The following is a 72,089-nucleotide window of genomic DNA, read 5'->3' on the forward strand; positions in this document are numbered from 1 at the left end:
CACTCCCAAACCTCACACACAAATAAAGCATAGCTGGAAGAGCAAACAAATACCATTAAGGCTAAGAAGAAAACTATCCAACAATAAAAAGCCATTCTCCACTCTCACAAAGGAGTAAATCTAGTAACTAAACTTTTGTGTGGTCAACTGACTCAGAAGTCCTGAGGACTAAGTATTTTGTATTGGATTTATTTAGCATTACTGCTGCTGCTGCTGCTGCTGTTGTTGTTACTAGCCATAGAAAACATTCATGAAGTTTAGTTTTAAATAATTTCATTGATAAGCCTTTAAAGCTCCAAAATGTTCACTGTAAGATATACATTAATGTTCTCATTGTATTATTGGAAAATGTAAAACATAGAGGTAAACTAACTCTTCCAAAGTAAGTAACATAAATGAGAAGGTAATGTTTAAGCTCAGTTGATGTGGAGGACTTTGGCTTGAGTGGAATAGTAAGAATATGGCATGGATTGGAATTGATTAAGGAATGAATGTCAATGAAGATTGAAAATAAAAGGAAAGGAAGCATATTTAGATCCTGTGGGGGTTTTTTTAGATTACAAAAGATGGAAATATAGAATCTGAGGGAACACACCTATGAATCCAGCACTTGGGAGACTGAGTCAGGAGGTTCATGAGTTCAAGGCTGTTCTGGCCACATATCAAGATCCTGTCTCAAGAACAGAAATACAGACATAAACAAAACTTTGTACTCTGCAATGGTACAGGTATAGGGAGGGTTGTCACATTTGAGAGCTAGAAACTTTGGAATGGTTGTCTCTTAACCACCCTCTATTTTCTTTCTGAAATAAGACAAGATTGTTTTACATGAAAAAAATGGAAGGTGTGGTCAAAGCTCTGGAAGAAGAGGTTCTTACTTGAAACAGCCCTTGAAAAGACAGGAATAATGAATTGAAAAGAGGGATATAGAATGAGAAGGGGAGAAGAGGACATGAGGGAACAGGAAGATTGAGTCAGGAGAATAGAGGAGAGCAAGGAAAGAGATAGCATCATATAGGGAGCCATTATAGGTTTAAAGAGAAATCTATCACTAAGGAAATGTACAGAGATTTACAAGGATGACACCAACTAACAATCTAAGCAGTGGTTGAGAGGTCACCTTAAAAGCCCATCTCCGACAATGAGATTGATGACTACCTTATATGCCATCCTAGAGCCTTCATCCAGTAGCTGATGGAAGCAGACACAGACACCCACAGCTAAACTCTGAGCTGAACTCCTGGAATCCAGTTGCAGAGAAGAAGGAGTGATGAGCAAAGAGTTCAGAACCAGGCTGGATAAACCCACAGAAACAGCTGACCTAAACAAGGGGTAGCTCATGGGCCCCAGACTGGTAGCTGAGAAACCAGTATAGTACCAACCCAAACCCCCTGAATGTAGGTGTCAGTTAGGAGGCCTGGGCTGTCTATGGGGCCTCTAGTAGTGAGTGGATCAGTATTTATCCCTAGTATATGGAATTTGGGAGCCCATTCCACATAGAGGGATACTCTCGTAGTCTAGACACACTGGGAAGGGTCTAGGCTCTGGTCTAAATGATATGACAGACATTTAAGATCCCCCATGGAAGTCCTCATTCTCCCTAGGGAGCAGAAAGGGGATGGGATAGAGGGTTTGTGCAAGGCAGGGGAGGAGGGGAAGGAGAGGGAACTTGGATTGACATGTAAAACAAGCTTGTTTCTAATTTAAATTGAAAAGTGAAAAAGGAAAAGAAAGGAGGGATATGGTAGGAGGACTTGGCTGTGTAGAGGATTGATTTAAGTTTGTAACCATGAATTCATAGTAATATAAATATACACTATTTTAGGATTTTCTTCTGTAGTTCCAGAAATGCTCATTTAAAAAGAGAGAGAAAAGGTACACACTTCAGCTAACTTTTCTTTAGTTTTGTCATTTAAGTACAATAGTAAGGGAGATTAGGATAGTGACATTATTGCAATTGACACTGAAGAATGTGGAATCTAAGCTGAATATGAGTAGTGAAAGAAATTCAAAAGTGATCAATAGATAGCAAAAGAAGTCAGTGGACTGAATGTCACAAGAACAGGGGGTTAAATATTCATGTAAAGGAATGCTTTAAATTAATTGTAAGAGTTATAGTTAAATGCTGAACTCTGAAAGCTTTTTATCAGTTCTTTCAGTGGCAGCATAGTGTGAAGTAATGATGGTATCTATGGTGCAAATCCAAGAAAAAATAGATAAAGAGAAATGAAGAGCAAAGCTGAATTTATTCCAGATGTACTTGACATGAGTCTAAATATTCAAAAGTATGATTTTCATTGTTTCTATTACTTGTGAAAAGAGAGATCTTCTATAGTCTATTGAGAAACTACTTTTTTGTTGTTCTTGCCAGAAATTCAAAACTACATCAATACAACGCCTTCTATTCTATACCAAGGATTTGCATTCTGACACCCAAGATACTGATTCTAACTTTCAAGAAGTGCTTTGAAATATGTTGGGGTGTTTTTTTTTTCAGTTTATTTTTTTAGAAATTATTTGAAATCACTGCCTTTAATATATAAGAAAACATAAAATCAAAGTTCAATAATGTCCACATTCCAGAGTTGGTCGTCTGGGAAAAATCAAAGAAACAAGATTTGCCTCAGTGCCCTTGGGAATGGGAGGGGTGAAGGACACAGACTATCGGCAAACTCTGAGTGTATCCAGCATGGACCTAGCTCTCCATTAAAGCAAAATGCTGATATTCCTTGTCAAGGATATGGCTTTGTTTCACATTCTTCCTCCAGGTTTTGGAAATCTCTCAGTTACAGAATTGTTCCTTCTTTTATCTTCCCAACATTTTCACACAGGGAAGAAGGCTACTTACCCTCTCTAGTATCAAGGTCCTAGGTGAATTGTCATAATGCAGGATGATGAGAGGTTTAGTACATTGCTGTTTGCCATCTTTTGTGCTTTAGAACCTAAAGGTTGGTGTCCCTTGGGGTTTCTCCAGGAATTTCCTGAGTTCTTGTGAGCCAATAGTTTTCCTGGGGACTGTTTTCTTTCTCTTTTTTGGGGGGGAACTCACTCTGGTGAGTGATACCTTGAAACTTAGCACCCAGAGGCAAATCTAGTTCAGAAAATATGGGTTCCTCCTGGGGCAGAAGAAGCCTTGGGGGGAAATCAGTTTGTCTTAGATAACAAATTCCCCAGACCTTTCATCATTGGAATGTGAGAGCCTGCACAACTGGCCTTTATTTTTGTTTGTGCAATGTCAAAAGAGAACAGCAGAAATACAAGTTCTGGGCTTGCTTAGGTTTCTTCAGTAGTTCTTCTAGTAAGCTTGTTTATAGAGAGTCCTCCACCTGAATTAGAGCACTGGATGTGAGCACCAGGTGAACAAGAGACTGCTACTAGAGCCATATGTTATTCTGGAGTTATACGGATGCTCCACACTCCACTAGTGGTCTCCATGGTCTTATGTACACACTCTCTCATCATATATCTCTATATGATAGTTAGATTAGATAGATAGATATAGATATAGATTGGTGTTCTATCATCATTGGTCACAGAATTCCTTTGTATTAAATAAGTTAGCAGTAATGGCAGACAAGACATAGAGATTTGGCATACCTATAGACATTCATGGAGTGATGACTGAGTAACTTAGATATTCTAGAGTGCTTATATAATGTTTGGACCAAAGAAGACTAATGCCATTTTCTGTAGTACTTTGCAATTTAATAGGAGATCACAGAGTGTGAACTGACAACCAGAGAGCTATTATGGGTCTGACCTAGGCACTCTACATATATGTGACAGTTATGTAGCTTTGTCTTCTTGTGGGACTCCTAACAGTGGAAGCAGGGGCTGTCTCTGACTCTTTTGCTGGCTTTTGGGACCCTATTCCTCATACTGGGCCACGTTGCCCAGTCTTCATACAAAGGGAGATGGTTAGTCTTACTGAAACTTTATAAGCCATGTTTTATTGATATTCATGGGAAACCTACCCTTTCATAAACAGAAACATAATGGGAATGGATTGGGGGATGGGAACAGAGTGGGGTGTAGGAGGAACGGAACCATTTGGAGGAGAGGAGGAGGGGAAATTCCTTTAAATGTATAATAAATAAATAATATATTAAAAATACAAGTATGTAATTTTTCCCCTTTCCTTTCTTTCTCCAACCCCTTCCATGTCTGCTTTCTCCAATTTCTCCCATGTGCTCCCCTGTCTCCTTCTTAAGTGATGGCTTCTTTTATACACACACAGACAAACAGAGACACACACACACACACAGAGACACACACAGACACACACACACACACACACACACACACACACACACACACACACATGTGTGTGTATGAATGTCTCAATGTCTCATCTGGACATTATAAGTGTAAACATAAATATGTATAACATAAAGTTTTATTTTATATAAAATCCAAGCTATCATTTTTGTGATTAATAACCATAACATCTTTCATATAAAATCAGGGAAGCCTGTGTTTAGTTGTGTTTGGAAATTTATTAAAGGGCTGTTCAACATGTAATGATATTTTTGCATTTTTTGCATTGGGCGTTGGTGGCACATGCCTTTAATCCCAGCACTTGGGAAGAAGAAGAAGCTGGATCTCTGTGAATTTGAGACTAATCTGGTCTACAAAGCAAGATCCAGGACAGCCAGGGCTGTTACACAGAGAAATCCTGTCCCACAAAAGTAAAAAACAACAAAAAGGTTTTTTTTTTGCTAGAGCTACTTGGGACATCTGAATTTGCAAATTATTAAAAAGAATTTTAATTTAATATTTATTTTGTGCCCCATTGGCATGATATTGAATAAATATTCATTTAAGGTGCTTGTCAGTGAGGCTTCTCAAACAATTTACACTGCTGTTGGTTGGCTCCAGAAGTAAAAAATAAGACCCCATTTCTGAAGACCCCATTGCTGTTATTTCAGGGTATAAAGAAATCAGCTGCATCTGCACTGCAAAGATCCTCTAGTGGCTAGCTGTCATGGTGCTAGAAGGGGCTATGCAGGCCAATGAGGAAGAACTCCACCAACAATCTTACTGAGCTATGGACTCTGTATACAAAACTACTGACTTTCCAGGAAAGATGTGCTCAACAATGAAATAGTGGTAAGTCTGTTTTGTGCAGAAGAATTTTTTATTGTATTTTAGGCACCTTTTACAGTAAAGAATTCACATGTAGTACTGTAAACCTGGTCAAAAGCCCACGAATGAGAGTCATAGGCTCTAGTGGGCAAGCTATTCTTGTCATTTTGCTAAGTAGTTGTGATGTCCAGGTCTAATTGCTGTCTATGTATTTATGCCCATACATTAGAGTTCCTGTCAGCTTTAGTCGGAGAGATTCTTTTTGCAATGGTTAGGTTAGCAGTCACTATGGAAACTCATAACTGGTCAAAGTGCTGAGAATAAGGGACTGCTGAATACTTAGCCACAGGTGGGACTTCTGTATGACCTCTTTAAGGCCTATGGAAAAGTTTTGCAGAATCAGAAGCTGAAAACATTTAAGAGCCATAGGAAGCAAGCAGAGTGATATGACATGACTGTTCCATTTTTGAACTCACAGCAGTTGAGATTACCTGCATAAAACCTATACAAATTTGGCCATGTATGAAAATAATGAAGCCCATCAGTCAGTATAATTAATATATTCTAATAAAGTATTTCTAAAAGGAAGCTCTTAGCTTCATATAATTGAGGCACAGTGTTTGAGCTATGCTCCCAGCCCCCTATCAGGTACAAATTATGTTGGACAAGGAGAAACCATACATTTCAGACAATTCAGTAGCTTAAACTTATTTGCTTACATGATGATCACCCTAGGGGTTGAAAATAATTTGCATTTGGTAGCAAATTCCTTGACTTGAGGATAGTTTTCCTTGTTTCCACACAAGTCTCTAAAGAGGTAATGTCTCTCTGATATACACAGACATTAGTTACTTCAGCTTAGTAATACAGTAACAGAATATTTATGTTTCAAATGAAGGGAAGAGATCCATTCAACTTTTATTGAGGTAGACTGGATATAAACAAGTATCATTGTTGATTGAATACCTGAGCCCCAAAATTTCATTTGGAAAGTCTTACCAAATACTATTAAAATTGAATTTACTATTCATTATTATAGCAGACAGGATTAAATTTGAATAAAAATATTAAAGTTACTAGCCCTGAAATACACTGATGAAAATTTGTACAAATTACATTTAGAGTGATCATGCCATTTCAGATATATTTTCATTAGATAATCACTTGGAGGGCTTTATTATAAGAGTGTTTGGATGGGTCTTTAGCTACATATTCCAGAGTAATAACATCTTCAAGATGATATTGTGTCTTGTCCTTCCAACATCTTTTTATTTCAAATCTCCTCATCCACTGCATTCTCCTTTTGAAGGCCTTAGAGAAACAACTCAATGTGAGATTCTCCTTTGCAGGAATAGTCATGCATCTTGTCCCAGTCTGTACATTGTAGAATGTGTGGTAATTATTCTAAAAGAGGAGCTCCAAACTGTCAAACGTCAGTGCTTTTGTGAAGCTGGTATTTGTAAGCAAGTAGGTTGAATTAGTCAGGGTCAGACAGCTGTTGGAGTAAATTACCAGGGACAACCATGAGTGGCAGGGAGAAGCTATTGGAGTGCATAGACTTGGGGAATAAGAAAATAGATCTTTGAACTATGCTTGCTAAACAGACCTCTCTGGACATATCAGTTAAAAGTGATTGGATAGTGAATTAAAATGTCTGCATTTGTATTCCCCCCTGAATAACTGGCACAATGAGCTAATGTGAATGCTTTTGAGGGGAGTTCTCTATGGTGTATTTTCTACTTTACTGAAATCTCTAAAGCTCAGGACAAGATATTTCAGTTGTCTGACTGCATTGTGCATGTTGTCACAAAATGAGGTGGGGAAGAAATATTGCTCTTTAAAAGTTAGTGAACCGTGGGGATTTTTACATGGAATTGTAAAGAGTTCAAACTAGTCAAGGGAAGAAGTGGCAGATGGACAACTTGAAGACGGTTCAGGCAATGTATGAAAGACATAAGCATTGATCTCAAAGGGCTTTCTTTTCAGAGATGCACAGCTCAGGCCTTAGTGACTTCAATAGGTGCTCAAGAAAATATCCATGTTATTACTTTGGGCTTTTTGCTGAATACAGTTTCCACATCTATCCTTCAGACAAGTTTATAGCTAGCTACACACAGCACATAAATTGTCTTGAAAAGACTCTAAATGGTTAAATTTGATCAAACAATTGGTTACTTTGAGAACTACTCATTAGCATCCTGTTACTGAGCAGAGCACTGTCTGAATTAAGTTGCTTGTTTCCAAACACCTGTTTGAAATCTAGCACATGCAGACTAATAGAATAGAATTTTCTTTTTTAGAGACAAAAATTTAGACTTAAAAAATGAACAGTAATTGCCAAAACGTTTTATGTCGTTTTGAAGATGATATGGTTCTGGATATTTTGTAACAAGGAGGAATAAATAATGTCTCTATAAAAATCTCCATTCTATCTGAACTCAGAAATATTGCAGACTGTTTATCTTCTCATTTTGAAATTTAACTTTTCATTGTCTAATCAAATCTTTCTGTTCCAATTTATTTAATCATCATGGCATTATTCTTAATCATACTGAACTTTAGTTGTCCTCTCCATAATTAACACCCATCAGGAGATTCAATTAATTAAACTAAAATATAGTATTTAGTTTTTCAATAGCACTAACTACATTTTATGTGGTCAGTAGTTACATGTAGCCAGTACCTACCATACTTGACAGTATAAATGTAGAATTTTTTGCATCATCAAGATATTTCAGAAAATTCCTCTTTAGTGCTAATGTATCCTTGATAGATATCCAGCCTAGATGTCTCTCTTGTGCCTCAGACCTATAATAGCACTTGCATATCTCCATCAAGATGCCTCATAATCCTCATATTATTTTCACCAAATTCCTTTCCTAAGAGTTAAGTTATTGCCCCGAATGCAATGATGAAGAAGTCCTTTATTGCTTGTAAAGAGGAGAGCCATAGAAAATTTTGAATGTTGCCAGATGATTAATTTCAACATTGACAGTTCTCTATGGGAGAGTCTTGGTTTCATTTGATAATTTCCAAGTTGAACAATTCCTTACAATGACCTTGTCACAAGCTCCATTCTCTCTCATTACCTCTGCCCCTGAATTAACTTCAAATACTGAATGCAAAACAAGACTAACAAAGCAATCATTGTGATAGAAATTCCACAGATTGCTTAATTGACAGTTCCCAATCTCTCATTTATTTGGATTTCTAAATCAACAAAACTGAACTACAAATTAATTCATTAGTGCAAACAATAAGAAATGAGGTCAGGATTATTAAGAGGAGAAAGAGACAAGGAGATTAATTGATCCACAGGCAGATATACAGGTTGATCCCAGAAACTCAGCAAAAGTAGGTCACCCCCACCTCTCTTAATTACAAGCCCACAGCTTTCTTCTGTCAGGTCTTGAAATCTTGTGGCTTATTTTTGCATAGTGTAATTATGTTTCCATATCTGATCGTGTCCAATTTTGAAATGAAATAAACAGTAGGAACTAGTCACATTAGCAAGTGGAGCCACCAAATTACATTCATTAAGCCATTGTTCAATTATGGAGTGCAATCCTCCAGTGACCCCAGGAAAGCACAAATTCAGTTTACAATTAAGGATCCATGGTACTCAATAAACATATGTATAATTTTGGAAAGAATTTGTTGTTTCCCCTTCTACCAAAGAGAATCTAGATCCAGAAATTGCTTGAACAGAGAATAATTATACTTTGTTGAAAGGAAGCTGAATTCACCTTGATCCAAAGTGGGTTAGTAATTGCATACCCTATTGCATTATAATGATCCCTTGGATTTATAATTATAAACCTTCAGAAGGGTCTTAGTGTTATTCTCAAGTAACAGCAAAGTAGCAAGCATGTTTTCCACTTCCTTCTCTACAACAGGGCAATTCTCTATTAAATTACTAGTATTCTTTTATTATAGCTATTTCTCATGCTTCAAAAAACATCTCATCTCTACCCTATTATACAGCTCTCATTCTTTGTTTCAGCTTGTCTCCCCATCTTTGAATACATCTTTTGAATACACTGCTGAAGTGAGCTACCACTTATCAGACTGGCAAAATATCTGATAAATGAGTTTTGACTCTGATACTTACTAGCTATATGAACTCAGGAAAGTCAATTCTTCTTTGGTTCTGACATGTCTGTCTATGTCACAGAAGTTATATTACCAGCCTTGGACTATTAATATATCAGTATACAAATGGGCTAGTATGTCCAAAGCTCTTTAAACATGAACTAAGCATAAAGGTATGTGACCTTGTTGGTATTGCTTGCATTTTGAGGAATGATTCATAAACACATACCCTCTGTGTATATGTTGAGAACACATAGACATGACTCTTTTCTCTCACATTGTCTTTTGATTTGCCTCTAGATCCTGGATCAGTTTTATTATTGGAAATTGTCATCCTATATTCATTTAATTCACCATTCTGATTCTTGAATTGTGACCACCACAGGTTCAAACTGTGCCCAGTTATATATTACCAGAGTTGGGTATTGTTGTCATCTAGGTACTGGGTATGGAGATGTGAATGTGATGTTTCCGACATTTGGAGACTTCCTGATTACTCCTATAGGCAAATAAGTCAAATAGAGACATTATCAAGGATAACAAGCACAGTGGATATCAGGTTCTGCTCATCAGCATCTCACAATCTAGAACAAAATCCCAGCCCATAACAGGTAAATAATAAGCATTTGAATTGCTTAGATCTCAGTTTTCTGTGACTATTGTATATCAAATGACTTGGAGTCAATTGACTCTATCTGGTCACTGAACACATTTAATATAGTTTAATGCCTCATTCTGAAAAATGATTTTCTCATCCATGCTTTCTCCTCTGTCACAGACAAGACTCTTATCATTTATTGAGACTCCATTTTCAAATCTTCAATGGAATAAAGTGAGATGCATCTTTTAAATTTTGATTTCCTGATAGCTTTGTTAGCTTTAAGAACAGCTGCCATTTTGGATTGCTAATGGCCTTCTAATTCCCATTTCATGCCTGGTGCTTTGTCTCTTGTCAGTTCTACAGGACTGTCAGAGTCTATTTACTAACCTCGCCTATCTCCTCCTTCAGAACTCTTCGGCCCCGCTCTTTCTCCTGCTCTGTATTCTGTTCACTGCTCCACCACCTCACAGACCTCAGCTGCAACTAAAGAGTTCATGTGAAATTGGGAGCTAGGCTCCACAATGCATACGTTAATGAGAGATTCCCTTTCATTCCTGAATCTGTGTCATTTTAAATATTAGGAGTCTGTTCTCTATTAAAACAATTTCCCCAACAATAAAAAGTCAATTCCATTTCAACAAAACTTATGTAAGTTCAAGTTACACAAGTCACATTTAAGTAAACCTGCTTGGGGGATAGGGTGTACTCACTGCAACTCAGCCTTGAAGCCATTTTGTACTCAGGAAAAAAGAGCACCTTGTATAAAGTTTATCCTCTTATACAATTTTGATTTCTGTCCTTTTCTATCCAAGTTTTTGCACTGAACACATTTTCAAAGATGGGTATTAATCAGACAAATAATAATAGTGATGTACTGGCTGTTAATAAAGTCCGAACATTAAATAAATGGATTTTCTCAGATAGCAACTGTCATTTGGGGGATAAAGTAATGTATTCAGTAAATAAATTTCACACAGCCTGACTAAGCACTCCTACAGACTATTCAGATCAATATTTGATGAGAATGTATCAAAGCAAACTTATTGCTATGAGGAGCCACTGCTGTCTTTTGATTGAAGTTAATGAAGCAGACATATTAGTGTAAAGCACTTGCTGGATGCATTTGAAATTTGTTCTAACTACCACTAGGGCTGCTAATGGAAGACGGTAATTACTGTCCACATAATTCTGAAATAATTAGGAAAATGGGAACTTTTTGGAACCATGTTATTAAAATGCATGCCATTTAACAGAAAAGTTTCTGGACATGTGTTGGCTTGAATCAATGAAGATAAAAGTAACACATGGCCTATTTGTTACAATTGAAATCTCTCTTCTGTCGAATGCTGTAATGCATTAAAAGGGCAAGGAATTTGGCAACATTGCCAATGACACAGTGCAGCACAGGAAGTAAAATGGGGTAGTGACAGAATTCTTTACATCCCATTATGGCAAAGACACAGTAGCCATGCTGCAGCTTGAGGCCTGCTCTTGCTTCATCCATGTAAAGAAAGACAACAGATTTAAATGCATCTCTTGGATGCTTCCCTGAAGGCATAGATAGATCACTGCATTGACAAGGACTTCCTAGGACTGAAGCTGTTCAGGGCATTCACTTCCATCTCTGAATAAATCAGGTTATAACTGGCAGTGCCAGACAGGTGTGTCCTGCTCCCAGCATCAGGCTGGGGCCCAGTGGATTTGCAGTCTATGCACTCTCCTGACTGAAACATGAGAGAATGCTAAATGTGGTGTGCGTGAAAGAGAAGATGAATGGTTCCTGGAAGCATATTGTCAGTTGTGAGACAAGGCTCCCTCCCATAAAAGACAAGAAGATACTTAAAGAAAGGGATCCTGGGACAGCATTAATAAAAAAGAGACACCCTGATAAGAAAACATGGTCTCCAAGGACCAGGGCATGCGCATACTTTCCCAGTCTATTTAAAATGTCTTGAAAGTAATTTGTAATTGTAGCTTGTCAGATCTGAAATAAAAAAAGGAGGGTGGGGGAGAGAAAGCTGCACAAAAGAACGGTCTTCCCAGAATGTGTATGGGGGGGGGCAATCTCTTCAAAGAGAGGTGGCTGATTGGGAAAAGTGCACAAGCAATAAAAACTTGTTGTTAGTGGTGAATCAGGGAAGGCTTGGTGCTGAGCCATTGAAATAGAGGTTTAAAGAATATACTAATTTTACAATCTCCTCTAAAATTCTTCATAAGAGCTTCTGTGTTTATGATCTTAGTTGTTCACATAACTACCCTGTAAGAAATGGACAATGGGAATTATTCTGTTGTGTAGATGGAAGTTTCTGTCCCTCCCATTCCTGCAGCCATTTAATCCTCCCCCCAACACACACACACACACACACACACACACACACACACACACAGAGAGAGAGAGACAGAGAGAGAGAGAGAGAGAGAGAGAGAGAGAGAGAGAGAGAGAGAGAGGTTATAAACTGTATGGCCAATGGCTCAGGCTTCATATTGGCTAGCTCTCTCTTAATTATTAACCTATTTCGATTAATCTATGTACCTCCATGTGGTCTTGGTTTATCAGTGATGTGCAGGTCTCTTGCTTTCTTGGCAGCTACATGGTATCTCCTTGACTCGGCCTACTACCTTTCTCTATCCCTGTTTGGATTTCTGACCTGGCTAAATTCTACCTGTCCATTGGCCAAAACAGCTTTATTCATCAACAATAAGATAAATATATATTCACAACAAACAGAAAGATGTGGAGAGCTGCGCTTTGTCGGCCCAAAAGATGGCGCCGGCTTCTGCCTCCCACCATCCCGAGGGTGAGAGGTCTTTGTGCTGGACAATTTCTTATCTGGCTAAGGCTGGGCTTCAGACCTGCCTCCGTGTATGTGGACCCTTCTGCTTTTGCCACGTGGCGGTCTGGGGTGGGCTGCCAAGGGCCTTTTAAGCAGAGGGTCGGGTTTCCTCGGGGCCCCCAGAAGAAGAGTTCAAGGCTCCTGAAATAAACTGCAGGAAGAAGAGTTCCCGAGTTGTGTCTTTCTTGCTGGTCAAGATAGGCGCAACATCTGGTGGCCCGTACAGGGAACCCATAACTTCCTGCAGTCAGGGTGGTGCACCGGTAAGTCCCCTGGTAAGCAGGGGATCTGCGTCAAGAGCAGGAGACAAGGACGGCGACAAAAGCGGGGTTTTAATTGCTCCCTCTGTAGATAAAGACGGAGCGAATTCAGCTCTTAGGCCTGGAGAGCTGAAAGTAAAATGGCTGATTCTGTTGATGGATTACTATCTACTCTTGGCCGTCTGGATACTCCTGAACACAGTGTTCTGGTATCTTTTTTGTGCTTGCACCTACAGGTGCTTCTGGGTCAAGGGAATCCTTGGTATTCTGTGATAAACCCCAATGTCTATCCCCAGGTCCCAGAAATCCTCCCATACAATTTTGCTGTAAATCTTATGAAATCTATTCAAGTGAACTACCACACTCAGAAAACATGTGTGTATTGATATTTGGTTTGTAATATAACAAATAAAGCTTGCCCAAAGATCAGAGTGCAGAGCTAAGCTACTAGTTAGTCACACACCTAAGCCACTAGTCAATCATAGAGGACAGGCAGTAGAAGCCACACCTTTAGTCCCAGCACTCAAGAGACAGAGACAGATGCATCTCCATGAGTTCAAGACCACCCTGGGCTACCTGAGAGTGAATCAGTCTAAAAGAGAAACAGAGCTCACAACGTTGATCCCAGCACTTGGAAAGACATGGCATTAATCCCTAGACTAGAGAGGAATATAAGGCAGGAGCTCGTGCAGTCTCAGGGAGTCTGAGGTTTGGTGGAGAGCATTGCAGTCTGCAGTTACTCTGAGGACAGGATCACCACCACCCCTTTTGTTCGAGGCTTACTAGAGAGAGGTAAGAACTCTCTAGTGGTTTGGCTGATTTGCTTTTCTGATCTTCAGCTTCAACCCCAATATATGTCTCTGGGGTTTTTTTATTTGTGCTACACATATGCAAGAGTGCCTGTTGTCAGAAAGAAGACGGGGTGAGAACTAGAAAGAATTAGAAAAAGAGAGAGATCAGAGGGAGGGAAGGAGATAGAGATAGATAGATAGATAGATAGATAGATAGATAGATAGATAGATAGATAGAGATATTGTTAACCACAAAAGGAATAAAACAGTCATCTGAGTCTTGCTCTTAAAAGTTCCCACTTCCCTTCTGTTTATTTTTTTCCTCATTGGTCCTGAAGTTCTAAACCTTGAAACTTGGTGTGATTGACTTCTCCAGATTTGATGTTTTACTCTATGTAAGAAATCCTCTGTCCTGCCAGGACAGTGTTTAAAACCATGTTCTTCAACTAAAATAAACACTATTTTTTGTTCTATTCTTTCCATTTTGGAAGACATTCTGTCTCTTCAATTTGACTAAACCATGTTCACTGTGCTGAGGCAGACATAAATCCCACTGGCCCTGAGAAGCTTCAACTCCAGGTTTATCCCATAGAATAGAGGCCCACTCAGTATGTATTTCATGCTTCAGATCCCTGGTGACTGAACTTATCTTAGAGAGAGAGGGAGGAAGAGAGGGAGAAAGGGGAGGGAGAAGAGGGGAAGAGAGGGAGAGAGGAGAGAGGTAAAGAGATGTTACAGGAATGCTATTCAGAAATTTAATGTATCAAGAAAGTGAAGACTATTGAGGGCAGGGCATTGGGGACATTTAGTAGCAAAATTCTGCTTCTCAATGATCTCTGTTTTTCTTGGTCTGATGTCAGCTTTCTCTCAGATTCTTCTGGGAACCCTGATGGTCAACAGTCTCTGCTCTAAATATCTCACAAGCTTTAGAGGATAATTTAAACCATCTCTTGCAGTTCATTCCAGCTGATTCTAGGCGATTACGCCAAGTGGCCTGCTTAGTTTATGTACCTTTCCCTAGAAATATCTGGTATAACTTAAGGCAAAAACATTTAACCTTAATCATGGGGGAACCCTGGACCCTCTACTAGGTACCATTTCTAGAGCACAGAAGAAATTACTGTGAATCCATCCAGGCTTCTTAGTTGTTCTGTACCACATTGTCTCTGGTGAATTGCTTCTCTATTCTGAATGCATTTCTACCAAATGATTTTGACAACTCTTTGAGAACTGAACATAAGAACACGTGACATGTTCTTTTAGAGTTTTGATAAGGTGTATGGTATGTCTTTGAAATTTTATTTATTTATATGCAAATCAAGTGCCTTTTCTGTGCCAAGCTTATACTACTTGTTGGAGGGAACATTTGCTATCTGCTCCAACTACTGGCATGGATAACTTTCTAGTCACTAAAACCTCCATGGTATTTCTCATGTCTGTTTGCAAACCTCCTCTTTTATTGATTTGGAGATATGGTTGTGATTCTTTTTCACCTGGCTGAAAAAATAATCAGCAGGTAAGAGAGAGATGATGCACCCACTACTTTTAGAAAGCCTTTTTGATCTTCAATGAAGAGCTGGGTGAAGTGCTCATGTTCTTTGCTCACAGCATTCTCCATGACAATTGATGGTTACTGCCGTGTATCTAATCAGTATCTTCTTTTTTTCATTTTATAAGCAGTGACTTTTACTTAAAAATCCGCTTCTTTATCCACCACCATCTACTGGGTACTTGTTACAAATGCATATTCTTGGGCTTTATTCCAGTTTTAATGAATCAGAGACTGGGTTGAAGCCAGAATTCTTTGTTACTGAGCCCTCCAAGTAATTCTGGTGAATGTTTGGCTGTGAGAGTCACTGAGACAGACACACCCAGCTTTTGTCTCAGGATCTAGCTCATGGTGGTTGCTTGGTTCACTGTTCTGAGGATGAATTAGTGAAACAATATTTTCTCTCCCAATTAAGGATTTTGCATTTGTTATTTCTTTGAGCATTTTCACTACCAGGTAGATGCCCAATTTACATTTATTCATTCATAGCTAGAAAGATAAGAACCCACTTTTTAATTGGATTATTTTGTGTTTTAGAGAATAGCTTCTTGAGTTCTTTGTAAATTTTGGAGATCAGACCTCTGTCAGATGTGGGGTTGGTGAAGATCTTTTCCCAATCCATGGGTTGTTGTTTTGTTTTGGTGACTGTGTCCTTTACCTTACAGAAGCTTCTCAGTTTCAGGAGGTCCCATTTATTAATTGTTGATCCCAGTGTCTATGCTACTGGTGTAATGTTCAGGAAGCAGTCTCCTGTACCAATTAATTCAAGGGTATTTCCTACTTTCAATTCTAATAAGTTCAGTATAGAAAAAGTGGGGTACAGAAGTAAACAGACAATTCTCAATGGAGGAATCTAAAATGGCTGAAAGACATATAAGAAAGTGTTCAACATCCTTAGCCCTCAGGGAAATGCAACTGAAAACCATTCTGAGATATCATCTTACTCCTGTCAGAATGGCTAAAATAAATAACAACAATGACAGTTTATGCTGGGGATGATTGGAGAAATGGGGTAACTCTTCCACTGCTGGTGGGGGTGCCAACTTGTACAGCCACTTTGAAAATCAGTATGGAGACTCCTCAAAAAAATGGGAATCAGTCTACCATAAGATCCAGCAATTCCACTCTTAGGCATATACCCAAAAGAAGCACATTCATACAATAAGGACATCAGTTCAACTATGTTCACAGCAGCAATATTTGTAATAGCCAGAACCTGGACGCAACCTAGATGCCCCTCACCTGAAGAATGGATAGAGAAAATGTGGTACATTTACACAATGGAATACTACTCAGCAGAAAAAAATCAATGGAATTTTGTAATTTGTAGGCGAATGGATGGAACTAGAAGAAACCATTCTGAGAGAGGTAACCCAGTCACAAAAAGACAAACATGGTATTTACTCACTCATATGCTGATTTTAGACATGGAGTAAAGGATTACCAGCCTACAGTCCACACTGCCAGAGAAGCTAGTAAACAAGGAGGACCCTAAGACAGACATACATGGTCCCCTGGGGAAGGGGAAAGGGATAAGATCTCCTGAGAAAATAGGGAGCATGGGAGAGAGGGGGGAACTAGGAGAATGAGAAGGGGAGAAGAGAAGGGGTGAGGAGGACATGATGGGGCAGGAAGGTTGATTTGGGGGAAGAACAGAAGAGAGCAAGATAAGAGACACCATAATAGAGGAAGACATTATAGGTTTAAAGAGAAATCAGGCACTAGGGAAATGTCTGGAGAGCTACAAAGATGACACCAACTAACAATCTAAGCTACAGAGGAGAGGCTACCTTAAATGCTCTCCGCTGATAATGAGATTGATGACTAACTTATATGCCATCCTATAGCCTTCACCCAGCAGCTGGTGGAAGTAGAAGCAGACACCCACAGCTAAACCTTGAGCTGAACTTAAATCCAGTTGCAGAGAAGGAGGAGTGATGAGCAGAGGTGTCCATATCAGGGTGGTGAAACCCACAGAAACAGCTGACCTGAACAAGGGGGAGCTCTTGGTCCCCAGACTGATATCTGGGAAACCAGCATGGAACTTATCCACAACCCTTAATCGTGGGTGCCAGTGAGGAGACCTTGGAAATCTATGGGGCCCCTTGAAGTGGATCAGTACTTATCCCTTGCATAGGAATGGACTTTGGGAGCCCATTCCACAGGGAGGGATACTCACTGAACCTAGACAAATGGGGCGGGCCTTAGCCCTACCCCAAAGGATAGGAAAGACTCTGAAGATCCCCTACGGAAGGCCTCACCCTCACTGCGGAGCAGAAAAGGTATGGGATAGTTAGGGTGTTTGTTGGGGGCACAGGCGAGAAGAGGAGGGAGAGGGACCTGGGATTGACATGTAAAATAATCTCCTTTCTAATTAAAATAAAAAAAATTAAAAAAATAAATTCATACCCTATCAAAAACAGAATTAAATTTGTACTCTTTATCATAACAGTGAAGATTATTCGGGAACATTGTTTCATAATTATAGTCTACAATATTATCCATATGATATACCTTTCATTCATATCTTTTTAAATGAATCAAGAAAAATCCCAGAGAAAACCATATTCTTGAAGCTTCTGTCACCCTTTGAGCTTTACATGACATTTGAGAGAGGGGGGAAAAACCCTTCACTAAATCCTGAATGCCTCTAAGTTATCCTTGCTGATGAAACCAAGACTTAAGTTGTAAACAAATTAAAGACCCAAAACTTTCCTTTGGTACATTCTTTCAAGGACTTTATTGCTGTCTGTGAGCTACTTGATTCCTTTCAGAGGGAGCAATTCTCTGTGTGCTGTGCTGAGCTGGGCAGTCCTACACCTTGGCAAAGATGAGTGGGAGTGTGTGAGAGACCGAGCTGTCTCAATAGCCCAATGTTATGCTTTCAGCAAGCTTTTGAGAACAAAGTCTCTGTTTTTATTGCTCTCCCTGCCATTGATCGCAACTAGCTTCTTTCAGTGAGCTGTCCCTTGTCATTGTACTGAGTGCCAATGCAGGGCATCCCCTGAGCACTCTAAACCCTTCACAGGGCCCTGAAATGAGACCATTCTTAAGGCAATCCTTTCTCACATTCTGTACACACACACACACACACACACACACACACACACACACAGACACACACACACACACACACACACACACACACACACACACACACACACACTTACTTTCTGATAATCCTTTCCTGAATTCCAGAGAAGACAGTGCATATAAAGACTCAACAAAAGTTCTTGTTATATTGTATTTTTTCCTCTTTATAAGTCATTATGCCAATGTGAGGGATTAAAATAAATGTGCTATTAGTTTCTGAAAACATATTCCGTGTTAATGATGTGCAAAGCATATGTCATAAAAATGTGTCTTGAGATAAACTGCTTAAAATTTAAAGTTAAACTTAAAATCATACTAGATGAAAGCATAAATTGTTTCATACATGTGATAAAGCATCAGTAGCACAAAGCATATTCCAACTGTCAGTTTTAACTATATCACAATACCTAGAGATATTTATTTAAAAACACAGATTTTTTGGAATATCTCATTTAATGTGAACTCTGTAAAATTCAAATTTAAGTAGTTATTCTAGGCAATTGTTATATGTACCTACTGTCAGAAAGTACAAGATAATATGACTTTGAATACCTTCTAATTCAGAATCTGTGGTTATTTGTATTTCCTTGCACTTTATTATATACTTCTTCCTCTTATGTCTTCTTTTTCTGTTGCTCTTGCTTACCTTCCTTTCTCTTCTCTATCCTCTCCCTCTTTGCCCCATCTCTATTTTTTCATTTCCCCCTACTGTCTATTTCTGTGCAATTTATTTCTATCTAAATAAAGGGAAGAGGTACAAACATTTTAGACAGTACATTGCATCTTTTACATTTGATTACCCTTAGTTGCTTATATTTGCTCTTCTCATACTCAGCCAATACATCTGGTAATTGGAAAAAAAAAAGAATACCAACCTTGGTATATGATTTTTATACTATTTGATACCTTTCATGTCACAAGCTTCCCATCTGTAATAGCTGATTTCAAGTTGTGGATGTGATGTCATATGGAGTTTGGAAAACATAAAATCTACTCTTACAAATTAGTATAAGCAAACTCAATTCAGTAGGTACTAGCTTATTTTCAATCTTAAATTTCTATGTTCCATTTTAAGTAACTAATGAGTTAACAATTGGACATCTTCTTTAAACCAAACAAAAGCCAGTCATTGCTACCATAGAAAAACTTAGCCTTTAATGTTTTATGGGTTGGGTTTAAATCCCAGTTCTACCATTTAAAATTGTGTGATAGATACCTAAATGACTACTACTGGTTTCCTTATTTTTAGAACAAATAGAACCCTCAATGGTGAGGTAAATGCAACAAATGAATGAATAATACTAAAGAGGATAAAGTAAACAATAGCAGCATTACATTAGCATTAGAGACATTAGCACTAACCTGGAAAAAATTCTAGTGGGAGGGTGAAAGAGATCTCACAGTGGAACTTAAGGTTAATAAGGAAAGTCATTATTTTGTTAAGTGCTTACTATGTTCTGGGCATGATTCAATATGAATTATTTTATTTTAAAGGTATATAAGCATATAAATGGTATTACTATGCCAAAAGTTCAAAAGCAAACTCAGTAGCTAAAATTCAGTTTCGTATTTGACCTACATTGGACAAGTACCAAAAAGACAAATCTAGAAAGAGAGGATGGAGGATATGAAGTCAACATCACACATTTAAGCTTTGTACTTTTATTCAAACCAACTGTTTTGCAAAGTTATTCAGTATAAATCAGCTATATTCATAATAATGAAACAAGGCCCTGGGAGAGAAAGTGTTGCATATTTGAGCAGTAGTTTCTTTCTACTAGCAAAGGAAATACACTAAGACGTTAAACATTGGTTTAAAGCTGATTTTAACCAACTCTTGTGTTCTCATGTATTGTTTAGATACAAAGCAACTCACCTGAGTGTTCTGTTCCCAGTCTTTTTATTCTAAACACATCATAATTTTCTTCTAGTCTCCTCCAAAAAGTGAAACAGTGGGAGCACATCCAAATTAATTTTATGAAGCTAGAATTACCATCATTTCAATGCCAGACAAGAGCATTACAAAATAAAGAAAACTCCAGGTCAAGATGTCTGATTAACATTGAAAAATTTTTGACAAAATATTAGGAAAAATTTGATACCACATTTAAAGGGAAAACCATCATTATCAATTAGGATCCAGCATTGGGATGTGAAGATTATTTAATAATGGTAGTTATGCAAATGTGGCATATGTTAAGAAACAGCAAAAGCCACATCTTTATATCAGTAGATTCAGAAAAGGACTGGATGAACTTTGATATGTCTTCATAATGAAAATTCTCAGCAAGCTATGTATGGAAGGAACAGACCTCAACATTTAAAAAGTATGTTTAATAAGCCAAAGTAACATGAGTTCTAATAGGTCTTATTAATAAAAGCCCAGAGTCAGATATTAGGTTGTGAAAGCTGAAAGATCAGAGAAGCAGATCAGCCAGACACTAGAACTCTTACCTCTACAAAATCCTCAAACTGAAAAGAGAGTTTCTGTCTCCTAAGTCTATTTCTCTCTCAGCCCAGCCATCTTACTTCCTGTCTGTCTGTACAGACCTCCAGACCTCTATGGTTAGCTAGTGGCTAGATTCACCCTCTTATCTTCATCCAAGCTTTAATTGTTAGAGTATAGTAATAATAGAGTCTAAAAATAAAAAGTTTATAACTAATATAAGAAACTACATACAATATGTACAATAACTATATCCAATATATATAGACAATAAATACATCAACAAAGTGTAGTCTATTAAAAATTGACAAATTCGTGTCTGGACACACCTCACCCCTGTCTACACTCTGCCCTCTGTCCTGCGGCAGGTACCCGAGCCTCAGGTGAGTCTGGGCGCTGGGTGAGCCCAACCTCCCCCATCAACCCCTGCTCGCTTCTGCCTGAGCCCACCTGACAAGAATAAATCTGCACAGAGCAGAAGGCCCACCCTGAGTCTGGACACACCTCACCCCTGTCCACATTCAGCTCTCTCTTATCCAGCTGCCTCCAGAGGCTGAGCCCTCTGCCAGCCACCGGAGAGAAGGAAAGACCCGACCTGCACCCACTGGAAGAAGGGATGGGAAGAAGACAGAGTAAGAACACACTTAACAACAGAAAGACCAATATGACACAACCAAAATCTAGGGACTCCACACGAGCAAGATCTGAAAAGCCCAACACAGAGGGCTTTTCAGAAGTGACAGACCTCGAAAATTATCTTAGGAAGATGATAGAGACCCCTAAAGAGGAAACAAGAAAATCCCTTTAAAAAATAGAAGAAAAAACAAGCAAAAAATTACATGAAATCGAGGAAACGACAAACCAAAAAATTCAAGAAGCAAACAAATCTCTTAAAGAATCTAAAGAAAGCCAAGAAATAAACAACCAAACAAGTGAAGGAAACACTTGAAACAGTTCAAGGCATGAAAGCTGAAATAGGCACAATAAAGAAAACACAGAACGAGGGGATACTGGAAATAGAAAATCTGGATAAAAGATCAGGAACTAAAGATGTGAGTATAGCCAATAGAATTCAAGAGATAGAAGAGAGAATCTCAGTTGTTGAAGACTCGCTGGAGGATATACAGACATTGACCAAAGAAAATCTCAAGTCCAACAAATCCCTAACAGAAAATATCCAGGAAATATGGGACACCTTGAAAAGGCCGAACCTAAGAATAATAGGTATAGAAGAAGGTGAAGAAATACAGCTCAAAGGTACAGAAAACATATTCAACAAAATCATAGAAGAAAACTTCCCCAGCCTACAGAAGGATATGCCTATGAAAGTACAAGAAACTTACAGAACACCAAAGAGTCCCCTCGACACATAATAATCAAAACACCAAACCATCAGAATAAAGAGAAAATATTAAGAGCAGCAAAGGAAAAGGGCCAAGTAACATACAAAGGGAGACCTATCAGAATCACTCTCGACTTTCAGTGGAAACTTTGAAAGCCAGAAGGTCCTGGATAGATATCCTACAAACACTAAGGGGGCATGGATGCCAACCCAGACTACTGTACCCAGCAAAACTTTCAATCACTATAGATGGAGAAAACAAGATATTAGATGCCAAAACTAGACTTAAACAATACATATCTACAAATCCAGCACTACAGAAATTTCTGGAAGGAAAAATCCAACTCAACAAAGATAACTTCCCTCACAAAAACATAGGCAATAGATAATCCAATTTTACCAAGCACAAAACTAAACAGGAGGGTAAAATACACCCACAGTGATACCTCCAACAATAAATGCAAAACAAACAAGAACCAACAATCAATGGACATTAATATTCCTCATTGTCAATGGTCTTAACCTGCCTATAAAAAGATACATGCTAACAGAATGGATATGACGACAGAATCCATCCTTCTGCTGTATACAAGAAACACACCTCAACTTTAAAGACAGAAGTTACCTCAGAGTAAAGGATTGGGAAAAGATTTTCCAATCTACTGGGCCAAAGAAACAAGCTGGTGTAGCAATCCTAATATCTAACAAATAAGACTTCAAACCAAAATCAATCAAAAGAGACGAAGAAGGGCATTTCATACTCATCACAGGAAAAGTCCATCAAGATGAAGTCTCAATCCTGAACATCATGTCCCAAATACGAAGGCACCCACATTTGTAAAAAAAAAAAAAAAAACAAAAAAAACAAAAAAAACAAAAAAAACAGTACTAAAGCTCATAAAACATATAAAACCACACACACTTATAGTAGGAGATTTCAAAAGCCTGCTTTCACCACTAGACAGGACCACCAGACAGAAACTTAACAAAGAAACAAAGTATCTAACAGAAGTTATGACCCAACTGGGTTTAAGAGATATCTATAGAACATTCCATTCAAACACAAAAGAATATACCTTCTCAGAACCTTCTCTAAAATTGACCACATAGATGGCAATAAAGCAAACCTCCACAGACACAAAAGAATTGAAATAACCCCCTGTATCTTATCAGATCACCATGCTTCAAAGTTAGAATTCAACAGCAATACAAATTGCAGAAAACCTACAAACTCGTGGAAATTGAATAACACACAATTGCACCATTCCTGTATTGGGGAAGAAATAAAAGACAAATTAAAGATTTCCTACAATTTAATGAGAATGTAGACACAACATACCCAAACTTATGGGACACTCTGAAAGTTCATAACACTAAGTGCCCACAGGAAGAAACTGGAGAATAGTCACACTAGAGAATTGATAGAACAACTGAAAGCTTTAGAGCAAAAAGGAGCAAACTCACCACAGAGGAATAAACTCCAGGAAATAATCAACCTGAGGGCTAAAATCAATAAAATATAAACTACAAAAAAACATTACAAAGAATCAATGAAACATAGAGTTGGTTCTTTGAGAAGACCAACAAGATAGACAAACCTCTATCCAAACTAACCAAAAGGCAAAGAGTGAGAGAGCATGTTAACTAACAAAATCAGAAACGAAATGGGGGATATAACAACGGACACTGAAGAAATCAAGAGAATCATCAGGTCATACTTTGAAAACCTGTACTCCACAAAATTCGAAAATCTAAAAGAACTTGACACTTTTCTGGATAGATATCACTTACCAAAATTAAACCAAGAACAGAAAAGCAGTTTAAATCGACCTATAACCCCTAATGAAATAGAAGCAATCATCAAAAGCATTCCAACCAAAAAAGCCCAGGGCAGATGGCTTCACTGCAGAATTCTACCAGAAATTCAAACAAGAGCTAATACCAGTACTCCTTAAATTGTTCCACACAATAGAACCAGAAGGGACATTGCCAAACTCTTTTTACGATGCTACAATCACTTTAATACCCAAGCCACCAAAAGATACAACTAAAAAATAGGACTACACACCAATATCCCTCAAGAACATCGATGCAAAAATACTCAACAAAATATTGGTGAATCGAATCCAAGAACACATCAGAAAAACCATGCAATATGATCAAGTAGGCTTCATCCAGGGATGCAAAGATGGTTCAACATATGAAAATCTATCAATGTAATCCACCCTATAAATAGACTGAGAAAGTAAAACCACATGATCATCTCACTAGATGCTGAAAAAGCCTTTGGCAAAATCCAAAATCCCTTCCTGATAAAGATCTTGAAGAGATCAGGAATAACAGGAACATATCTAAACATGATAAAAAGCAATATACACCAAACCAACAGCCAACATCCAAATAAATGGAGAGAAACTTAGAGGGATTCCTCTAAAATCAGGAACAAGACAAGGCTGTCCACTCTCTCCATATCTCTTCAATATTGTACTTGAAGTTCTAGCTAGAGCAATAAGACAAGAAAAGGAGATCAAAGGGATACAAATTGGAAAGGAAGAAGTCAAACTTTCACTATTTTCAGATGATAGGATAGTCTACATAAGTGACCCAAAAAACTTTACCAGGGAACTCCTACAGCTAATAAACACCTTCAGCAAAGTAGCAGGATACAAAATTAACTCAAAAAAAATCAGTAGCCCTACTATTTACAGATGATAAATCCAATGAGAAAGAAGTCAGAAAAACATCACCTTTCACAATATCCACTAGCAACATAAAAAATCTTGGGTAACACTAACCAAAAAAGTGAAAGACCTGTACAGTGAGAATTTTGAGTCTTTAAAGAAAGAAATTAAAGTAGATACCAAAAAATGGAAAGATTTCCCATGCCCTTGGATAGGTAGAAATAACATATTAAAAATGGCAGTCTTGGCAAAAGTAAGCCACAGATTCAACGAAATCCACATCAAAATCCCAACACAGTTCTTCACAGACATTGAAAGAACAATACTCAACTTTATATGGAGAAACAAAAAACCCAGGATAGCCAAAACATCTCTGTACAATAAAGTATCTTTTGGAGGCATCACCATCCCGGACTTCAAGCTCTATTATAGAGCCATAGTTCTGAAAACAGCTTCGTATTAGCACAAAAATAGACAGATATACCAACAGAATTGAATTGAAAACACTGACATTAACCCGCACACCTATGAACACCTTATTGTTGACAAAGATGCTAAATCTATACAATGGAAGAAAGATAACATCATTCAACAGGTGGTGCTGGCACAACTGGATTCGGACATGCAGAAGATTGCAGATAGATCCATATCTGTCACCATGCACAAAACCTAAGTGCAAATGGATCAAAGATCTCAACATAAATCCAGCCACACTGAATCTTCTAGAAGAGAAATTGTGAGATACCCTTGAAAATTTGGCACAGTAGACGGCTTCCTGAGCATTACACCAGTACCACAGACATTGAGATCTGCAGTTAATAAATGTGAACTCCTGAAAATGAGGAGCTTCTGTAACACAAAGGAAACAGTCAGTAAGACAAAACCTCAGTCCACAGAATGGGAAAAGATCTTTACCAACTCCACATCTGACAGATGGCTGATTTCTAAAATATACAGTGAACTCAAGAAGCTACCCATGAAAAAACCAAACAATGAAATTAAAAAGTGGTGTGCAGAACTAAATAGAGAATTCTCAACCGAGGAATATGAAATGGCTGAAAAACACTTAAAGGTCTCAAAATCCTTGGCCATCAGAGAAACGCAACTCAAAAGAACTCAGAGATACCATCTTACAATGGCCATAATGGCTAAAATCAAAAGCACCAATGACAATCTATGCTGGAGAGGATGTGGAGAAAAAGGAACACTCCTACATTGCTGGTGGGAGTGCAAACTTGTAAGCCCACTCTGGAAATCAGTAAGGCGGTTTCTCAGAAAAATGGGAATCCGTCTACCTCAAGATCCAGCAATTCCCCTCTTGGGCATATACCCAAATAGTGCACATCCATACATCAAGACATATGTTCAACCATGTTCATAGCAGCATTGTTTGTAATAGCCAGAACCTGGAAGCAACCTAGATGCCCCTCAACTGAAGAATGGATAGAGAAAATGTGGTACATTTATACAATGGAGTACTACTCAGCAGAAAAAAGCAATGGAATCTTGAAATTCGCAGGCAAATGGATGGAACTAGAAGAAACCATCCTGAGTGAGGTAACCCAGTCACAAAAAGACAAACATGGTATGTACTCACTCATATATGAATTTTAGACAAAGAGCAAAGTATTACCAGCCTCCAATCTTCTTCACTAAAGAAACTAGGAAACAAGAGGACTCTAAGGGAAAAATGAATGGACCCCAGGAAAGGGGAAGTGGCATGAACTCCTGAGCTAATTGGGAGCATGAGGATAGGGGAGACGGAGCTCTCAGAATGAGAGGAAATGAAGAGGAGAGGAGAGGAAAGGAGGAAATGGAGGAGCAGAAATATTGATTTTGGGAAGAAAAGAGGAGAGCAGGATGAGAGATAACATATTAGAGGGAGCCATTATAGGTCCAAGTAGAGATCTGTCACTAAGGAGATTTCCAGAGACCTACAAGGATGACACAAACTGACAATCTAGGCAATGGTGGAGAAGATAACTGAAATACATTTCCCCTAAATGAGACTGATGACTACTCTTTATGCCATCCTAGAGCCCTCATCCAGTGGCTGATGGAAGCAGAGGCAGACTCCCACAGATATACACAGAACTGAACTCTGGAACCTAGTTGCAGAGAGGGAGGAACGAAGATGAAAGGTGCTGGTACCAGGCTGGTGAAACCCACAGAATCATCTGGCTTGAACAAGGGGGAGCACATGGACCCTAGACTGCTGTCTGGGAGTTCAGCACAGGACTGATCCAGACCCCTGAACATGGATGTCAATGAGGAGGCCTCTGCACTCTAGGAGGCCCCTGGTAATGGATTAGTATTTTTCCCTGGTGTAAGAGCCCATCCCACGTGAAGGGATCCACTCTCTGTCTGGACACATGGGGGAGGGCCTAGGCCTGGCCCAGGATGATGTGGTGGGCTTTGAGTGCCCTATCCTGCCTGGGGAGTGGAGGGGGGATGGGGTGCGGAGGTAGTTGGGAGGGAGGGAGTTGTGGGAGGAGGGGAGGGAGAGGGAGATGGGATTGACAAGTGAAGTAAGCTTGTTCCTAAAATAATGATTCTGTATGTGCCTAAAATTTTGTACTGCAAAATACTTAGTAAACTGCTACAATATACAAAATAGTGTGTGTATGTGTGTGTGTGTGTGTGTGTGTGTGTGTGTGTGTGTGTGTGTGTGTGTAAAATAAATTGACAAATTCAGAGACAATACTTTCTCTCTCTGTCTCTCTCTGTCTCTCTCTGTCTCTCTCTCTTTCTCTCTCTCTCTCTCTCTCTCTCTCTCTATATATATATATATATATATATATATATATATATATATATATATACATATAGTCTTGGTGAGTCTGAAAGAATTTACCTAACTCACCTCCTATCATAACTTGCATTTTCATAACTACATTTTTATGTCTCTCAACCTTATACACTTTATATTTCTTTAGCGAAATTTTTCTGTGTCTGTGACAAAGGAAAACTGGAACTATAACTATAAAATCTTCAACTTCCTTAGAGACCCAGGAAGGAAATACTATCAACTGAGTAAGCAGGAAGTGCAAGCAAGCAACTTCCAAAAAATGTGAGAAATGACAGAAAAAGCTGGCTGCCTGGACAGTCAGCCAAGGTTCCTCAGCAACATTGAATCATCTATCTTTGGCCTATAGGCCTAGAATATATGACAGACTTTTCTGTGAAATAGGGTATTCTGAAGGGCTGTCATACCTTCTCTTGGCAAAGTTTGGCAGTTCTTTCTTTTGAGTTCCATTTGTCCAATTAGGACAGCATATTATCAGTAGTTGAGACAAGGATACTTTCTTTTCCAATGTCTAACTTTTGTCACAAAGAAAGTAAACTCCATGTGAAGTTTCTTTGATGTCCATCATCTTCTCTGAATTAGACTGGTGCTGCCAGGAACAGACATGTCTCATTGCCATAAAAAAGAAAAAAAGAACCTATGTTATTAAATGTCTTAAATGCCATATTTGCAGATCTCTGAAGTATTTGAGGATGACATGTCCATCTAAAATATATCTATTTTTGACCTTGAATACACACGTAATAGAACAAGTTAAATTTTAGTAGGTGACTAATTACTAACTTACATTTCCTTACTATCCTAAATTGTTGGTAATAATAAGTTTCAAGGGCTAAAAATTTTCATTACATTGTTAAATGAGTTGCATAGATACCAAAATTTGAACATGGTTAGAAATATATGTACTGTATGTTCTAAAAGTAATACCAAAATTGAAAGCCAATGTAAATTATTTAAAACTAGTAGTTGGTTTTTTGTGGTTTATAAGCAGATTCAATAATTTATGCCTTTTCCTATTTCTATATCCCGTTTTTTCTTTTCAAAGTAGATTCAATACTCTAACCTTATTTCCTAACATATCTATATCCCCCTTTTTTTCTTCTTGAAACAAGAACTCTGAATTTAATCTCCTTTGTTCAACATTTTTGCTGACCATTACCAGTAACAGAATAGTAGTAAATTTGAAAACATTCTCCTTAAGATCAGGAGCAAGAAAAAGATGTCCATGTTTACCATGGACACATGTATTTTCAATCAATTTCCTGACAACATGTACTGGAGGAAGGGAAGAATACAGTATTATTGTTATAGCACAAGGGAAATACAATCAATAAGATTATTCCTTTTGTAGGTATTTTTAGCTGACCTTTTCCATCTCAGGTCAAGAAAAAAAAATGATGAATAATCATCATTTTCAACTCTGTTAAACTAAAAGTTACAAGATTAGTAAAGCATAACTCTCAGTGTTCCTGTGAAAGAGTTTTTGAGATAATTTACCAAGTAGAACTTGATGATAAACTTCCTCAATTTGACACAACCTACAATTGTCACTGAGGGATTGTCTGTGATTGCTTTGGCCTATGGGCATTTCTGTTTGTGGTTGTCTTAATTAACTTCAATAATGTGGAAAGACTCAGGCCACTGTAGTGGCTCTGTTTTCTAGGCATTGTGCTCTGGGTGGTTTAAGAGCAGAAAAAATGATCTGAGTATAAGCAAGCAAGTATGGATGCATTCATTTTTTTCTCTGCTTTGTGTATGTGACACGTCTAGCAGAAGTTTTTGTCACTTTAACTTCCCCACAGTAATGGACCTGGAGTTGTGCAATAAACTAATCTGTTTCTCCTCCATGCTGCTTTTGTCATTGTATTTTATCTGAACAATAGAAATGAAACCAGATAAGGAATGATGATCCACCCTGATTGAAGATAGCACGAACTAATAAGCTAGAGACCTAGATAGAATGGGGAAAAGAAGAAACCCCACTATCTGGTATGGACATAATCATTTTGTTCACTCTCACTGTCCTTGCCTATCATGATATGATTTGATCAGCTCCATCATGCCTTCCTTTTCTTCATTCACAATATATCTTTCTCTTTTTAAGTTGTTTAAGTCAAGTACTTTTACACAGAGATACAGAAATCTAACTAATCTAGTGATGGAGTTCATGATAAATATCTAATTGATGTGTTCTGCTGCTTCCTGATTCGCTCACTCTTTTTCCAAAGCAAGAAAAATACCCATTTACTGGTCTCACAAATGAATTGCATATTCCTATTCAAACAGGCAATAAGGAAGAAGTCCTTTTCTTGGAATGTGTAATCTGGACCTAGTTAAAGGATCAGGGTATGGTACTAGTGATTTTCATTTACATATATATATATATATATATATATATATATATATATATATATATATGTAAATATATATCATTCATTTTATTTCTGCCGTACTTGCTTACTTCCTTGCTTACTCTCTATTTAATGTTTTTGTTTTTTCAGAATCGTCAAATATAAGCAAACAGTTCTGCTTATCCTATAAGCAATACAGGTAAAGCCAATAAATAAGATAATGTTATACATGTCAACTAATAGAACCAAATGACATAATGCAAAGTAAAAAGTTAATAAAAATCTGGAGTTATTCAACTCTCCATTATATTCTACATTGTTTTTGTCGGTGGTGAGGATAAGAAAAACTTCTGTAACAGAATAAATGCTGCTTTTACAATAAGAATTCAGGTAACAGAATCCAACCTATTCTCCAACTTCTCAAATGTTATTACTTATTTTGGAGAACATAGCAAAGTACTCTTTACCTCTTGAACCTCTGTTATGTTTTGGGATCTTGAGAGCGGAACACAGCTACTCAGATACCCTTGACAAAAGACTGTTCCTCCCCCATCAGTTAAGGTTGTCTACTTCCAACAATTGTGCCACTTGAGATATGTGTGGAGCAATGACAGCGGAAAGGAACACCGATCTCCAGGCCAGAGCATCCAAATAGACCCTGGGGAGTATAGGGATGGCAGATGTTGCAGCACAGTCACCCTCACATCTCCTACTGTTTCTGACAAAACACTAGATTCTTATCTCCTTTGAAACTCAGATTTAGAAACAAGGAAAACTAACTCAAAGGAAGGGAGGAAGGAAGAAAGTAAACTGTACAATCACTGAATTTATCTGACTGTTCTGAAATTCATTTATGTAGAGCTTACCTACCTGTATTAGCTCTTATAACAGTTCTATTTTAATTCTTCTTATACCAGGTTGAATTCATATAATAATCATACAACTAGTCAATTGTGGTACCTAGGTTAAAGTCCATTAAAAAGTAGTATTCTACAATTTTTTAAAGAATTAAATCCCAGTTTTCTGGACATAAATCAAAAGAGAACGCTTCAGAAGGAGTTAATTTATATATGTAAGAATGGACCTTATTTGTCCTTTTTGCCATTTGCCCCAGCTCACATGTCTCATGCAACTTCCTTATTGATTTATCCTCAAAACTCCATGAACTCATGCTAAAAGCTTGAAAAGCGTCTTTGTCATTTCTCCTTCAACCTCCCTTTTTTCTAATGTGAGTTTTCTAATTATTACAGTTGGACTTCAGAGAGATCCCGAGTCCACTCTGATCATTAACATATTAGGTAAGTTTGCTATACTTTTCTTTCTTATACTAATAAACAAATAAAATTTTTTCAGCTCAAAGATACAGCTGTTTCTTTATATTTCATTTTAATGTATTGACAGCTAGTGATGCTAGTCACTATTACTCTGATACAGTTTTAAACATACTTTAATTACTTTATATTTTTATATGTGTATAGGCATGTACACATGGATGAAGTTTTGTAAGGAGACCAAAGACATTGGATACTCTGGAGCTGGAGGTACAGGAAGCTCTAACCCACTTTACATGAGTGCTGAGAAATAACTTCAAGTATTTTTGCAAGAGCTGCGTAAGTTCTTAACTGTGGAGCTATCAGACCTCAACCCAATATGATGACATTTCAAAACATTGTTCTAATTTCCTTATTGTTTCTGTGAGGCAAATACCCTGACAAAAAGCAGATGTACATGCTATTCAATATTCTGTTTTGAATATCAGATCATCCTAATTTATTCTTCAGGAATGAACTTTAAATGCCACTTTCTTACTGAGATGTTTTAGTCCATTAAGGATGCAACAAGAAAGAATTATAAATAAATAATAGACACAGTTCCTGGGTGATGGTGGAATTGTTGTCAAATAAGGACAGTATCCTCATAGCAAATGTCTGCCTAATAGATAGTTCAACTTTTCTAAAGACCTCACCTCAAGAGGGTCCTATGATGGGACATCATAAATTTCAGTCTGTTTTAACAGGAAACATTCTCTTAAACAGCATTTTAAAGCAGACATCATTGAAATTTTCTATCGCAAGCCCCTATACTTAGTTATATGGGTGATCATCACAATATGCAATCATACATGCATAATTTATTTTCAATTCATAAGTAAAATTATGTATACAATGTATACATCTATATAAGTGGGTAAATCAAGTTAATTAGTATGCTATTACTTCACATGTTTAGAATAGTTTGTGGCTAAGAACACATAAAATCAACTCTAATAAAAATATTCGTTAGTATAATATGCTGCCAGTATTTGTAGTCTTCACAAAGAATAATAATAGATGTCTACAATTTGCCCCTCTCTTTCTAACTAAAATTCTTTATAATTTGACTTATATTTTCTTATCTTCCCCCAGGCTTTGGTACATTCTGACTTTTGTTTATATAAGTACAATGTTGCAATTGAGTAATGACCTCTCTCTCTCTCTCTCTCTCTCTCTCTCTTTCTCTCTCTCTCTCTCTCTCTCTCTCTCTCTCTCTCTATATATATATATATATATATATATATATATATATATTATAGTCTTGGGGCTATCTCTGGTCTCTGGCCATCCAGGCAGTATAGGGCATGGGTTTCCTCTTGTGTCATGGGCTTCAAGGTAAACCAAACATTGGTTGGTAACTCCCATAAGCTCTGAGCTACCATTTCCCCAGCACATCATGCAGTCAGAAAGGAATATAGATGGAGGGTTTTGTGGCTGGATTGGTGTCTGTGTTTCTCTTTCCCTAGCCTGAAGAGTGCCTTCTCACACCAAAGAGACTAGAACATAGGGGTGAAGTAGATTATGCTGGTGACCTGGGGACAGGAGGGGACAGGAGCAAGATGTGTCAGGTGGTGATGACAAAAGGATGGTGGGTAAGAGTACAGGGAGAGACAGCTGGAATGGGAGGGGCACTTTTGGAGTGGTATGGAAATGCAGTGTAGTATAAACTTCCTGGAATCTATGAGGAGACCCTAGTGAGGACTCCTAGTAATGGAGTATATGGAGTCTAAGCTGACCATTTTTATAGCCAGTCATGATTTCCAGTGGTGGGACTGGGTTCCATTTGGTTGAGTTGTTGGCCAAAGAGGTCTCATAGAGATTCTTTGACAACTAAGATTGATGCTAGGATAGAAGGTAGCTCTCTGAAAACTGACAGTGGGGCCCTGAGGATAACTTCTACACAGCTCATTGAACATAGAGAAGTCCTTTTTATCTTACTCATACAATATTCAGTATACTCTGATTTGATTTTACACTTAATGTGCCAATATATTTTATAATTTATCATTTTTATATACCTAACAAGTATCTCTTTCTTTAAACTAGAAAATGTTCCCTTACTATTTCTTTTAAAGACATCTGTAGTAGTGGCAATAGTTGTTGGCTACCTTATTGAAAAGTAACTCCACTGTTCTCTGTGGAAGAGCCAAATGAAACCAAGATGGTTCCCATAGTGTTAGTGATACTGACAGTTTTTCCTTTCTTTTTTTCTTTTTGCTCTTAGACAGCTCTTGTGACCTCAGATATGCCAATGTCATAAAAAAAATTCTTTATTTTTCCTATGGATAGTCTCCATTAATTTTTTCCAGTGTATTTCTTCAGATTATTCAATGGGCTCTGGAGCTTTGTGTAGGTGAGTTTTGTTTGTACTCAAACACATACACAATGAGATAGAGAGATAGAGAGATAGATAGATAGATAGATATGAGAGAAATAATGAAGAATAAAGGCAGGTATTTTTAGAGTTTTTGTGATGTTTCCATGTTTTTGTTTATTTTCTTAAATTTCCATCAAATCTATTCTGATCATATTATTTACCGTTTTCCAACGCTTCCAAGAACTTCCTTCCCCTACCTACCATCCAACTTCATTGTGTTTCTCTCTATTAAAAAAAACTACAACCATATTTAAACAAAGAAAGACATAGAGTCTGTTTTCTGTTGACAACTACTCCTGAGGAAGAGGCCTGCCCTGGGGAGTAGTAGATATACCTAGTGTCACTCTATGAAGATAACTGAGTTTTCTTCTTCAAGCAACTATCAACTGTGAATAACCTCTTTGTGCTCTTCTTCTTCATCAGGATTGTTGGTTGCATTGGTTCCAGCAGAATAGAGGGAGCAGAATCAGGAAACAAGGTTTGGACCAATGTAGGTACAATGAGACAGCCCTCCTGAAGACAGGCTTTGGTGAATCAACTCAACTTTATTCAAGAGTATATAAAATATATAGGATTGTGAAGCCTGGGGACAAACCCTGATTTCTATAGTGGTATGCTTCTATCATGTAGTTAGATTTCTGGAAGTGTGGCCATATCAAAATTGATGGAACACTTGCCTAATTACCATATGGGTCATCAGGGGAAGAATGTTCGCAGAAAATTGTGTCAAGGGTCATCCTTGAGATAAGTCAGATATCCTGGTCTAAGATACACCATCCAGGTAGTTTTAGGTAGAGAGCAGGAAGTGTTTGCTGGAACTAGGGGAGTCCTCCATGTTGCATGGCTTAGAGAAATCTTCCAGGCTATGGTAGATTGCAACCTCTGATCAGCAGGGCCTCCCAACACATTTTGGTTGATTGTTAATGTATATCTTTCCAAAGACAATAGGAGGGAAAGACTGTATAGCAAAGCTAATGATAGAACTGATACATAGTTGTAGGTGCTCAGTAAATACTTAGTGTAACATGAATAATACAAACCCAGAGATAGATATTGGAGTTCAAGCTGAAGATCAGAAAAGCAAAGCAGCCAGACACTAGCTCTTACCACTACCTGAGAGTGAAAGGGCTGATCCTGCCTCCAAGGTGAATCCTCTGAGTATGATGCTTTCCCTGTCTGGAAACTAAATCTAACAAGATACCCTTTGCTCCTTCCTTTTATACCTCCCTAATTCTGGAATCAAAGGTGTAAGCTCTGTTATTCTTTTAGACTGATTCACTCTTATGTAGTCCTCTGTGGCCTTGAACTCAGAGAGATCCATCTGCCTGTCTCCTGAGTCCTGGAATAAAAGGTGTGTACCACCTCTGTCTGGCTTCTATGGCTAGCTAGTATGGCTGACCTTTACAATTTTTCAGCCCTTGTTCTGAGAAGATCTCAGAACCTTATATGTGAGAATTGTGTTATAGGTCTATTAGTTGAAACTGGGCACCAAATGATCTCTTGTGAACTGCATTTTTTTTTTTTTGGTTGTGATTTTTCTCTCCTGGTCTCTGTGGTAGTTTGAATGATAATGGCTCCCATTATCATTATGTTTGAATATTTGGTCCCCAGTTGGTGGAGATTTGGGGGAAGGATTGGGAGGTGTGGCCTTGTTGAAGGAGGTGTGTCACTGAGTGTGGATTTGAGGTTTCAAATGCCCACACCAGGACCAGTTTCTCCCCTCTTCCTCCTTCACCTCCCTCTCTCACCAGCTTACAGATCAGATGTGAACTCTTAGCTAATGTCCCAGTGCCATTACTGCCTACCTACTGCTGTACTACATACCATGATAGTCATGGACCTCTGAAACTGTGAGCAAGCTCCCAATTAAATGCTTTCTTTTATAAGTTGCATTGCTCCTGCTGTTTCTTCACAGCAATAGAACAGTAACTAAGATAGTCTCCATCTGTTGCAAAGAGAGATTTCATTGATGGTGAAATCTACATTTAGACCCAAAGATTTGGATCTGGAAACTGCAAAATTGGAAATACATGCTGTGTTTCTCTTTCTAAGTCTGGCATCACTCTATATGATATTTTCTATTTCTATTAATTTACCTGAAATTCCATGATTTCATTTTTCTTTACAGTTAAATAGTATTTCGTAATCTATATGTGACATACATTTCCTTCATCCTTGTCAGTTGTAGGACATTTAGTTTGTTCCAATTTTCAAACTGTTATGAACAGATAAAGAATGGACATGGCTGAACAAGATTCTGTGGTTAGGATATCCAGTCCTTGGGGCATGTGCTAAAGAGTGGTATGGCTGGGACATATAGTAGACTTATTTTTAACTGTTTTAGAGTTTTCCACATTGATTTCTATGGTGACTTTGCCACCACACCCGCAGTGAATGAAGGTTTCCTTTCCCTACTAGCCCTCTAGTATTTTTTGTTGGCTGTTTTGTTGACCTTTGCTATTCTTATTGGGTGAGATGAAATCTCAAAAGTTATTTTGATTTGCATTTGCATAATTTATGGGAATGATAAACATTTTCTGAGCCACTACTTAGCCATTTTTATTTCTTCATTTGAGAAGTCTGTTCAAATCCCAAGCATGAATGGATTATTAGGTGGTTGGTAGCATAAGAACATCTCCATGAAAAGTATTTTGACATACACTCTTCTTGTTTGTCTCTCTTTGTCCTGTTCTCCATAAAGTGAGCAGCTCAGTCATGTTATATGACCATTATGATATTATTCCTCACCACAGCCCTGTACAGGAACACAGAGAGCTGATCATGAACTGAACCAAGACAAAACCTTCTACTCTTATAATTTCTCATCAAGCATCTTGTCATGAGAAGTGTTTGACTAGCATCTGATCTTCTTCCTTGGACAATAAGCTGGTAGAGCAAGTATCTTATAAGTATATACATTATCATGTTCACTATTGCTGGAAGCTGAATATAGACTACCACTCTATTTTAGAGGAGCATCCACAAATTAGTAAGTTTTTGCTTCTGGAAATGTGTCACATTCTCACAGTAGAGATCTGAAAATAATCCCTTGTTTATTTCAAGTGTGAAGGAAAGTACTCATGTGGATGTATGCTGTGAACAATTCCTCAGAAGAACTACTAGTATTTTTTCCCATCTTGGAGAAAGTACATTATTAATCCAGCTGCTCCTACACACATATGGAGGTCTCATTCTAAGGCCACACCCCAATGTATCTTTTATTAGAGATTAGCATCACTCCTTTTGTTTTTCATGTGTCTGAGGTTTTTACATCTAACTTGGTTTCACACGCATGCAATAAGGTTGAGTACCTTTCAAAATCCACTCTGACAAAACCTGTCCTTAACTGATATTTTAGTTCATTCATTTGTAAGGTGCTTAAAGTAAATTTGGCTTAAAATATAATAATTTATAACATATTCTGACTATTTTTATTAGGAAACCTTAAGGATTAATAAAAATTAGCTTGAATCTCCTGAAATTTCGACAATATGTCACGTGTATGTCTCATTGAGATGATTGTTTGTCTTTTTGTTGGTAGCAATATTTTGAGGCAAGGTCTTTTTGTATAGGCACAGTATGAGTTGAAACTCATCTGGTAGACCAGGTTTCCTTTAAAATTAAGAAAGTAGATGAACACTGCCACCGAGCTACATTCCCAGACACTCTAAACATGGTATGCAGTAACTCATATATGGATTTTACAAATAGAGCAAAGGATTACCAGCCTACATTCCACACCACTAGAGAAGCTAGGCAAAAAGGAGAACTCTAAGAGAGACCTACATGGTTCCCCAGAGAAGGGGAAAGGGATAAGATCTCCTGAGCAAATTGAGGGCATCTGGGGAGAGGAGAGGAAGCTAGGAGAATGAGAAGGGTAGAAGAGTAGGGAAGAGGAGGACTTGAGGGAGCAGGAATGTTGTACCAGGGGAAGAATAGAGGAGAGCAAAATAAGAGATACTACCAGAGAGGGAGCCAGTATAGGTTTAAAGAGGAATCAGTAGAATAGATGATAACAAGAATGGTGATACCATAATAGAGGGAGACATTTTTGGTTTACAGAGAAATCAGGCACTAGAGAAATGTCTAGAGATCTACAAAGATGACACCAACTAACAATCTAAGCAACAGAAGAGAGGCTACCTTAAATGCACTCCCCTGATAATGAGATTGATGACTAACATATATGCCATCCTATGGCCTTCATCCAGCAGCTGGTGGAAGTAGAAGCAGACACCCACAGCTAAACCTTGAACTGAACTGAAATCCAGTTGCAGAGAAGGAAGACTGCTGAGCAAAGGGGTCCATACAAGACTTGTTAAACCCACAGAAATAGCTAACCTGAACAAGAGGGAGCTCTTGGTCCCCAGTCTGATAGCTGGGAAATGAGCATGGGACTGGTCCAGACTCCAGGAACATGGGTTTCAGTGAGGAAACCTGGGAAATCTACGGGACCTCCTGTAGAAGTTCAGTACTTAATGCTAGCATAGGTGTGGACTTTGGGAGCCCATTCCATATAGAGGAATATTCCCTGAGCCAAGACACATGGGGGTGGGCCTAGGCCCTATCTCAAAGGATACAATAGACTCTGATGACACCTTGTGGAAGTCCTCACCATCCAGGGGGCAGCAGAAAGGATATGTGATAGATAGGGTTTTAGTTGTGGAGGGTGGTGGGGTAAACGGGAAGGAGAAGGGAACTGGGATTATCTTGTAAAACAATCCTGTTTCTAATTCAAATTTAAAAAGTTAAAAAAAAGAAATCAGGCACTAGGAAAATGTCCAGAGATCTAAAAGGATGACACCAACTAAACATCTATGAGTAGAGAGGTTACCTTAAATGCCTCCACTAATAATGAGATTGATGACTAACTTCATTCAGCAGCTGATGGAAGTAGAAACGGATACCCACAGCTAATATTGAACTGAACTGGAATCCAGTTGCAGAGAAGGAGGAATGATGAGCAAATGGGTCAAGACCAGGTTGGTGAAACCCACAGAAACAGCTGACCTTAGCAAGGGGGAGCTCTTGGCCCCCAGACTGATCACTGGGAAACCAGCATGCAACTGATCCAGACCCCATGAATGTGGGTGTCAGTGAGGAGGCCTCAGAAATCTATGGGACCTCCTGTAGAAGATCAGTAATTATCCCTAGCATAGGAGTGGACTTTGGGAGCCCATTTCACATAGAGAAATACTCTTTAAGTAGATTGTAGATATTTAGTATGAGTGCAAGGAAATAAAATTGTATCTATTATGTCTTGTCTTACATGGCACCTGGGAAAATCCATTTACCTTTGAATAATTTAAATTGGAACAAAAACACCTAGAGGATGAAAAATAACAGAGGACTTGTAACTCTAAAAATGCTTCATCAAGTACTAGGAGCTCTCCTATTATGACATTCAACCATCTACATATATATTTCAAGGAATTCTTTCACATACATGCTTATTGTACACTGACAAAAATGTTGTCCTTAAGTTTTGCAATAGCTTAATTAGCAAAAGGAGACTATTACCTACAGAAATGAATGCAAATTTGGTGGTTTATTTAGGGAAGTTTTGAACCATCTGAGGAAGAAACATTTGAACTTAGAGTATGTGTATTGGTAGGTAGTTACCAAGTGAATATTTTCTATAATGTTGGACATTTACATAGACTCCATTTTGAACACATTTTTGCTGAATCTAAGGAAGTATTTATTTGAGGATTATTCTAGATCTGACTTTGCTAGAAGCTGTGAATATTCAGCTTTTTTTGGATTCAAGTTTCCTCACAGAAAGACCAAATTCATAGAACTAGTTTAAGTACATTCTTGCAGTACCAAATCTTTGAGTTCAGTTTATTTTGTATAAGACACTCTTATTAATAATAAAGATACAAGTGAACACAATGGTACAAATCCCTGTCTTTATGAAAGTAACAAGATATTGATAGTCTTTTGTAAGCTAATATCAGCCCAATCAACATTTTATGTCTTACATTACCTTAGTTTCTGAAATGAAGTCTCTGTGACTTGAAAGCAAATGTGGAAACATTTTTCAGCTTCCTTAATTATATTTGGTCTGCCTATTTTGTTTGTTCCTACACTATGTTAAACAATCTTGTTTAATTTTTAATATAGGTTTTTAATTTTTTCATCCAATATATTTAGATATTGTCTTCCCCTCTCCTGGCTCCTCAAATATCCTAATATGACAACTTACTTCATATTATTTCTCTTTCTCAAAAAGTCCTTCAAACCAAAAACATAGACATAAAGAAAAAAAGTGAAAATCAAAGTAAATAAACAACTAGTAAAGCAAAAAGAAAGGATAAAAAAGAACAATAAGGCCCACCAAAACCACAAAACAAAACATAGGATTTTTTTGCATTAATCAACTGTTCTTGGGCCTTGAGCTTGCCCTGGAGTGTGGTGGACACTCCCAGAGAGACTCCATTGACAAAAACTGACTTCCCTTTGCCAGCAGGTATCAATCGCAAAGTGCCTCACTCAGCCCTCACCAGACAAACTTCTCCTTGCAGTATATGGGAATTAACACAGAGACCCACAACTGGACATTGTATATAGAGAGATATACTTTGGAGTACTCAGTCCTAAATGGATGTCTTCATCAAGCCCCTTCCTTCAAGGCTCAGGGATCTATGTAGGGGAACCTGTAGCTACACCTGCTTAGGAGCTGGCTACAGGTTCCCCTACAACTCCCCTTTTATTCTGACAACAGATATAGTGGGAAATTTCCAATATGGAGTCAGGTAGAAATATAAGGGTATTTAATAGGGAAAAGCCTTACAGAGTGACCTAGCCAGCCGGCGTGGCAGCAGTCTGTATAGCAAGCCGAAAAGGTGAAACTGAAATCGAAAGCCAGCCAACTGAAACTCTTACTCTACATCACCCTGACCATGCCCTAAGCAGGCATGGCTACAGGTTTCCCTACAGATCTATGCAAAAGAGGAGACAGAAACATAAAAGCCAGAGGTGTGGGTGACTCCTAGGTAAACAAGTCTTCCAGACTCAACAGGACTGAAGCAGTCAGAGACTTTGACAGTGTCCAAAGGGCCTACAGAGGTTCAAGCCATATAGGAGTACAGCTCTGAGAAGGGGAAGTAGACACAGTCTCCTATCCACAGCCAAGAAGCTATTTGCAATCTTTTTTTTTTTCTTAAGAGATAGTACTAGGTAGCTGCAAGACTGGTTCAGAGAATAAAACCTAATTCTACCTGCCACTGTTATAATTTTGGCATACTATCATGTTCTCTGAACCTCTATTTCCTCAATAATCATCCAAGTTCATGAAAGGGATAGAAGCATTCATTCTCCAGCCATCTGAGGAGAGGCAGCAGTTTGAGGCTTGGTGAAGAACTTGTGGAGACAGGCCCATCCCTTTCAGCCTGAGCTTGAGGTGAGATATTGGCCTGCTACTTTGCTTTTCTGAACTTCAGCTTGAAGCTTAAATCCAAGTATCAGTCTCTGTGACTTTTATTTTTTTCATGTTACAAATATGACTATGTCAACTCTTACAAAGGAAAATATTTACTTGAGGTGGTGGCTTGCAGTACAGAATCATGGAAGGTATGCAGACATGATGCTAGCCACATCTTAATCAGAAGACAACAGAAAAGTGGACTGTGACACTGGGAATAGTTTGAATATAAGAGAATTCAAAGCCCACCCCCACAGTGACACATTTCCTCCATTAAGGCCACACCTCCTTAAACAATACTATACCTCCTAATAGTGCCATTCCTTTTAGGGGGGCATTTTCTTTCAAATCACCACAGTTATGATGCCTCCATCAGATTAGTTCTGGTGAGAATCTCATTATAAATTTCAGGCTGTTGAGCATGCATTACATATCATATCTCAGACCAAGAACAGAGATAGCTGAGTCCAATAATCATTTTTGAGGGAATACCTTCATTAACCCAAAATAACATAATATGCTGGGAAGCCCTATCATTTAAAGATTATATTACCATCACAGAGTCCAAGTTTCCAACATACGAACCTTTGAGTGAATAAAAGCATTACAAAATATGTAGAACACAATATTTCAAAGAACACACTATGTACGATATATTAATACACATGTATATTAATGATGGCTACATAAAGAATAGCAATTTTCTTTTCTAACTACTAGGAGATTTTATATAGCCATAATTGTCCTAAAGTTGATTTTTAAGTACCATTTTAAACAAATTGAGGATCAATTTTGATAATACTATCATTACAACAACCTCTAGCAATTTTGATATAATGAAGCTTTTCCCCCTCATTTTAGTTCTAACTTGTTCCTACTTATTTTTATTATCACAAATTGCCAAAGGGGCACTTTAAATATCTAAAAAATTAGTATTGAAAGAACAAACTAACTTTTCATGTTTTCTACTGACAGATACAGTTAAATCACATAAGATGAGCAAAGGCATCTACCATATCCTTTGGCCAACAACGCCGTAATCTTGTTAGAGACTGAATTTTTTAACATAAAATCTAGTCACTGGCAGCACATTGTATTCTCTCCATACTACATTTTAGTGGATCCCAACTGCAGTATGATCTGAGATCTATACAATGATAAAACTGAAAATAGTCAGACCAAAACTTATGGTACTAAAATAATCTAAAAGGACTCAGTTATGATGCTAGCACTGCTAGAAACCAGAGAATTCAAAAAACAAACTTGTCATAACATTGTGAGTCTTAAAGAATTCTACAAAGCATTTTGGAGAAATTCAATGTATATAGTTGGAAGCACAAAATGCAGATAAGATATAACCAACTTTATTGTGTCTCTCATAACAAAGTTATGCCACATTAATCAGGCTTTTATCATCTTCTTAGAAGTTACATACAGTCAAGAGGCAACATGTTGAAAGCTTTAGCATGGAAATTTTAGCATGGTAAGAATGCATACAATCGTAATGGATCTGACATTTTATCTTGAATTTCATGCTCATTTGTTCTAATAGCACTTTTTATTTAAATTAGAAACAATCGTATTTTACATGTCAATTCCAGCTCTCTCACCCTCCCATCCTCCAGTGCCCCCAACTGCCCCCCATCCCATCCCCCTTCTCCTCCATAGAAAGTGTAAGACCTTCCATGGGGATCATCAAAGTCTGTCACATCATTTGGGGCAGGACCTGGGCCCTCAGCCTTGTCTAGGCTGAGAGAGTATGTGTCTATGGGGAATGGGCTCCCAAAGTTCAGTCGTACGCTAGGGATAAATATTGATCCACTATCAGAGGCCCCCTAGACTGCCCAGGCCTCCTAACTGACACCCACGTTCAGGGGTTCTGTTGGTTTCTGAGCTGTCAGTCTGGGCTCCATGAGCTCCCCTTTGCTCAGGTCAGCTGTTTCTGTGAGTTTCTCCAGCCTGGTCTTGACCCCTTTGATCATCACTCCTCCCTCTCTGCAACTGGATTCCAGGAGTTCATCTCTGTGTTTATCTGTGGGTCTCTGCTTCTGCTTCCATCAGCTACTGGATGAAGGCTCTAGTATGGCACATGAAGTAGTCATCAATCTCATTTTGGGGGAATGGAATTTAAGGTAACCTCTCTACTATTGCTTAGATTGTTAGTTGGGGTCATCCTTGTGGATCTCTGAACATTTCCCTAGTGTCATATTTCTCTTTAAACCTATAATGGCTCCCTATATTAATGTATCTCTTTTCTTGCTCTTCTCTATTCTTCTCCCAACGCAATCTTCCTGCTACCTCATGTCCTCTTCTCCCCTCCTCTTTTCCCCATCTCTTTCTTCTAACTCCCTCTCCACACCCCCATGCTCCCAATTTGCTCAGGAGGTCTTGTCCCTTTCCCTTTCTCCAGGGGAACATGTATGTCTCTGTTAGGGTCCTCCTTGTTTCCTCAATTCTCTGGACATGTAGATTGTAGGCTGGTAATCCTATATTTTCAGGGATTATTTCTATAGTTCACACTATGCAAGTGGTAGAAATTTTTAATTTTGACTCGCTCTACTATTAATTCTCTGACTACTATAAAATAAAGCTAAACTTTTTTCCAACTTTTTTATTTGAATTAGAAACAGGATTGTTTTACACGATAATCCCAGTTCCCTTCTCCCACCAGTCCTCCCTTACTGCCCCCCCACAACTAAAACCCTATCTATCATATATCCTTTCTGCTCCCCCTGGATGGTGAGGCCTTCCATAGGGTGGCATCAGTTTCTATTGTATCCTTTGTGATATTGCCTAGACCCACCCCCGTGTGTCTTGACTCAGGGAGTATTCCTCTATATGGAATGGGCTCCCAAAGTCCACACCTATGCTAGGGATAAGTACTGAACTTCTACAGGAGGTCTCATAGTTTTCCAAGGTTTCCTCACTGAAACCCATGTTCCTGGGGTCTGGATCAGTCCCATGCTGGTTTCCCAGCTATCAGACTGGGGACCAAGAGCTCCCTCTTGTTCAGGTCAGCTGTTTCTGTGAGTTTCACCAGCCTGGTCTGGACCTCTTTGCTCTTCTCTCATCCTTCTCTGCATCTGGGTTCCAGTTCAGTTCGGTGATTAGTTGTGGGTGTCTGCTTCTACTTCCACCAGCTGCTGGATGATGGCTATAGGATGGCATATAAGTCAGGCATCAATCTCATAATCAGGGAAGGGCATTTAAGGTAGCCTCTCCTCCATTGCTTAGATTGTTAGTTGGTGTCATCTTTGTAGATCTCCAGACATTTCCCTAGTGCCTGATTTCTCTGTAATCCAAAAATGTCTCTCTCTATTATGATATCTCCATTCTTGTTATCATCTATTCTTCCCCTGACTCAAACTTTCTGCTCCCTCATGTCCTCTGCATCCCTCTTCTTCTCCCCTTCTCATTCTTTTAGCTCCCTCCCCCCATCTTCACGTGATCCCAATTTGCTCAGCAGATCTTGACCCTCTCCTCTTCTCCATGGGACCTCTCTTAGGGTCCTCTTTGTTTATTAGCTTCTTTGGCAGTGTGGATTGTAGGCTGGTAATCCTTACTCTATGTCTAAAATCCGCATATGAGTGAGTACATACCATGTTTGATTTTTTTGCAATTGGGTTACCTTGCTCAGAATGGTTTCTTCTAGATCCATCCATTTTCCTGCAAATTTAAAGATTCCATTGTTTTGTTTTTTTTTTCCGATGAGTAGTATTCCATTGTATAAATGTACCACATTTTCTCTAGCCATTCTTCAGGTGAGGGGCATCTAGGCTGCTTCCAGTTTCTGGCTATTACAAATAGTGCTGCTATGAACATCGTTGAACAGATTTCCTTGTATGAATGTGCTTCTTTTGGGTATATGCTTGAGAGTGGAACTGCTGGATCTTGTAGTAGACTGATTCCCATTTTTTTGAGGATTCGCCATACTGTACAAGTTGGCACTAACACCTGGAATTTGTGGAAAACTCTAACCATTTGGAAAATTTAAATCATTCTGCTTAGGTCAAAATGAAGCTTCACTGCAATTAGAAACATTTAGAATGCGCTGAAAGAGAGAGAACATCTCAAAACACATGTATTGTGGTGAAAGATGAATTTAAAACAATCATGGCCTAGTATAATAATCACTGAATACCTAAAAAATGAGAATTCTACTAAAAAGAATGCAATGGATTGAAATGAATACAAAGAAAACCAGAAGATTTTATTCACTCATTTATCCAATAAATATTTATTGTATAAATATTATTTGCAATACACTGAGGTTGATACTGAAGATATAATAGCAAATACAATTCCATCTGTGTATTCATGGAATGTATGAGAGAGAAAACCATCATGAAAACAATTGAGCCAGTAATGTATGCGGACATAATAACAGTAAGGCAGAACAAAGGAAGCTGGTTTAGAATGCCAAGAATTTTTGAACAAATGTGGAATATGTCTCGAGTCAGCAGAAGCTTCAAGAATCAGTGTTTATCATTTAGGATGTTCTAGTCTTACTCCCTCTGTCATTATGGAAATATGTGCCAAAATGAGGCTGGCATGAGCCACAGCTCATAAGTGACCACAATGTGCTCAACCCCAGTGACTCAGACAGCATGCATCGTAAAAATAAAATGTTAATTTAATGTAAGTGTAGTCTCATTCTGTTTATTGTTGCAATATAACCTAAGCCATCATGAGATATTATATAAGTAAAAAATCAAGTAGGTATGTGGTTACATAGAACTCTGGAAGAAAAATTGGAAGGCACTCCTTTATATTTGGTAGTCAACATGGTGAAACTGGGCAAGGTCACTGTAACAACCTCCTGCACCCGTAGCCCCACAAGGACTGCACCCTGCTTTCATTGAGTAGGCCCTCTGATACAACCTGGGGTATTCCTTGTACTACAAGCCTAGTCCACATGACTTCCTAAAGCACATAGTGGACACTGTCTTCCTTTGCTTAAGGTTACCTTCTTCACACAGGTAACTTCTTGACCAAATGCACATTTGATGTCTCAGAACTTACCAATTCAGGCCACAGAGAAATGGGGGCATCTCTTCCTCTCCTGAATATTATAAAAAACTCCACTGAAACATGGAAGGCAACTTGAATAACATCAGCAAATCAACAATGAGGTAAAATTAAAAAATGGACTCAACCAACAAACTATTCAGTAGGACCAAGTCCCAGTACATAAACAGAAACAAAAGAAAAAAACTAAGACAACATTTTTCATATCGATGGGGATGCTACAGTAGGCAGAAAAAGTTGCTTATGATACAAAATAAGATAGTAAGTTGTGGCCTACTTGGGAGCATGTACAGTTTATTTATCTAAGAGAGTAGTCTATATGAATTCAAACTTAGGAGGACAGATGAATTTTGGGATGTTTGTGAAAGTTTGTTTATAATTATCCCAACTTCTCAGAGAATTGTGAAGAAATGTCATTGACTATAGTAACAAGGATGAGAGGATACTTGAAATTTGAAGAGAGATGAAGGTACAAAAAATTACCTTAAAATGGGAAGAAAAAATTTTAAGAATCCAGCATCAGCAAATGTGGAAAATGGCATTGTTACTCAAACAATTGGATATATAAGGATGCCTAAAAGTTAGTTCTTTTAGGTGATTTATAAAATGAGCAAAGCTCTGGTAAAAGAAGTAAGACTGTTACAGGAAGACAAAAACTCAATATGTTTGAAGCCTGGTCATACCCAGTGCCATGACAGACTGAGAGGGACAAGAAGATCCACAAGCAGGCTTTGAGTGGTCTACTTCATGGTCTGAGGAGAAAATACAGGCTTACCTGGTACCCTATGGTGCTGAGCAGATGGGTACTATTATGGTGACCAAATATATGGTGTTGGTGTGGGAAAAACAGAGAGAGCCAGAATGGTTTGGTGGATAGAGGCATATCTGAAGAGGTGAAAGTAGTGAGGAGCCTGCTGGGGTGGGTGGCTTGATTGCTACCAAGGGCCATGGTGATGCTGGGTCTTGGCTGCTGCCCATGTCTGGATTCATGGACCTAATGTAGCCATGGTCTGTGATGATGTCTGTGGCCCCTGATACAGCTGAAGGCAGAGAGGATAGGGCTACACAGAGTTGGTCCTATCCCCTCACTCTCTTCAACACTAGGAAACATTTGTACTGGCCCTCACCAGCTGAAACACTCAGGAGAGAGTGTCCTACAACTCATGTGGGAAGCACAGTTGGGCTGACCCTGTTCACAAGGTCATAGGCCAGCTGGCCATGAAGGTGTAAGAATGAGAGAACAGGTCATGCCTGCCATATGGTGAGGGAAAGATTCCTTCTCCTCACCTCTTGCCACGTGTAGCAGGCGGGGGACCTGAACTGACTCCTCACCATTTGCAGCACTAGGGAGAACAGGCATTGTGCCTCATCTGGGGACCATAGTAGAGTTGACCTCTGTAGACAGGAGCACAGGTGAGCCAGGCCTAATAGCCTGAAAGAGGCATAGCTGGTATGATGGCAAATGTTATTCTGTACATTTGTTTCTCTTGTTGGTTAATGAATAAAACATTGATTAGCTGATTTGTCAGACAGGAAGGAAGTGATATAGCTGAGCAGAATCAGCATATAAGCAGGGACAAACAGGAAATTGTGCTCTTCTCTTCTCTGCTGAGACGCTGAACAGTCAAGATGTAGGATGCCAGAGGAGTAAGAGGTCCCTGGACTTTTCTCCGGTAAGATAAGGCCACAAGGAAATAATTACATTACTAGAAATGGGTAAATAATGTAGACAGAGCTATCCAATAATAAGCCATAGCCAGTGGCCAACAGTTTCGTAATTAATATAAGTCTTCTGTGTTCATTTGGGGTTGACACGGCTATGGGACCAGGCTGGCAGGAAGAGTATAAGTTACCAAATGGTGCCTAGACTTGAGGCATGAATTTCCACATAAATCTGACAAAAGCTTATAAAAGGGATTTTAGAACAAAAAAAAAAAAAAAACATAGACAAGCACAGCTTCTTGGTAACAGCATTTTCCTGGTGGGATCTGTTTCATTAGAGACAAGCAGAGACTCATGTGGCTCCTTTAAGGGAGTCTTCCTGACTTGGCATAAGTAGCAAAAAACTGCAGGGCTCTTTTAAGGAGCCCTGCTAACAATTGAATGGTGTACAAGCAGTTGGCAGTGATAGTGACCACATCTCCAAGCTGGCAGCATGCTGCTTGATGGCAGCATAGACCAAAGCAGTGATCACAGCTTTCAGTGCTGGCGGTAATGTGTCCCCGCCATCTTGGAAAGACAGCAGCTAAAAGTGCCGTGGCTTTAATTTTAGCAATGTTGTTTAGCAAATGAAAGACTCGTGGCTAGAAAACAGGTAAAGATTTATAGTAAAGACAGATTCAGATGAAAAAAAACCTCTGAAAGTTTTTCAATGTGTTTAAAAATAAATGTAGCTGTGGGAGAAAAAAAAAAGAAATAGAGTAGCTGGGTGTGGTGGTACACGCCTTTAATCCCAGCATTTGGGAGGCAGAGGCAAGCAGATCTCTATGATTTCAAGGCCAGCCTGGCATACAGAGTGAGTTCAAGGGCAGCCAAAGTTACACAGAGAAACCCTGTACCAAAAAAGGAAAAAGGGAAAGAAATAGAACAATAAATAAATAAATAAATAAATAAATAAATAAATAAGCCACATAAAGATGAAAAATATACAGAGTCTAGATACTGTATGCTATTGTGTAGTCATCGAATTTTTGATTGCTGAAGAAAGAGCAAAAGCTGCTATCAGGTATTTGATTATAAATGCTACTGGATTAATCCAACTTACATTTTAAAAAATGCCTTTACTTCAAAATTTAAATTTAAGGGTATGTACTTTGGAAAAGAGATTTTATTTTTGTTTCCATAGAAAATGAAAAGCTGTGAATTCCTTCCAGAATAATATGGTTTGATGAAGCAAGACCCCCCTGAAGCAATGGCCAGGTGATCCAACATTGAACACACCTGGGATGATGCAGGCATAGACCACTACAGCCAGGATTTCTGGGTCTTCTTAAGATCTCCAAGACAATGCCCCCAAACAGCAGGAAAGTAGTTTGGAGAGAATGATGTCCACATTCTCAAATATTGTTTATAAATGTTTGTTTTCATTTATATGGAGTTGGTTATAAATGGTTAATGATCACAGTTAATCTCCTTCTAAAGCAAAAAGGTGAAATCTGATATAGAAATGAATACTTTGCATTGGTATGGATTTTTATTTATTGATACAAATTTAAGGTTAATTTTGTGATATGTATATTTCTCTTCTTGTTTAGGTATTGTGCTTATATAGGTCATTTGAAAATGTAATGCGTAATTAAATATATATTGTATATAGTCACCTATAAGAGTCAAAACTTACAGTTAGTTTAGTTAGATTTTCTAGATATAAAGAGATGTATTTGATATGGATAGATATTCAAACCTTTCAAAGACCTACAGAATCTATGGCATTTAAATGGTTTAGGACTTTTCATGACAGTGAGACACAACTGCTCCTGGCACACCAATTACGTCTGAGAGGAAGATGGGCATCGAAAAATCTTGTTATGGAGTTTGCCTTTGGCATGCCAGAAATAGCCATTTGGGCAAGAAAATTGCTCTTGCCTGGGCTGTTTGTTGCTGAATAAACTGGCCATGCAGGACCCACAGGAAAGTGACTGCTGAACTTGCAAAACAAGACAGTCCTGAAGAGTTCCTGCTTCTTGGAGAAGTCTGCCAGACACACTGTGGCCTATAGGCTGAAGATGGATGCCCCAACGTTACAGAGGAACTTCAGGTGACTGTCCAGGCAGAGAGATGTCCCTGTCAGATCTGGAGTTTATATATTATCCTTCTGTGGTCTTTGATGAAGTTGAAGACAGATAGTTATGGTTATAGTTTTCTTTAGTTATTATAAAAGATAAACTACATGTAAGACTTTAGACTCACAAAGATAGGATAGGTGATAGAATATTTTCCTTAAGTATTGCTAAATGTTAATGAACTAAATATTGTATCTATAGTTCTTAATTGGTAACTGTTTTATTATATATTTTACTAGGTTAAAGTTAAAACCCTTTTTATTTAGACAGAAACGAGGAGATGATGGTGATTTGTTTCTCATGTTTGTTAATAACTAAAACACTGATTGGCTGATTCGCTGGACAGGAAGGAAGTGACATAGCTGAGCAGAATCAGAATATAAGCAGGGGCACAGGGAATCACCCTCTTCTTTTCTCTTCTCTTCTCTTCTCTTCTCTTCTCTTCTCTTCTCTTCTCTTCTCTTATCTTCTCCTTCTCTGCTGAGAAAAGGCCACAAGGAAATACATTATTAGAAATGGGTAAATAATTTAGACAGATCTAACCAATAAGAAGCCATAGCTGGTGACCAGCAGTTTCATAATTAATATATCGTTTGTGTGATCTTTTGGGGATGAAGCAGCAGGGGGACCTAGCTGGGCCAAGAAAACTTTAAGTGTGGGGATGAGCTGGCCCGAGAATGTGAGCATGAATGATGTGGCCCCACCCCTATCTGCCATATGGTGGCAGAGACAGGGGGAGAAATGCCGACCCTATATGTCTGAGGCAGGTGGGAGAACTGGCATTGAGGTCATAAGAGCACAATTGCTTCTGCCGCTCACAAGGTTTACCACTCAGGAGAGCAGGCCATGCACCTTGCTTAGGCAACAGAGTAGAGATGACCCTGTTGGCAGAGTATGGGTGAGCTAGCTCCAAAGTTGTAAGTGTGGAAGAGCTGGCCCCACTACTCAGCTGTTACATAGAGGCAGGGTTGGCGACGAAATGCCCCACTTATCCATTGGCCCCTTGTCAAGCTTGTGACAACCGAGGGAACTGATGCCCTCACCAGCTGTAGCACTCTGCAAAGTGGGCCCTGCTCCTCACCTGGGCAGCACAGCAGTGCTGACCATATTGGCAGAGGCGTGGGGGAGGTTGCCCTGAGTCTGTGGGATAGCTGGCTCCAGCTGCTCATATTCTATGTAGTGGTAAGGGTGGTGCCTTTCCCCCTTGTCCCTACCACCTGTGGTTGAAGAGGGAGCTCCCCTTCCCAGCTGCAGCACTCTGGGAAAGTAGACCTTGCACCTTACCTGGATAACATAGTAGAGCTGGCATGGGGGTGTAGGTGTGGGAGAGCCGACACTGAGGATGTGAAAGCAGGAGAATTGGCCATGACCCTTGCTCATCTCTTCAAGGGGTGAACTATTCATGGCAATGCTGGAGAGCTCACCCTGGTGGTGAGCACAGGAGAGAGCTGGTGGGCTGACCAACCCAGCAGGTACCCATGCCCAGAACCAGGGCCCACCCCTAACATCCACTCTATCTGTGATCTTCTGGAGCATGTGAAAGGGGCCAGTCTCACAGATACAGAACTGCAAGATCTCCACAACACAGAGCAACAAACAGCATATCCAAGAGGAGTCGAGTGAGGGCCCAGCATTGATAGTGTAGCAGAAACCAGAGTCCTCCAACCAGACCAATGACTCTTTGCAATGGATATTTGCAAGTAAAGATGTGTGGACAAAAGGATTTGCTGCTTGTCTTGTTATGGCACTTGTTCTGGCCCGAGGGGTCCCGCCACCCTTCTCTGCCTCAATGAAAGACATGGAAAGTATATTAGTATAAAGCTGTTGGTCTTTAGCTAAGGTTTTTTTTTTCTTTTTATCTTTTTTGCATGTTAGCAATAGGGCAGCGTTTTATTTAAAAGGCTACTGGTTCAAATACTATTGCTTGAATAGCTCTGGTAGATATAAAATTTAGTAACATTTGAGGTTTATACACATATAAACTGAATGCCAGCTCATAGGAATAGATCATCCTTGGCCAAAAGAAACTGTAAGCTCATGCTGCAGGAGTGACATAATGGATTCATTTGGACCATACTCCCACTCTCCGAGGAACACAGAAACACTTGGATAGAAAATGTTGTTTTTACATACAAAATTCTGTCTTAATTAGATCTCCTTCCTAAAATTATACCTCAGTTCAGAAAACTATGCATTAAAATAAATTCCTACAAAGAGACTCACCAAAAAAAAAAAAAAAAAAAAACAACAACAACAACAAAAAAACCTCCATCCCAACTTCTATCCTTCTCAGTCAGGTGCAAGTCTGAGCACAAACCAGCAACTCTTCTAATAGCCTTGATAGCTGTTTTTAAAGCAGAACATAAAGCCTAGATCATAGCTCCTGAATGCACCCATTAAGGACATTTAATGGGTTACTTCAATCCCCAACCTGATCCAATTTAAAATGTTTGTAGATCCAATTGGTACAGAGTCCATCAGCATATTGGACAACCAACAATCTACTGTTCTCTCAAGTAAGTGGCAGTTGGTGTAGTTCAAGAGCAAACCACTATGGCTGTAAGAGCTCTCTTGAAATCTTGATGAACACACATTGTATAAGGAACCTTAAAAGTTAAGTGAGTCACCCACATGGTGGTGTACGCCTTTAATCTCAGTTCTCAGGAGGCAGGGGGACGCAGATCTCTGTGAGTTCAAGGCCAGCCTAGTCTACATAGTAAGTTCCAGGCTACCCAGAACTACACAGTGAGACTCTGTCTCAAAAACTAATAAAGAAAACTAGTTCATCTTTACTAAAATGGTGGAATAAAGCTATCACTTCAAAGTGGGGTATGATGGCACATGACATTTATCCTAGCATGGGGGAGGCAGAGCCAGGCTGATCTCTGAGTTTGAGGCTAGCCTGGTAAACAAAGAGGGTTCCAGGACAGCCAGGACTACACAGATTAAAAAAAAAAAGCATTCAAAAACCCACAAAAAAATAGCACATCTCTTTTGAGAGTAGGTTCACTGTTTCTCACGGAAAAAGCCAAATATTTTTTTTAATGATAGAATTTAAGAATTAAACCAATTAAAAAACAAACAAACAAGACTAGGGATTACTTCCGTGGCACAGGACTTGACTTACTTAGTATGTGCTAGGCCCTGGGTTTGATTCCCGTACAGTACTATATATAAATATATGATGAAAACAAATATATACACATCACTTCCTGGGATCACATGGTGACTCCTCTCTGCCTATACTTCCCAGAATCCTCTTTGTCTCCTAACTATCATCCTGACTGGCCAATCAGTGTTTTATTCATCAACCAATAAGATAAACATATACAAAGAAGAACATTCCCCATCATGTCACACTACATCATGAGACTTATTGTTCGTTTTTTTTCCTCTTAAATTTTATTTTATTTCATGTTATGGTGGAGGTTGCAAGGGCAGAGGGCAGATATGAAGGGAAGGGGAAATGACTGGGATTGAGATGCATGATGTAAAAAACACAAAGAATAAATAGTTTTTTTTTAAAAAAAAATCAATATGTAATATTTGAAGTTAAAATAGTGTAAAACATGTTTTGAGGATTTTGATGTGTTTCTACAACAGCCTATGCTTTTATAACTACTTAATATATAGCATATGATGACATTTTATGTATTCATATCCCTATGAGAACATAACCACTGTCACCTTGGTAGACATGGCTATCACATCCATAAATTGCCTGTGTCCCTGTTTAGTTTGATGAGAAAATTAACAAGAGATTTACTCTCTTAAAAAATTTAAGGTGTTTTATAGTATTATGAACTGTGGGTGTGTTGTTGTATAAGCAATCTCTAGTCCCCAATCATCTTGCATGTGTGAAAATTTATTCTCACTGAACTGTTTTATATAACATTTCTGCTATTTAATTTTCTTTCTACTCTCTATGTGTTAGTCACACTTTTCTATAGGAACAGAATAAATATGTGTGTGTGTGTGTGTGTGTGTGTGTGTGTGTGTGTGTGTGTGTGTGTGTGTGTTTTGTATGAACTTTTATTATGGAGATGTGATCAAACTGTCTACTTTGCCCAAAACAGAAACAAATAAATGACTCCACCCAAATCAAGCCTGATAAATCAGTTATGTTAGTTGAGATGGGTGAGGAGTTACTTTAAAAATCACTGGGAATTTGTAGGCAGATGAATCATCAATGAATGCATCTCCCCTAGTGTCTGTTAACCAACTATAAATCCTCAGGGAGGGGTAGAACCTTATGAGCATCCAATGTTTTCATGACTGAATATTAGTGGGCCTAATCTTGTGCAGGTTTCTTGCAGGTAAATCATAGCTGTTGTGAGTCCAGGAAGGAAATCACTCTTTTGTAACTGGTTTAAAAACCAGTGTATATGGAATTACTAGTCAAAAAGCTGTCTGTAGGCTAAAGAGAGGCAAAGAACCCTGTAGCTTCTCAGTCTAAGAGGTTGGATAGCTAAGAATTTCATATCTAGTGCTAAACGCCTGAAAACTTTCTGGAGAGTAGGTCATATTGAATCCACGCTGAATGTCTGAAAAGTCTGGAGTTTGATATCCATGGATACTGGAGACAATGATAAACATATTCAGAAAGGAAGAATTTGTACACACTACTTCCCACCAGTTTCCTCAAATCTGGACATCCCAGAAGAGCTACACATACTCTGGACAACTTCCTACTCCAGCCATAGTCTCCACATATTCATCCTCTATAGAAATAACACACACACACACACACACACACACACACACACACACACACACACACACTACACACACTTCCATTTTTCCTAGATATTGCTTAATGTAGCCAGGTTGACATACCAGACCAGACATCATACACTAATACCTGACAAGCATATTTCCATTTTTATTTTTACAAGATTGGCTATTGTATACCTTGAATAAGTAAAATTTTATGCAGTTTGATTTTCAAACTGGGTTATTTCACTTAGAAGAATGTTCTATAGATTTGTCCATATTGTCTTAAATGGTAGGACTTGCATATTTTAAAAGCTGGATTAATATTCATCTATACACATGGAATTTTTATTCCTCTATCTTTTAGTGGACATTTTCTTTTTTACTGTATAATAGCTATTGCAAATTATCCTGAAAGAAAGGATGGAGGGAAGGGAGGTATGGAGGGTAGGGAGGCGAGTAGAGAGACAGGAAAAGAACCATTTACTCAAACAATTATTATATTTACTTATCTATCTAAATTATGAAACAACACTTGGAAAATTAAAAGAAATTAAGTATGAAAATATAATTTCAGCTGTATGTATATGTTAGTAAGTGATAAAATAAAAATTCTGAGGATTCTTAAAGAAAAAAATTATGACACAGCAGAAATTATTTGTCTAAATGCACACACAAATATATTATGCATGTAGAAAACTAGGGTAAGACACATAATGTATTGAATTATTTCGGTGTCAAATGAAGGATATATACTATAGGAATAAGTTGTATTTAATTTTCTTTATGTATTCTATGTTTTGTAATGTTGAACTTTGTTGTCATAATTAGCAATATCAAAGACACTACTTTAAAAATACCATTTTTTCTCATAGAGACTATAGCACACCAGGTTCAAAAACACCTACACACACACACACACACACACACACACACACACACACACACACACACACACACACCAAAAAAATTAGGAAAATGAGGATAGAAGGAGGGGTATTGCAACACTTTCTTCATTTTTTTTTCTGATCAGTTGTTTTGGCAGTTCAATTTGAATTTTGCAAGCCAACAGGGTATAATTTAACCTTATCTCACAGAGAACCAAGACAGAAAAAGCAAATGGAAGGGCAATTTATAAGGTTGAATAGTATGCTAGTTTTTTTTTTTTTTTTGGTTTTTCAAAATAGGTATTTCTAAAGTAGCCCTGGGTATCCTAGAGCACACTCTGTAGTTTAGACTGTCTTCAAACTCACAAATTTGTCTGCATCTGCCTCTGCCTCCTGAGTGCTGGGTCTAAAGGCATGCACCACCACTTCCTGGAATCGCTTTTCTGTTGTGGTTGTTATAATAAAATACCCTGAAAATAAAAAACAATGTAAGTAAGACATTGTTTTGGTTGGGGACCAAGGGAAGGTATGGTAGCATGGTGGCAAGAGCACGAAATTGGCTAATCATATTCTGTTCATACCTAGGAAGCAAAGAGAAAGAGGAGGAAGTGTAGGTGAGGGTATAAATTTTAAACTGACTCCAGTGAGTCTCGAACTCCTAAAGGTGCCTATAACCTTCCCAAACATGGCCACAAACTGGGGCAGAAACACGTTTTCAAAATCATGAGCTTACTGTGAACATTTGAAATTCAAGATATTACATCTAGAAATTCATTATAATAAAGAGTTGGGGAGATAATACTGACATTGGAAAGCATACCCATATTTATTAATTTTTAGAAAAAGCCATAGAAAAAAACATCAAGGGAACTTACATGTTATATAATAATCTGAAAGTATATTAGCAACAAAATTAGTACTTGGAGTTAGTCCACATTATATTTGTTTGCAAAATAAATGAAGATAATGTAGAGAAAGGTTGAAGCCCATTTAATCAGACTGTCATTATGCCTCCTCATACCATGTCTTGATCTTAAATAGTATTTCCACAATTAGAATTTTAAATTTTCACTCACTTAGAAAAACTTATATATATGATCTCTGTAACAAAGCTCCCTTTATCAATTACTATACTATGTATTTATATACACACATATATTCCCAATATAACCTGTGGATTCCATATAATGTTTCCTGTATTCATATTTTCAGGGCTGACCTTAGGCACTAGACAACCAATTGTTGTGTTCTTTCTTGAGGAGGAACACCTCTCCCAGCACTCTGATCTTCAGGGAAGCTTTATTTGTTAGATCATAAACAAAATGTCACCACACTGAAGTGTGTGGTGTCCTCAGCAATAGGAACTTACTTTCAATCTCCAGGGGTTAACCAAGGGAAGCAGCAATAGGCTTTATGTTTTCAGAGTCTTTTAGATATCTCTGCCCAACAACATAAAAGAAGGCTTCTGTTGTCTGCACTGGAATTTTTTTTTTTTTGGTCAGGTGGTATTTGGCTCATGGAGGGAACACCATCAGCCCAGAGGTAAAAGTTTGTTTATATATATATATATATATATATATATATATATATTATATATATATACTAAATGATGTGCCTTACACTGATTTTTAGGTAAATAGTTAATAGTATGATTAATTGCAACTTTTTCAGACAACCATATTGTTATTTTACCTATATCCTCCTTTTCCCCTCATTCACCTTCCTCTCTCATCTCTAAAGAGTCCCTATTTCCCATTTCTCCTTTCAGATCACTTTACCTTCTTCCCAATTTCTTCTGTATTTACCTTTCTCCCCTTCTCCAAGGAATTCCTTCTTCCCATTTCCCTGATAAGATTACTTGTACCTGGCTTACTCCCCACTGTACTGATCCCAGTCCCATATTCTGGCAATGGTCCAGTTTTATTTTCTATAATTTCTCCAGGATATGTACTCACACCTGAAGATTTGGAACTAGGAGCCTCCAATAAGAGAGAATATGTGATGTTGGGTTGTTTGTCTTTCTATGTCTGGGTTACCATACCCAGTATGATATTTTCTAGTTTGATCAATTTACCTGTGAAATTCATACTATGCCATTGTTAATCAAAGACTCTCCATATGATTGTCAGAAGTAGACATTATTTAGAAATGTAAGAAACACTAACCACCTCATTCACAGATTAAAAAATTGAAGCACTATGTAATGGCTCAGTATATAAAAGCACCTTGGGACCTGAGATTGATTCCTGGAATGCACAGGGTTGAAGGAGAAAATATTACTCCTACAATTTTCCTCTAATCTCTACATATGCACCTTGACACTCTCATACACACACACACACACACACACACACACACACACACACACACACACTCATGAACAAAATAAACAAATGTTTTAAAAAACTAAACAAAATTGAGTTTGAAGATTGGAGGGGTTTTGTTTACACTGGACTAAACAATATTTTGTTCATGATACAAATGTTAAAACACTTAAAGAGTTAAGTTACATTTTTCTTATAAATGCATTTTTCCAGATAAGGCTTGCTGAGTAAAAGCCTATAGTACTTTTCTACTTTCATAAAGAACATTATTTCTCTTTATAACATTGTTGATCTCCTGTTGGGTGGATTTAATATGACTTTCATGTTACCATATTTTCATCAATTTGATATGTATACTTTTCTTATTTACTTGAAAGTCATGGATGTTAGCTTTGTAGTTTATTCCTTTACTTTAGCCCCTCAGTTCAATAGTTGATATTATCAGTTACATAGAGAAAAATGCTTCTATAAAGTTTACCCTTTGACCAAAAACATAAAAGCCCCCAGATGTGCACTTAAAATCCAATTTAATTTCAAACCACAAGGCCTTTGGTTGAAGAACTATTTTCTGATAAAATTTCAAAGCGTGATTCTACTCTCTTTAATGTTGTCTTAAGTCTCTATAAATATAACACCAGGTACAAGGTGTTATAAAGGAAACACCTTAAACATGTAACAGCAGATACACCATTTAAGGTTACCATACTATCATATTTGTGTTTTGGTTACCCACCCATTGCCATAAATAATGTGTGTGAAGATGGTTCAGCTAGTCTGTTAATTTTCAAAGCCATTTCCTTTCAAAATTCACTTCCGATATAATATTTAATTTATTCTTTATATAAGTATTGACTCTGTTTTAAGAGTCAGAACCTGTTCTGGTCCAGGTATAGTAACACAATTTAACTTTCTTTTATCAAATTAACATTCTAGAAGAATTTGGAGCAGACAACCAGAAAACAAATTAATATTTAAGTTAAGCTCAATTAGACAAACTAGAATGAAAAGAACTCAGACATTATGTGACAGAGAATGGCAGCAGGAGGAAGGCTAATTTTGATGTGGAGTTAGTAATACATTCAGTGAGGGTAAGTGAAGTGTACTATAAATGTGAAACAATCTGAGGTCTGAGAGATGTGTAAGAAAATAATGGACATTGTAGGAAGTACACTGCTTCATAACTAGAAGATTTCTAGAGGATGAAAGAAACATCCCAAAGGGGAATAAAATTGGCACATGACAGCATTAGAAAGAATTTCAGTGACACTTGATATGGTTAATGACTAGAGTTCTTTATACTTAGTCATGGGATACATTGGCATTAAGACAAAGACTTAGGAGGAGGACCCAGCAAACAACCAAAAGCGAATAACTAGGAAGCCAGAGAATATAAGTATACACAGTCAAGGCAATAAAAAAAACAGAGTGTCATTATGGAAGGCAAGATGTTTTAAAGAGATATTCGTTAGCCATATAGAAATCCACAGAGAAATCTAGCAGCATAGGGGCATTAAGTGTCTATCACAGGCATAGTGTCAGAGAAACAGCAGGATTTAGAGGCAGAATTGGAAAGATTGAAAAAAGAAGTGATAATGATGAAATAGTAACCAAGAATACAGTTTCACTTTAGATGTTATACTAAACATGAAATAATATCAGAAAGCCATGCAAAGTTGAGTGAATGGAGTTTTACCTATTGTTCAATTTACAAAGTTACTTGAACTTATTTGGATGCTGATGGAGGCTATAATAATGGATGCTTGAGCAACAAGGCAGAATTGCCTGTCCGAAATCTTTGTGTAGGTTGGAGGCAACAAAAGTAACAATAGCTAATCCATTGTGTCTTAGGGACATAAAATGACCAAGGATAAGAGCAGGTATTTCAGCAATTTTTCCCCCACAGTAAAATAGAGATGTATTTGTGCTATTTTAAACACATACATTTTGAAGTACAAAATCAACAAGCAAATTTACATAATGCATCCAATCATTCAATGTTATATGTGCATATCAAATTTATTTGCTTAAGCTGTTATTTGTAGGGAGACATGGTAGCTCAGCCTCCGGCTAACCCGGACAGGTGTGCCGGAACACACCTGTGAGGGCAGTGTGAGGGGAAGTCTAAGGTGACGTCAGGAAGGCTTCTTAAGGGACCTCGGACAAGTGGATCCCCTCTTCCCCTTCTTCTGGCCCTGGTCCCGGCTCCCTCCTCCTCGCTTTGGCCTGCGCTTGGCTGGTATATCTGAATAAAGAAGTCTTTGCCTGATTGACTGCTTACTGATCACTTAACACGTGGCGCCCAACGTGGGGCACGAACCCACCACCCTGAGATTAAGTCTCATGCTCTACATAGGTGCCATAAAAATAAAAGACATAAGGATCTTATTCATCCATCAACGGATTTGCCATTGTGACAGCATCTTACTTTATCATGATGTCCACACAGAAAATATATAATGGTAAAACCCATGTACTTTATTGAAACTTCATTAATTTTACCTGTACTGTGTGTGTGTGTGTGTGTGTGTGTGTGTGTGTGTGTGTGTGTGTGTGTTCATTCACACACATGGGCATGTGTGTATTTTTTGTGAAATTTTGTGATGTGTGTCAATTTGGTTGGTATATTTCTCTCCTTTTGTCCTTTCCTTGTAACTGCATCCATTTCTCTCTTGCCTCAAAACACTCATTCGTCCCTGGCAACATAAAATACGTTCTCCATTTCTATAATTTTGTATTTTCAAGAATACTATAAAATTATAATCATACATTGCAGAGTTTTCAGTAACAGACTTTTTAAACTCAGTGTTATGAGGGTAGGTAATCCATCAAGATTGTTGTCTACATCAAGCATCCACTCCCTCCTTGTATTAAGTATATAGTGTCACTGTACAACTTTTCAAAATTTCATTCAAATGTTAAAGAATATCTAGGTTGTTCCCAGTCCTTTGTTCTTAAAATGGAAGTATCATAGACACTCATATATAGGTTTTGTGTGAGCATATGTTGTCGCATCTATGCATTAAATACTCAGAAGTTCAACTTCTAGCTTTTAGGAAAACTGTGTATATAGTTTTTATATAAATCACAAAATGTTTTGATGGTATAGTTTTATTGTTATAAATCCCAAACAGACATGTGAGTTATGTAGTTTCTTGACATCCTCACTTCTATTTGCATTTGCATTTTGTTTTGTTTCATTTTATTACTTCTAATAGGTGTATAATAGCATCTGATTTCAGTGTGATTTGCCTTTTACTAAAGGTCCCATAGTGTTTTCAAATGTTTCATATGCTTACATATCTTATTTAATGAAACAGCTACATATTTTTGGCAATTTTTAATTGAATTACTTGTTCTTCTATAGTTTATTTTGAGAATTAATTACATATTCTGTTTTATTTTTTTTACTAGAGCTGCACTCAAAAAGCTCTGCTCTATTTGATAAATGTTTCCTTTCACAAACTTAAGCTAATCTTTCACAGAGTAAAATATTTACATTTTAATGGGGCTCAGTTTATCAGCCTTTCTATAAATACTCTTCTATGTAAGCGACTATGGTGCCATCTCAGCTGCTTGTAAGGGCAACCTGAAAGCACTGCTTCATCCTTTTCCCTTAAGTGCAATATTTATCTATTGAAGGTAGTCACTCTTATCCTGCAGCCACTGAAAGGGTTAAGGATGACAGACAATCTCCCCTTATAATTCAGCATGATTCAATTAAAGTTCTCCCTTATTATCCACTATGAAATACAAAAGCTTTTTTCCCAATTTTTTAAATTTAAATTAGAAACAAGTTTGTTTTACATGTCAATTCCAGTTCCCTTTCCCTCTCCTTCCCCCATGCCCCTCACTAACACCCTACCTATTCCATACCATTTCTGCTGCCTAGGTAGAATGAAGGCTTCCATGGGAGATCTTCAGATTCTGTCATATTCTTTGGGGGAGGGCCAAGGCTTCCAAATTCCATTCCTATGCTAGGGATAAGTACTGAACTACTACTAGAGGCCCCATAGATTTTGGAGGCCTCCTCACTAATACTCAAATTACTGGGGTCTGGATCAGTCTTATGCTGGTTTCCCAGCTATCATTCTGGGGACCAGGAGCTCTTCCTTGTTCTAGTCAGCTGTTTCTGTGGGTTTCACCAGCCTGTTCTTAACCCCATGGCTCAACACTCCTGCCTCTCTACAGCTGGATTCCAGTTCAGTTCAGTGTTTATCTGCGGTTTCTGCTTCTACTTCCATCAGCTGCTGGATGAAGGCTCTAGGATGGCATATAAGTTAGTCATCAATCTCATTATCAAGGGAGGCTATTTAAGGTAACCTCTCTACTATTGCTTAGATTGTTAGTTGGTGTCAACCTTGTAGATCTCTGGACATTTCCCTAGTCCTTTATTTCTCTTTAAACCTATAATGGCTCTCTCTATTATAGTATCTCTTATCTTGTTTTCCTCTATCCTTCCCCTGACTCAATCTTCCTGCTCCCTCATGTCTTCCTCACCCCTCTTCTTCTCCCCTTCACATTCCCCTAGCTTCCTCTCCCCTCCCCCCATGCTCCCAATTTTCTCAGGAGATCTTGTCCCTTTCTTCTCCCTTGAACAGATTGGTACAGGAGACTGTTTCCTGACACAACACCAGTAGCACAGACATTGAGATCAACAGTTAATACATAAATCGACCTCCTGAAACTGAGAAGCTTCTGTAAGGCAAAGTATACAGTCAATAAGACAAAATGGCAGTCCACAGAATGGAAAAAGATTTTCACCAACCAACATCTGACACAGGGCTGATCTCCAAAATTTACAAAGAATTCAGGAAGCTAGTCTCCAAAACACCAAATAATCCAATTAAAAAGTACAAAACTAAATAGACAATTCTCAATAGAGGAATCTAAAATGGCTGAAAGACACATAAGAAAATGTTCAACATCCTTAGCCATCAGGGAAATGCAAATCAAAACAACTCTGAGATACCATCTTACTCCTGTCAGAATGGCTAAAATCAATAACACCAATGATAACTTCTGCTGGAGAGGATAAGGAGAAAGGGGAACACTCCTCCACTGCTGGTGGGAGAGCCAACTTGTAAAGCCACTTTGGAAATCAGTATGGTGACTCCTCAAGAAAATGGGAATCAGTCCACCACAAGATCCAGCAATTCCACTCTTAGTCATATAACCCAAAGAAACACATTCATATAACAAGGACACCTTTTCATCTATGTTCATAGCAGCATTATTTGTAATAGCCAGAACCTTGAAGCAACCTAGATGCCCCTCACCTGAAGAATGGATAGAGAAAATGTGGTACATTTACACAATGGAATACTACTCATTGGAAAAAAAAAAAACAATGGAATCTTGAAATTTTCAGACAAATGGATGGAACTAGAGAAACCATTCTGAGCCAATGCCCCATTCCAAGTGAACCACTCTAATATATTATGAAGTTATCCTTCTATTACTGCTCATTAAAAATTTTAGTTTTTGTATTTTGAGACTATAATGTAAATCCATCATTTTCTCTTTCTTTGCTTGTAACTCTCCCATGTACATCCATCCTTCTTTTCTTTCAAATGCATGGCCTTTTTTCTTCAAATTACACACACACACACACACACACACACACACACACACACACACACACACAGTGTATATATTCTTAAATATATAAGTACAACCTGTCAAGTTTGCATACTGTTACTTGTATGTATATGATGTATATACTCAGTGTTGATCACTTGATACTGGACAATCAGTTGGTATCTTCTTCTCTGTGGAAGGCTTGTTTCTCCTGCTTTTAACATTCCTTAGTTTTCTGTAGTTCTTTATCTAAGGTTGAAGTTGTCTCATGAGCTTTCCCCCTTCCAAGTAAGCATGTCTGTTAGCAAATGTCTGAGAGTAGGACATTGTAGAGACCATCATATATAGGATATCATACAATAAAAGAAGGGTGATCTCCACTATTTATATACACAACAATAAACATGGTTACAAAATTTTCAAATATATCATAAAAATGAATGCAAATAAATGCTTGCTTTAAATTTTAGTTATTTTTTCTTCCAATAAAGACAAAAATTCAATGGGGACAGTAAGTACAGAGGCTGTATAGCTGTCAAATGTCCACTCTGTTTTATCTCTGGGAAACAATATATTGTTAACACTCTTGCTTTAATAATGCTAAACATATCATTACAATCCATTTCAAGAGTGAGAAGGGAAAATCAAAGATTAACATGATCACATTTCAACAATGATCAAAAGGAACTAAAGGAATCATTTGGAGCTGTCACTGCAGAAAGAGGGATACTTTTATAACTTGACCCATTCCATAAAGGCCTAAAATACCTTTGTAGACATTTTTTTATGGTTTAGTGTTACAACACCAGATTAATATGATACTGAAATAATGGGTATTTCTGGACACATCAAAGAATGAATCAATTTGTTGAACACAGATGACAATGGAATCTGCTTACCAGAATGTGGCTCTAAAATTCTTATCCCCTCCACTCACATCTTTAAAACATAAAATGCCTTTTACTATATTCTCACTACTACAGGAATTATAATGTAAACAAATGCCACAATTACCTTGTCTGTTTGGATTAATTCATTCATGCAAAATATTGAGTACTACTAAATACAGAGAAATCCTCTAAAATAAGCCCTGAATATATATATATATATATATAATATATATATATATATATATATATATGTGTGTGTGTGTGTGTGTGTGTGTGTGTGTGTGTGTGTGTGTGTGTGTGTGTGTGAAGTAGAAGAGGCCATTATTATCAAGAAGTTTATGATGCAACACTAAAATATACTGAATTCTGTCAATCACAGCAGACTACTACAAACATAATAAAGATAATGAAAGTTATCTATATTCATTTATCTCTGCCATTATTATATGCATAATATGAATAGGCTTATCAGGTTGAATTTTTTGTTAACCAAGAATACCAATAGTATAGTGGAAAATTACCAATACGGAGTCAGGCAGAAATATAAGGGTATTTAATAGGGAAAAGCCTTACTTACAGAACGAGCTAGCCAGCTGGCGTGGCAGCAGTCTGTCCAGCAAGTACCAAAGTGAAACCGAAAGAGAAAACGCAGTCACACTATGTCATCCTGACCACGCCTCGAAAGCGTGGTCAGGCACACCTGTCGCCAGACCCTAAGTAGGTGTGGCTACAGCAACTTGAGAAAAATCTCTGGAATTTTACCTGAAAAAAATCTTTCAGCTGAGATTTAGAGAGGTAAGTCCCTACATTGATTGTCGTACCTACAGCTGATCATCTAGAATCTAATCCAAATGGGCTGGAGATTTAATGTCTTCATGACTGAGTCACCATTCCCTAATTCAGTACCTTGAATACAATAGACATTCAATAAATGCCTATTGAATTAAAAAATAACCCTTTTTTCTCATTTCTATGTTCTGATTCTTCCCATGCTACTTTGGACCTTAAGCCACTGTATTCTTGTTCATTCCAAAAGATAAATCTCCAACAGGGAAATACTGACGTACTTTATACCAGAAACTTGACACCAGTGCAGTTTGTAAAAGTATGTTGTATGTCGGCACTTCATCTACCTGGGACTGCTTTTCTAGCTGTTTTAAAGATTTCTCACTGGAATCCAGCAGGAAAGAGCTTCATGCCTTGGAGTTATATTTATGGCTAAAATAATTGCATACCATTTGAATACCTTACTCCCCACTTTGGGACTACAATTGTGCCTACCACATTGAAACCTCTGTAGCAGTGAGAAAATTATCCTGTAGTTTGTCCATTTTTTCTCTCTGCATTTAGCAACTACATTTCTTGATGATGTCACCAAATATCAGAATCCTCCTTGGGGCTGGCTAGAGCCCCCCTTTTGTTGAATCCAGCACCTTAAATGGGAAATTCGATACAATAGGCACTAGTATGATTCATTTGAATTTACTAACAGTAACAGTAGAAATAAACTGGTCACCGTGTGCCTTATAACAACTGCCTTAGTAACCAGTCTATTGATACCCTCTTTCTACTACATTAATTCCTTCCTGTTACCTAAATATATGGTTTGAATAGAAGATACTATATTCTTTCATAACGTGATTTTCTATTTATAATTAGAACTAGAATGAATAAGAAACTGACTAAACCTTAAAGGAATATAGAGCCTAAGTCTTTTCCCAGTAGGAGCAATGGAAGACCAAGACCCTGGGAGTAGAACCTACAACCATTCAGTTTACTGGTGAGATAATTTCGTTCACTCTAAATCAGATTTTGCAATGTCCAATTTGATATACTACCACGTAAAGTACGTGTTCCTACAAATGATAATTTATTTCATTCTTTCTTTTTAAAAAATACTTCACTTTTTAATTGTATTTTTCTTAATATATTCTGATTGCAGTTTTTCTCCCCCAGTGCCTCTGGATTCTCCCCATTCCTCACCTACTCAACCACCCAAATCCACACCTTCTTTCTCTCTCTCTTGAAAATAGACAAAGAAAAATGCAAGTGAACTAGAATTGTTAGAATAGCAAAGATAAAGCACAAGGAACACATAAACAGAAACCAAACCTATAAAACACAAACTCAGAAACCATAATATGCAAGCAAAAGATCAGAAAGAAAAAGTGCCCAAACTAAGAAATATGAGACAAAATGTCTACAAAAATACCACTGAGTTGAACATCAACTTCTGGGAATGGGAACTGCCCTTAAATATGGTTAATATACCCAGTGAGACTGCAGCAAGCATTCATGAATTGGAGATAACTTCTTGGTTAGGTACAGAAGTTTGTGTCAACTTCTCCATTTCAGTTCTTGGACCCTCTCTTGCTACCACAGCCTCTATGAGTTCATATGTGCTTTAGGCCTATTCTGTTCATAAGACACTGTTTTATTGGAGTCATTCATTCTTTCTGTGTCTTACAGATTTTTTGCCTCCTGTTCTTTATAGCTCCTTGAGCCTTGAGGTGAAGATTTGATAAAGATATCCCACATAGGGCTGACTATTCCGAAGTTTCTCATATTGTCCAGTTGTATGTTTCTGCGTATTTCTTATTGGTACAAGAGAAAGCTTCTTTGATTGTGACTGAGGCACTGATTTATAGGTATAGCATTATGTTGTTAGGAGCTGTTATATTGCTGTGCCCCTTTAGTAGAACACTAATATTTGCTTTTCCCCAAAGCTCATGGCCTATGTAGTATTAGGTTCTGGCCATCTTAGCAGTGTCAGAAATAGGTTCCATTTCATGGAGTGGGCTTTAAATCCAATCACATAGTGGTTGGATACTCTCACATTGTTTGTGTAAATATTACACCAGCTTATGATACAGGCAAGGCTCCATCGTAGATCACAGGTTTCATTACTGTCTTGACTAGCACACGAAGTGCCTTCTAGTACCATGAACAGAGGTCAGTGGTGGTGAAAATTCTATTTAGGTACCAGATCAACTTCTTTGAATTCAATAATATGGGCCTTACTATCAGTTCATGGGGAATAATCCATAGTCTTCACAACGTGTGGTGATATTTTGTTTATCATCTAAAACTACAGCTTGCCTGAAGATAAGAGTGCAAAGCTAGCCATACTAGTTAGCCATAGAATCAGGGTGGTGGTGGCACACATCTTTAATCCCAGCCACCATACTAGTTAGCTATAGAGACCAGACATTGGTACACACCTTTAATCCAGCACTCAGGAGACAGAGGTGGATGGATCTCTGTCATTTTAAAGCCACCCTGAGTTACATGAAATTGACCCTGTCTAAAAGAGAAAAAGAGCACACATAAAGGTGATCTCAGCACTTGGGATCCACACCTTTAATCCCAGCACTAGGGAGGGAGATAAGGTGGGAGGAGACAGGAGCTGTTTCAATGCAGTCTGAGGATTGGTGGAGACAGATGCAGTCTAGGCAGAAGGCAGCCGTCTGTGGACAGGATCATCCCTTTGGTCTGAGCATTGGTAGAGGTGACATCTCTCTAGTGCCAGGCTGCTTTGTCTCTGTGATCTTCAGCATTAACCCCAATATCTGACTCTGAGTTTTTATTGTCAAGAACAATCAGAATCTATGATACAAGAATTGTTTGGGGGGTTACGTGGTGCCCATTTATGGCCAACTGACACTGGAAGTTTTATTTGGTGGAGAAAAATATCTAGTTTGAGTATTCTTTCCTGTTTTTTTTGGTGAGTCCATTGATATTTATTTCACATATGTATACATTTTATGAAACTTCTATACTAATAAATTTCCATATGGCTCTTGATATTAGTTGTCCCTCTCTTTATTTCCTCCCTTTTTCTGCCTCTTCCATCTTCTTCCCTATTTAATCCCCCAACTCTAATTTGTCCCCTGTTTCTGTATAACTATATTTTGTATTTTAGCTTCCTTGGGAAATCTTTTCTTCCCCCAACCCAGCCCCTTACTTTATATCTAACCTCTGTAGTTAATGGATTGCAACATGTCTGTTAATGGCTTACATGTTAACATCCACATTTAAGTGCATACATAACATGTATGTGTTTTGAGGTCTGAGTTACCTCATTCAAGATAATTTTTTCTAATTCAATCCATAATAAACCATGTCCCCTCTTCCCTCTAGCTCTTCTCATGTATTCTACACACACCTTTTCTCCCATTCTTAAGAGCAGTTTTTTAACATGCCTTCTCTTTTCTTTCTACTGGTATATAGTGATCGTCTTATAAACAGTTATATTTATCATTTAGTTATATAATTTATTCAAAATAGGAAGCACATTTGGACCTTTGCAAGAAAAATAGATGTCATTTCCATTTCCGAAATTTGTGGTTGATGTTATGACTTTAAATGCCAATTCCTGGTTTTGTCATTGGGGAAGGCCTGGCTATTCATTATGGTTCTATGTGGGAAAACTGAATTATTCTTGTCACAAAAGATAATTATAAGTGGAAGAGTTTTACAAATTTATGATTTTAACAAGTTATGTGTATTCTGGGCCAAGAGGCAATTAAGAAATATTTTAAACAAAGAAGTGTGTCCCTTTGGCTTTTAATGACTTTCTTAATTACAAAATTGCATCTATAATCACCCCTTCTTTTGAAATTACTTTTTCCTAATTCCTAATTTCACCTAGTGGTCTAAGGAGTACTTTACTGTCCTTACTACACTAGCTATTGTGAGTTGATATCAGTTAAGGGAGAGGGCACATGTCTCAAGTTAATCTAACTAAAGGATTTGTTGTTCTTTATCATTTTTTTCTAATTAAGCTTGAGGTCATCTTTTGATCTTCATAGAGAAGGAATCAACACTTAGAAACCAAGTTGAGAGGGAGAAAAATAGAATGAGATAAAGAAATATAAGCATATATAGAAATATACATAATTATACAATAGGTAGGTAGGTTTATATATAAATTAGACAGAGAGAGATAGATATAAGATATACTGATAATAAATTGAAAAGAAGACAGTGATGGAAAAAGAAAGGAGATTTGTAAAATGGCCTAATCTTTGTTTCTAACTCCACAGTATTTTAGTTACAGATTCCTATAAGCATAGTTGTTCTTTTGTTCTTTAATATTTATGAACATCACACATAATCATCCAAATATGTACCAATTATTTATGCTACATTTTGTTTTCTATTTCCATGAAATGTTCAGGTTAATATACTATATTAGTTTATAACTTATTCTGTGGTGAGATGAAAATCATTATATTAGCCAAAATAATCATTATATTTTAGTATAGCATATAAAGTAAAAAGAGAGTTAATTTTTCATTTCCTTTTTATTTGTGGTTGTATGTGTACATGTGCATGTAACAGCACATTTGGTCACTAACCACTGAGTCATGATCCAAAAAAACTGAAAGTCATGGCACCTGAGTCAGAGGCTCAATCTGTGTGTTTCAAGGGTATAGGAAATCAGCCTAGATGGATTCATTGTAATAAGCATTGCAGGTCTGTGGGAAGAGAAGTAAATGAGGAGGAAGCCTGAGTCATTAAAGAAGCTTCTCCCTACTTACAACAAAATAGTGTCTCCAAAGTGATACTATATGGAATAATTTATGCTTAAGAATTTGAAGAAAACTATAAACTAAGAGAGCAGAAAGAAGTTTCTTTCAAAAGCTACAGCTTCAGAAGTAAGAGAGGAATTCCAATTACCTAGTCAATTAGCTTAGTATAAAATTTCTATTTTATGCTAAGGCAGAGAAAGGATCACAGGACGTTATTATAATCATGACAATGAGGATTGTACAATCATAGCAAGATAATGGTTGTACAGAATGACTAATATAGAAAAATAAAGTAAAATATCAGGAAAAAATAGTTATGAATGGACACCTAAGCTATTTTCCCCCACAGTGCTGAAAGACACAGCATCCTGTTTATGGAATACAAGCTTCAATATGAGCAATTCAGTCAGAAAATGGGACCCATTTTGTTGAGCAACCTGGTCATTGAAATAAATAATTTCACTGGAAAGAATGTCAGAGTATTAGAAAATTAGGTTTACTAGGCAAAGGATACCATGTTCATGTTGAGGGCAGTATCCAACTGAAGAGAGAGTTAATTTTCTTACTCATCACATCAGCTAGAGGAAACTTATGATTTTCACAATAGAAACCAAAAACTTAAGAGTTTTGTGTTTACGTAATGTTTTGAGGTCTTAGTGTCATACTTCATAATAAAATTGAAATTCAAAGACAAAGTATGAGTAGCAGAAGTCAAAGTTGACTGATATTTGAAGTATGGTCCCTTCTTATTCATGCTTTTACCCTGAATTCTTAAAACTAGTGTATTAAGATGTAATTATATAGTATAATATTTTGTAATCTAGTATTTTTCATTCTATGTAAACAATAAATGTAATTAGTTTTATTTACAGAATCACATCTATTTTGTTCACTTTGTACATGAACCAGTTTCTTTTCTTGTATTTTATGATATATTCTTGTTTGCATATTTATCAAAAAACTTTCTTAAAATTTTGAACTTTAAGTGATGAACTAAATATTACTCTAATTGTCTTTCATAAATTAATTCTATTAAATGTAAATAATTACTGTACTTTATAGATTGCAGAGCTGGCAATGCTTAATTCACTTGCACAATTATGTCATTTAGAATTTGTTTTAAGAAAAAATCAGAATTAATATTGCAACCCTATGATCTTTGTCTTTGTGCTCATCAGAATCTCTAACGTCCTCCTTCACTGTGACTAATGGAGGCACACATCAGCAAAACCAGTTTTACTATTCTTATATATGAACCAGTGTTTTTGGACTTTTATTATTTATTTTATAATATTTTTGATATTATAATATAATTATACCCCATTCCATTTCGCCCTCCAAATCCTTTCATATAGCCCTTGCTGTAGACACGTTTGGAAATACCACCCCACAAAATTCATGTGTTTTCCTTTTAATCATTTACTAATTTTAAGACAACCATTTCATTGTAATAAAAATGTTGATGATATGAAATTTAAAATATTTTATTAACTCTGAAAATTTCACATACATAAGCAATGTGTTTTGATTATAGCTGTCACTCATTCAACTCCTACAGTCTAACATAGAAAGAATCCTCCTTCCAATTTCTTCATTTTTTTTACTTTATATCCCATTGAGTCTAATTAGTATTCCCCATATGTTTATTGGTGTGGGGTTATCAACTGGGGCATGGGCAATGTACCAGGGGCTATGACTACAAAGAAAAATGACACTCACTTCACTAGTAGACACTAACTGCTAATAGACCCTCAATCAAGAGTGAGACATCACCCATCCATGCTAAAAATATGTATATGTTTTATAAACAATCAAAGCTAATGTCATGTCCAGTAGTCAGAATTTTACAGCTTTCCTCCCTATCCTCTGGCTCCTACATTCTTTCTTTCTGTCTGCTCTCCATTTCATGATGTTCCCTCACCTTTGATGATAGTGGTGAGAGAATTGATACAGATGGTCTCATTTAGGACTGAACTCTCACATTCATCTACTCTGAGCACTTCAACCAATTATAAGTTGCTACATTAATTGCTACACACTATGAAAAGAAACTTCTCTTACAAAGGTTCAAAAAAACCCAGGTCTAAGGGTTAAACATAAATATATAGAAAGCAATTTGGAATTGTGACCATTTAGCAAATAATAATAGTTAAGTCCTTTCCCTAGGGTCTATGTCTTCTTAGCCATGATGCTTTTGACCAGATTGGTAGTACCAATCATGAATTTCTCCCTGTGGAGCAATCCTCAATTCAAATCAGAAAACAATTGGTTACCCATAGAATTGTTATACCACTAATGCACTCTTAG

The 72,089-nt window shown here is 37.7% G+C and overlaps 1 long non-coding RNA gene across 1 annotated transcript; it reads left to right on the top strand.

Annotated features, from left to right (window-relative positions):
* The first annotated feature begins 4,934 nt into the window (after positions 1–4,934).
* Positions 4,935–31,762, top strand: LOC113837780. Its single transcript, XR_004771352.1, has 4 exons — positions 4,935–5,109; positions 30,082–30,130; positions 31,182–31,229; positions 31,410–31,762. It is a non-coding gene; the product is annotated as an uncharacterized LOC113837780 (long non-coding RNA).
* Positions 31,763–72,089: the final 40,327 nt, after the last annotated feature.

Source organism: Cricetulus griseus, chromosome X (genome assembly GCF_003668045.3).
Source record: "Cricetulus griseus strain 17A/GY chromosome X, alternate assembly CriGri-PICRH-1.0, whole genome shotgun sequence".
Taxonomy (NCBI): Eukaryota; Metazoa; Chordata; class Mammalia; order Rodentia; family Cricetidae; genus Cricetulus; species Cricetulus griseus.